General features: G+C 40.7%; 5 protein-coding genes and 1 long non-coding RNA gene across 11 annotated transcripts in view; 2 read left to right on the plus strand and 4 right to left on the minus strand.

Moving 5' to 3' along the window:
• The window catches only part of LOC147134895 (uncharacterized), a 5403-nt gene extending 4856 nt beyond the window's left edge, over positions 1-547 (plus strand). The window contains exon 3 of the long non-coding RNA XR_015090157.1: positions 1-547. This exon is cut by the window's left edge and continues 4297 nt beyond it. This is a non-coding gene — a long non-coding RNA (uncharacterized LOC147134895).
• Positions 548-5411: 4864 nt separating this feature from the next.
• Positions 5412-9699, minus strand: txn2 (thioredoxin 2). Its single transcript, XM_086056741.1, has 4 exons — positions 9572-9699; positions 7835-8112; positions 7371-7494; positions 5412-5674 (listed from the first exon to the last, which is right to left on the minus strand). The coding sequence occupies exons 2-4, from the start codon at positions 8110-8112 to the stop codon at positions 5558-5560; spliced, it is 519 nt and encodes a 172-aa protein (XP_085912867.1). The 5' UTR covers positions 9572-9699; the 3' UTR covers positions 5412-5557.
• A 12049-nt stretch (positions 9700-21748) lies between these two features.
• LOC147134897 (CCN family member 1) lies at positions 21749-31969 on the plus strand. The gene is made up of 5 exons (XM_086056446.1): positions 21749-21958; positions 24092-24305; positions 25046-25486; positions 25934-26112; positions 29411-31969. The coding sequence occupies exons 1-5, from the start codon at positions 21908-21910 to the stop codon at positions 29714-29716; spliced, it is 1191 nt and encodes a 396-aa protein (XP_085912572.1). The 5' UTR covers positions 21749-21907; the 3' UTR covers positions 29717-31969.
• Positions 31970-33209: 1240 nt separating this feature from the next.
• LOC147134898 (ATP-dependent RNA helicase DDX39A) lies at positions 33210-43201 on the minus strand. Of its 3 annotated transcripts, none has more exons than XM_086056267.1 (10): positions 43051-43201; positions 39056-39272; positions 38824-38951; positions 36453-36729; positions 36258-36376; positions 36026-36157; positions 35022-35131; positions 34705-34849; positions 33801-33948; positions 33210-33432 (listed from the first exon to the last, which is right to left on the minus strand). In XM_086056267.1, the coding sequence occupies exons 1-10, from the start codon at positions 43126-43128 to the stop codon at positions 33416-33418; spliced, it is 1371 nt and encodes a 456-aa protein (XP_085912393.1). In that variant the 5' UTR covers positions 43129-43201; the 3' UTR covers positions 33210-33415. The 3 variants fall into 3 exon arrangements, with proteins under 3 accessions (XP_085912393.1, XP_085912395.1, XP_085912394.1); XM_086056269.1 differs by lacking the exon at positions 43051-43201 and adding an exon at positions 40261-40293; XM_086056268.1 differs by lacking the exon at positions 43051-43201 and adding an exon at positions 40186-40291.
• On the minus strand, positions 41521-51628 carry LOC147134899 (volume-regulated anion channel subunit LRRC8D). Of its 3 annotated transcripts, none has more exons than XR_015090183.1 (7): positions 51499-51628; positions 49620-49957; positions 48113-48679; positions 47116-47366; positions 46196-46573; positions 43051-45070; positions 41521-42287 (listed from the first exon to the last, which is right to left on the minus strand). XR_015090183.1 is itself a non-coding variant. In XM_086056265.1 (7 exons), exons 3-7 carry the CDS (start codon positions 49947-49949, stop codon positions 43984-43986), a joined length of 2613 nt encoding a protein of 870 aa, XP_085912391.1. In that variant the 5' UTR covers positions 49950-49957; positions 50163-50201; positions 51499-51529; the 3' UTR covers positions 43631-43983. The 3 variants fall into 3 exon arrangements, 2 of the variants coding, with proteins under 2 accessions (XP_085912391.1, XP_085912392.1); XM_086056265.1 differs by lacking the exon at positions 41521-42287 and adding an exon at positions 50163-50201 and having other exon boundaries at positions 43631-45070; positions 51499-51529; XM_086056266.1 differs by lacking the exon at positions 41521-42287 and having other exon boundaries at positions 43631-45070; positions 49882-49957; positions 51499-51541.
• Positions 51629-52484: 856 nt separating this feature from the next.
• gcat (glycine C-acetyltransferase) lies at positions 52485-59221 on the minus strand. 2 transcript variants are annotated; one of them, XM_086056730.1, is made up of 10 exons: positions 58929-59221; positions 58070-58200; positions 57351-57452; positions 57132-57278; positions 55858-56012; positions 55611-55693; positions 54445-54616; positions 52945-53066; positions 52626-52820; positions 52485-52533 (listed from the first exon to the last, which is right to left on the minus strand). In XM_086056730.1, the coding sequence occupies exons 1-9, from the start codon at positions 59146-59148 to the stop codon at positions 52669-52671; spliced, it is 1284 nt and encodes a 427-aa protein (XP_085912856.1). In that variant the 5' UTR covers positions 59149-59221; the 3' UTR covers positions 52485-52533; positions 52626-52668. The 2 variants fall into 2 exon arrangements, with proteins under 2 accessions (XP_085912856.1, XP_085912855.1); XM_086056729.1 differs by having other exon boundaries at positions 52485-52820.
• Between the last annotated feature and the right edge of the window lie 3544 nt (positions 59222-62765).

Consider the following 62765-nt stretch of genomic DNA (forward strand, 5'->3'; position numbering starts at 1 on the left):
TTCCTCCTCCTCCTCCTCCTTTCCACTGTGACCCAGTCTCGCTTTTGCCTGGCCTTGGTTGTACTAGCGGCAGGGTGTGTCTGTCATTCTGGGTGTGTCAAGCTATTATATCCTGCAGTCAGGGAGAAAGGGACCCATTCAGTGTAAACACTTTCGAGGGCTTGCATGTTAACTGACTGACCTCTCTCTATAAAATCCCTACATGTGTTTGGTGCCGTGGCAACGAGTCTTGCATGCGTCTTTTGTCGACATATTTACCAGGCAGATTATTATGTACAACGAATGCAGTATGCAATGCTCGTAAACAATGATAGCTGGATTTGTAAGATGTCAAACAGTACTGGAATAAATTGTGCGGCGGTTCAAGTTTGCTGTCGGAATCGCTGACGGAAGCCCGTTTAAAATCAATGACGGATGATGAATAATGGGCGCTCATTTTTTAGTAAAATGCCCAGCTCTGCTAATAGCATTTAACATTGTATTAACTCATTCAATCCCTATCTTTTCACAGTCCAGTCATTCAATCCCAGGAATTTATTTATATATATTTTTTTCAAATTTTACATTAGGGTAAAAGAGGATTTGTAAATGTCTAGTACTGTTAATGTGTATAGACGGCTAGAAGCGTGTTTTGCTAGTCAAAGTTGGCTGGAACAATTGTTGCTCTGGCCAACTAATCAGTGAATGGCAAAAGGCTGCTATTATCAAGGAATAGCTTTTTTTTTTTTAAATCTAACTCCTGAAAGAAACAGTCTCACTGATAATAGTTTATGTTACTTTGGCCAGCACTAATGATTCTGAAGGTCCTGGGCAGATTAGATTGACATGGTAGCACAGAGGCTGAAATCTGATTGGACAAAAAAAGTCTGATATCAACAGTTATATACTGGAAGCAGTGCAACCAAGAGAAGTGCCATTAAATGAAGACATTAGACAGTTGGAAATAAATAAATACAATTTCATGCAACAAATATTAGAATTCATTCATGTTGTAATGGTGCAGTAAGTCAGTGCTTTGGACAGTGCTCCACCCTTGCGAACCGCATCCACAATAATAACACAATTATGAATGAAAACTTCGGTCAATCAAAACTGAGTTGTCAATCAAAACGTTGCAGAGGCAGAGTATTTGTCACAAGTCTTCTATTGGATCTCACTGGATTGTGCAAAGTGGCAAACATTTTGTCAACTGTAGCCACACCCGTCAACTTTAGCACTCGTCTGACCCAGATCGTAAAGCTGTGCCCTCACACCTGACCTACAATGAAAGTAAATTCAACACACACGCAAGAGGGCGAGCCTCCCTTGCAAACATAATGCCATTCATTCCAGCAACTAACTCCCTAAAACTACATTTATTCTATACAAACTGCTTATATTGGAATTCATAAGCTGTTGGTGGGACACCAAAATGTTACAATGTCAAACAATATTCATCATCTTCCTGTCCTTTGGTAATTAGTACACAGGAAGGAGTGATAAGACACATGTTGACTTACAAAACTCAGTCAGGAATGTTAAGTGAAGGAAATGTAGACAGCTTTCCCCCTTTTGTTGAAAAGTCTCCTTGCTCATTTATCAGCTGCGGTTATTAGACAATCGCGCTAATGTTAAAATTAACATTTTTCTTGTAGCATGGGAAAAAATATATATGGTCGAACCAGAAATAAATGGCAGGAATTAAGTGCAGACCCAACAGTTAGAGGTCAGTGCTGTGTTTAAAATATAAATACGGCAATGAATTTACTGTAAACACTAAATAGTCAGGAGCCAAGCCAAGTTTTGTTGTTCCAGTGTACTTCTCTGTCCCACACACAACACCAAACTTAGCCAACAATCACACAAATGGAAGGGAAAAGAAGTTGGCCGCATTATTGTAGATTGTATTTCCATCAAACACGCCACAAACATGAACGGTTTCAACTCCTGAGAAAGGCAAACAAATCGGAGGAGTCATGCAAGAATTCTACAGCTCTGCCTGTCTGCAGTTTGACCAGCAGCTCTCGCATGACTTTTTTTGCCTTATATGGTCACAAGAGCGGGTTGAGTAACACATACACATAGACAGGGGAGTGAGGATGGAGGTGTGGTCTATTGTGTTTGCCGGAAGAGGTGTAGAGTTACATGCTGTTCTTCAACCTTTGGAGCCTGTCGTCATAATAGTCTCTCTTCTTCTCTAAGTCAGACGTTAAGAGGATAACCCATCCCGTGTGTGCGTTTGTGCGTGTGTGTGGGTGTGTGTGTGCGTGTGTGTTGGGTCAAATGTGGTTAAAAAAAAGAGCCCGGTAATGTTTACTTATGGTACATCATTAACTATGATGCTGTCATTCTGTTGTAGACATCCCAAAACTATGTTAGGAATGTCTTTTGATGCAAGCAAGCAAAAACCGTACATCTGGCCTTTCTTTGGTTTCAGCCTATTTGCTTCCATCATTCATACGAATGTAATGCCAGTGGAATTCCCCTGATTTAAGCCTCCTGTGTGCGCTACTGAACGGCTCTGCATGCGCACGTCCTTGCAATTATCTCATCATAGGGGGAAAGAGTAAAGTACAAGTCTAATGAAGGCAATGACGAGACAAAGAGTCAACAGTCAACCCAACTCAGTTTATATGACCCTGTTTTCTCTTTTTAATTTGGAACCAGGATTCATGAATAGCTCAAACTACCACACACATGGAAGAGGGGCATTGCATTGTGCGTTGTTTTTTCAACCTGTGGCACTCATTCATAAAACTGGGTGTTAATGTTATTCTGTCCTGTGTAAAGCACCCATTTGGCCTCCATATTACAGCATCCGTAGATGATTGCTATTTTAAAAATGCCATTGATAGCCACAATGAACCTCAGTGGACATATTCTGAATGTCTCATACATTTCAAAATGCAAGGTATGAAATTCCATTCAGAAGCCCCTTTTACATTGTCTCTTCATTCAACTGTTTTGTATAAGCAGCGCGGTCATGATGTCATTCTGCCTTCCGAGGTTGTAACAGAGCCAATATGAGGCCAGTGAATACGGTGAAATCTGGGATGGCAGGGTAGGGGTTTGAGCTGTGACACTTGACACTTACTTTTCTTGTGCTGAAAGCAATGTTGCTGTCCGACAACCATTTAATACATCACTCTAGAATCTAGATGCTGACGTCACATGCCTGATTCCGCTTTACTGTGTTAAAAGCAAAAGCACAAGAGGCCAACTATTGGTGAAAAGGGTTACAATTGTTGTATTAATTCATTTTCCGTACCCATTAGTCACAGATAAGATGCAGTCGATCACAGCTGACAACTGGGTGAGAAGCAGGTAAACTCTGGACAGGTGGCCAGCCAATCACAGCATGCGGGCTTTTCAAATTTGGGAGGAAACCGGAGTACACAGACGTTCAATCCAAGCACAGAAGGAATACACAAACTCCACACCAAAAAAGCCAAAGTTGATATTTAAACCCAAATCCTATAAATGTGAGGAAGACGTGCTCAACACTAGGTCACCGCGCATCCTAAATAAAGCACTTCATCAGAAGGAAAAAGTGGAAGGTCTTAGACTGGCCAAGTCAATCACTGGTCCTTAACCTAAATTGAGCCTGCATTCTACCTCCAGAAGAAGAGACTGAAGGGAAAAGCCATCAGAAACAAACAAGAACTGACCCAGGCTGCAGTAAAGGCCTGGAAAAGTATTTCAAATGAAGAAAGCAACAGTCTGGTGAAGTCAATGGGTCGCAAGCTTGATGCAGTTATTGCGAGTAAGAGTTATGCCATCAAATATTCAATGTTATTCACTTTAATTTAATAATGTCCATTCCAATAATTTTGCTCACTTGAAAAGTGGGTGGCTTAAAACAAAAGGTGGTCTGCCCTGAGTTGTTTAACACATCTAGATGTAAACCCCATGAAATAAAAGCTGGAATTCTGAACTTTTGTCTCATATTCATCTTTTGATCTGAAACCCAAATGTCTTCGGTATACGACAAAAACAAAGGAATTGACCTTGCCGTTCCAATACTTTTGGAGGAGACTGTACCTAACCAACAACAGAAAGAGCCAGACGAGCTTGCCAGGAGCGTCAGTGACAGCCCAGATGGATGCAATATAGTGGAGTACTGTATTATGCAAGTGAGGCTTTTCATACAATGTCCTTAAGTACAGTAAAAGAATTGACTTTTTTTTTACAGTACAGGAATACAGAAAATATTCCTCAAGTATTTTGTCATTTAAACCCTTGTGTTGGAGTGAAAATAATTTAGTCAGAGCCATACATGAATGTGGAGGACCCCATGACTGGTTTTGCCTTGGGCGCTTAAAGCGGAAGTCAAACCAGACATTTTTTTCAAGAATATGTTCCCAGCAGGCCCACTAGTTGAAACACAGCATTCGGATTCATTTTGCGTTTGTGCAATAAGTGTTAATCCCCTCCTTTTTAGCTATCTCTGGGGCGGCCATTTTGTCTTGTGTCGACTAAAAATGACATCACAACTGCTCACAACGACCAATCACGGCTGACCTGTTTTCTGAATCTGAGTCCTGATTGGTCGTTGTGAGCAGTTGTGATGTCATTTTCAGTCAGCAGAGGACAAAACGGCCGCCCCCAGAGATGGCTAAAAACGAGTGCATTTTGCTGCTTAACTTATATTCCACAAACGCAAAATGAATCAGAATGCCGTGTTTCAACTAGTGGGCCTGCTGGGAACATATTCTTGAAAAAAATATGTCTGGGTTGACTTCCGCTTTAAACGACTAACAGACAAACCAGTAATATTGTCGCTCATAGCTTACATTTGCATTAAATTCACTACAAATGTAAACTAGTCTCTATTCCCATCATGGGAAATGAATCAAGTCAAATACGAGACTTATTTTAACTTCTTTATTATTACTTCATGTGGTGATGTTTCCAGTACAGTGTTCATTTCCGTAATAGGAGAAAATCAAATTCTTTGCAATTCCTGCTTGTTGCAAGTTTCACAGTCCGGACCCAAAGGTGTACATGCACAAAAGCACACTATTTTCGTCACATTACTAGGCATATTGGTATAAAACGATCATTTGTGTGGTTTGGTCATGTTAGAGAAACGCCACCCTCGCATGGACAAACGCTGACACTACAGTTAACACTGTAACATACCTCAATCAGTTCTTAGATTTTAAATTAAATCCACTTAACTACTAAAACTATAAATGTTCATCCCTCATAGTGCACAATGTAAGAGCAGTACTGTGGCGTATTTTCCCTTGTATAGAAAACTGTTACACACAAATCTCCTCTAAAGGTCTGAATAAAGCTGTTGGGGCCATCAATAGTGACAGTAAGTGCTTTAGAGAGTCGAACAGCGTTTACTTCCAAAGTCAACGGAGGCCCACACCCATTACTCGAACAGGAAACAAGAGAAACAGACGAGACGGTACACGGCAAAAGCAGCGAGTCTAGTGATGGGTGTGAGCACGGACTCAGCTTGGCTGGCGTCGAGGCTTTGCTGCTCAACAGACTCGAAACGGGCACGGCAGAATCGTTGAAAACAGAACCGCTATGGTAGCGAAGTGACAGGCCTGGCACAGCTGCTTTATTTCCCAATGATCTTGCTGACAAACGAGTCCAATTCATCATCTTCTTTGATCCCCACAAACTGGTCGACGATATCGCCTCCTCTCATGGCGATAACTGTGGGAATGACAGACACCTGTGAGGGAAAACAAAATCACTCTGTCAAGAGTCACCAATAAGATTGTATGGTTTCTTGTTTTGTACAATTTACCATGCAGTCATTCATGATAGTGCATGTACCAAAAAAAAAAAATCTATCCAGAAAAACAATCATTTTTTTAATATTGTTAGCCCAAATTAAATTGTCAACAGCAACCTGAATTCTATATAAAACTATATAATATCATACTAATTTAAAATCACCATTGTAGAAATTAAGTACTTACAAGTCGATGTTCTGCACACAAATTTAACTGCAGTGGATGCAGCAGACTATAAATTCGATGTACTTGATGATATACTCGCCGGATAAATTAGGCATATTTACAAAATCTAGTTGCGTAAAAAAAAAAAAGAAAAAAGAAAAAAACTGCGCGAGCCAAAATAAACAAGTACAACAAGTACAGTGGTGCCTTGAGCTATGACTTTAATTAATTCCGTGACAAGGTCCTAGTACAAGACAGACAGATATAGCCTTCATTGAGGCATTACTCTGAATCCCGTTGAATTCTAGGTAGCCCTTCCCTCTTTGCATCAGCCAGTCATATTGCAGCGGGGCATGTCATGTCTAGGATTCAAGTGAGCTTATCAGTACAGCACTAATATTAGTCCTCCAATGCAGAGGATAAAGAACAGCAGTTTGTCAGTCATCATCATTCCATCATTATTTCAGGCCGGCCCAGTCCCTCGTCGTCAGCGACAGCGATTCGCAGTCGAGAACATACTACATTACACTCACAAAATTCAATAAATAAATAAGACAGACAGACACACATGATTGGTGAAATAAAACAATATGGGACATTGTCATTGCGGTCTGTGGGACCGAAAGATATACAACACTGTTTTTTTTTTGTTGTTTTTTTTTTAGACTCATGTCTGTGTGTACTGCGCCTGTGTGTGAGACGTAATAAGTACGCTCTCAAAGCCAATTGCATCTCTCCGACAACGACGGCCGGACTGGGCCGACCTGAAATAATGACAGACTGACGGGCCCACCAGTGAAAAAGACTATTTGACTGTGAACATTTGTTGCGGAACCATTTTTGTTCAATTCATTGCTTAATGGTTTAAAGCACCTCAACATAGATGGTAATTAGTGTTAACGTTAAGCTAGTGGCATGCTTCATGCAACCGTTGTTTCCCTGTTTTAAATACAAAAGGTGTAATTGCCTTTGTTTAAAGTTTGAAAATAAACTTCTACCGAGACTCGTATTAAACATCTAGAAGCCTCTTTTTTGATGAATTGTTCACTATTTGATGAACTGCTTCTTATCGTAAAGAGCGTTGAGTTGAACTATCTGCCACCATGCAGCACTTATACCTCAAGTTTACACTCGCAAGTCAAAGGGGAAAAAAAACACTGTTCAGCTAGTGTACCTAAAGAATCGTCTAGTAAGTACCTTACAGATTTAAAGTTGTCTGTTTGCCTACATCAAGATGGCTATGTTTTCAACATGTGAGAAAAAGTCTGTGCCTCAAAAATTTGGCAGCTGATCCAGTCATGAACATTGTGGAAAGGACTTTTTTTGCACCAATTCTCCAGTCATAAAGTATGGCTTCAAAAAAAAAAACTGTGGTTCACTGAGCCCCTTTTGACTTTAGGAGTGTGTTTATTTTCATAATTTCCATTGATTTTCATGTGACCAATGTAAACAAAGTGTCAATCTCACCCCATATTCAATAGCCAGGTCTGTGTGATCGTCAATGTCTACTTTTGCCACGGCAACGCGGCCTTTTTGTTTTGCAACAGCCTTCTCCAACCTTGGTCCAAGGATTTTACAAGGACCACACCACCTGGAAGCACACAAAAAATGGTCATCATTTTTTTATGCTGCAGCTGATCATTAACAAAAAGTTGTTTTACTAAGTACTGAAAATGCCTGTCATAAGGTGTTTGAATAATGCCAAAAGGAAATTACATTCTGTGTTGCTTCAAATAAACTGCTGTTTGTGTTGCACAATTTCAACTGTTCTTAAAGGTTGAATATAAATGTAATTTACTATGGTGGTTGAATAATTTAGTGCGCAACTGCACCTATAAATACAACATTGTTCATTTGTGTGTTTAGCAAAGTTAAATTGTAATATTGAATACAAGCTTTCATTTAAATCAGTTTGCACTGTGCATACTCACTGTGCATGGAAGTCAATCAATACTGGCAGTTGACTGTTGATGACCCTCTCTGTGAAATCATCATTGTCCTGCACATTGAAGCAGACTTGACGACGGGAGGTGTGAGGAAGACTGCGAGGCAGAGCGTGTGAGGGGGAGAGGAAGGAGACCCGGGCTGAGGAAGGCTGCAGGGAGGTGGAAAAGGAAGTGGAGGCGATGGCGGCGGAAGATGCTGGGAGGCAGCGGATCTCTTTCGCAGGGAGCGACCAAATCCTGCGCACGAGCAGCCTATGAGCCATCTAAGCCGGAGACATAAGACAAAACAACAGAGGGTGAATGTTATTAATCCGCAGTCCTTATTAAGCACAACTGAGTTGGTTGAGTCAGAGGGGAATAGAGTAAGAGCCCAGCCAAGAATCATGGCACCTTAGACCTTTCAATGAGTCTTTGTATGCAAGGATTACAATTTTTGACAAACTTTTTGAAAACTTTTGACATTCAACCTCTTCTACATTTCTCAACCGATTGAAATCCTTTAACATTCAAAAGATACAACCTATTCAGGACAAACAATTTTAAAAATGTCGAGTTTTCCTAGAATTCCCCAGAAAAAAAACCCCTCCTCATTTATGCCCAATAAGAAACTCCACAAAAAAGTTATTCCCACTCCAAATTGTTCAGATGAATTCAATACCAAGAAATCCCACGTTCCCAAAACCAAATTTTTCCACATGAACAGTCTATATTAATCCCGTCCTTCCGCACTTCTTGGCAGGTTCAAACCATTCCAAATTCAAAAATTCCCTCATTCAGGGCATCTTGTTAACTATACCCATTCCTAAAACTCACAACATTTTCGCAAATAAAATAAATGAGGTGACATCTAAACATTATTCCTTCCGCATTTCTTGACATATTCACCCATTCCAACTTCCAAAATATTCTGCTCATTCAGGACTTCTACTGAACTTTTCTCATTCTCCAAATTACAAAAATTTGTACATACAAAACATTAAGTCCCAAATTTCAACTTGTACATGCAATTTCTACAGAAATTTAATCCTCGGGTTTTGACTTTTATTCTATTCTAGCCCATACAAATTGTATACCTGCTTTTGCACCCCGTGTATAAACAAACATTCTGTACTGCATAGACACGTTTAAAGAAACACATTTATTTATACATTTTAAATATACTACATTTCTATGCAGTCATTTTGCACAGACTTGAATCTTACATATGAATTTAATTTACAGCTAGCTCCAGACCAATCAATGTATTAAAACCCGCTTATTCAACCATCCGTGTATTTGAAGACAGTTTGCATGTGTTCATGTGAACTTAATTGAGGGTTGTCAAGAGGCGTGCGAGCTTAAGGAGCCATGTTTCATGTTGCTCAACACGTAGATGCGAAGAACAAGCGATATTGATATTGCTTCACGCTTCGTTTTAGGGATGTTATTCATATCACATGAGCAATTCTCTGCCATTATCCTCAAAAGTGCTTTCCGGGCCATTATATCTGCTGCGTAACTATCAACAGCAAATCCATTCCTTCCTCCATTAGGGAACGTTACGTATGACTTTGCCCTCTTCGCCCTCCTCCATGCCCAAACCCTATCCGGCTTATTATCAGTGGAAAATACAACAACAAAAATAAAAACAACACTTCTACGCAGGTTAACAGAAACATTACACATGTCGCATCCACGCCAAAGTAATCGAATAAAAGTAAAGTATTTGAAGATTTTACTTACCTTCTTCGCTATCCGTGCGCTTGGTCTCAAGGACCAAAGTAGTACTTCCGGTGTAGTTTGGCAGCTTTTTAACGTCTCTCATTCACACAGCGTTGCAATTACTGCCACTTAGTGGTCAACCATAGATAGCATACTGGGAAAGTTGAGCAGTGTCTACAAGTTCTCAAAAAATCAACTCAACTTCACGAATCACTGAATGCATTAAAAAACTATCCATCCATCCATTATCTGTACCGCTTCTCCTCACAAGGGTCGCGGGGCGTGCTGGAGCCTATCCCAGCTGTCTTTGGGCAGTAGGCGGGGGACACCCTGAACTGGTTGCCAGCCAATCGCAGGGCACACAGAGACAAACATCCGCACTCACAATCACACCTAGGGGCAATTTAGAGTATCCAATCAACTTACCATGCATGTTTTTGGAATGTGGGAGGAAACCGGAGTGCCCGGAGAAAACCCACGCAGGCACGGGGAGAACATGCATTAAAAAACTAAATGATAATAATAACAATAGTAATAAGAATAAGTAAAATAAAGAGATAATAATATTAATAAAATCACATTTCATAGTGATTTCATAATACTCCAAGATAAATTGGAAGCAAAAGATAGTTGGATTAATTTTCATACTTGATAAATACATTTGGTTACAATTCTACAGCATCAGGTGATTAACCCCAATTAAATTTCTAATGTTTTAGTTGACGTTTCCTGACATTTTTTGTGCTTTCCAAGAGAATCCTGAAGGTTTTGTACTAACATTGGCTGCTATTTTGAACTGTTTCTTATTCCTAATTCCTTACACTTTGACTAAGGCCCGAGTTCCATCTGAAAAAAATAACAACCTCCAAGCATGATTCTGCTGCCCTTATGCTTCACTGTAGGTATACTGTTCTTTTAGTGACGAGCAATCTTTTGCGACAAATATACCTGTTGGAAGGCCAGAAATCTCCCAAATGTGGTAAGGTGTAAAAAGGACACCATGCCAAGAGTATAGGTGGCAACATCGTCCGTTGGGCTGTTTTTTTTTCTTTTTTTAGCTGGAACTGGGGCTTTTGACAGGGTGGAACTGTCGAAGGAAATATGAGCAGTTCCAAATACTAGTCAGTGTTAGCACAAAACCTTTAGGATTCTGATATAAAGAAAAGAAATAGATCAGGAAACAATTACCAGAGCACCTGAACTTTATTTTTGTGTTAATCAGAGGCCCTTTAAACTCCAACTCCAGTTTAACACGCCATTCCTTGCTGTCCTGTGTAAAATACATATGTCCGATTTTGTCATTTTGTTTAACATTCTCACGTTAATGGGATGTCCGTTCGTGGAAAGCCCATTAAGGTACAATATTTTAAAAAAATGGACATACATGTTTTTTTCACAGGACAGCGACGATATAATGGTTTATTTTGAACACAGTTACATCACAGTTACAAGAGGGTGTGCACACTTGTGCACCCACATTATTTCAGTTATTTATTTTGGCTTGCCTTCTTGAAAATAACATTTTTTAAAATTGAGTTGTATAGATCTCTCACTGCTGTAACACACCTGATTCAAATGATCAGGATCGTTATCCAGCTTCTGCAGACTTTACTGATTATCTGATCATTTGAATCAGATGTGTTGCAGCAGGGAGAGATGGAAAACAGGCAGGACAATGGACTTCCAGGAACAGGATTGAAGACCCGTTATATTTTAGGTCATATTGACGATGGTGTCAAAAGTTTGACATGATTTATCATGGTCTCATTTTTTGTACCACAAAAATCTGGCATTTGAATAGGGGTGAGAAGACACTTTATTTAGGTATCTAAATTTATTTCAAATGAAACAGTTCAATTTTAATTTCACATAAAAGGATTTCAAATAGATCCGTTTTTAGACACACGATCAACAAGTCTCAAGGGTCACATGCATAGTGGGACAAATATGAACTTTTTGACCTCTCAAGATAACCAATGGCAGACAGCCACAAAGAGAACAGAGTACAGACTCCACTTTAGACATCAGATAATTCTTTAAAAAAAAGCCAAAGCAAAAGAAGGAAGAGGATGCAATGTCCAGGTAAACTTAAATATTTATTGTTAGCATTGACTGAGGGAGCATGACAGACGGTAAGTACATGGACTACATCACTACAAATAACATGCAATGGATATTTGTATCCAAGCGAGCCAGACAGAGCGGCAGGCCACAGCGGAGACAGAAGCCCCACTTTCACACCTCCGATCTGTCGGCGGAATTCTCTCTTATGTACCCCACCTGCTTCCTGAAAACAACCCCCACCTTCGAAAACACCTCCATCCTGTCCCTTCGCTTACCACCACGGGCGTTGATGTGAGAAGCGGTCTCTCTCTCTCTCTCTCTCTCTCTCTCTCTCTCTCTCTCTCTCTCTCTCTCTCTCTCTCTCTCTCTCCTTGTGCCAAAGAAACAAGATACTGCACTTAACTTACTGAAATGAACTTCTGGCTTCTGTTTTGCTCTGCTGTCATAAATAATTTCACGCATAGAAGGACATTGGTAAAATGATCTTAACCATAACATGTCCTAAATATATTTTAAATACTCATAAATGGGCCAAATTTGTGCATTTTTCCTTTCTTCTCATCAAAAACACCAAAAGACGATTATCGAATATCTCTGATAAATCATTCTGAGGGATTATCTTGTGGTGTGTTAAGAATGATTTTCCCTCCCCTGCTCAGAAAACGGTTGGGTCGACAATTGTAAATGTTGAAGCTGTTCAGTTCAGTCGAGCCATGGACTCCGTGATTGTGAAATGAAACACAACGAATCTTACAATTCGGGAGCGAACAGAAGCTTGCACTGACAAATAGAAGAGCAACCGGTTGTGTTGTGTGTTTATTTGACGTGTCTTCCAAGCTATTCACCAAAATAAAAATGACAAGAGTGTGCAACCACACTATAGTTACCAGAAAGCCTAGTTTCTAACATTTCTTCGTCTACTTCTACTATTTGCACAAGGAAAACTACTACTACTACTACTGCTACTACTACTACTACTACTACAACTACTACTACTACTGCTACTACTAGTACTACTATATTTTTCATCTTTAGTGTATATTTCAGCAATTGGAAAGCCTATGACACCATGCTGCCCCTCGCAGGTCACTGTTGGTACTACAACAGGTCAGCAGGGAGGAGATTCAAGCTAATATAGGTGGAGATATATCGTTATATGTGTGGTATGCTGTTGAGAAGTTAGTCATTTTTCCCCTTGTCCTGTGTGAGGTCTGTTAAAATGATATTGGTAGTGTCATCGGAGTCAGTCTTTATGTACATAGAACAATCAAATTGAAAACTGTAAGAATGATGGTAACTAAGCATGCCACGCGACAATTCTTCATGCCATTCATAGCCCGGAAATGTTGAATGTCTGTGCCTGTATCTGGATTATTGTTTGTATCATGTGTTTTGGTCCTGGCATGCTGCATGAAATCACACTGCATAATTATGTTGTTAAGTCATTTCAGGGAGATGGTTGTTTGTAACCTACTTATGATGTCGTGGCATTTTCTTCCCAACAGAGGACGCTCTCTAAAGAGGCGGTGGGGGTAGGGCAAGAGGGGGTGGGTGTTTATTAGACTGTGGCGGTTGGGGTCCGAACAGAGGTGTGCTCTATGTGCTGGCCGAGGTGGGATCGGTGTGTCCAGAACCAGAACACACAAGTCTCAGTGTATCTCACCGCTGGCCTCACTGAGCCGTCCTGCACATGTTTACCCTCAAACGCAGCCCAAACTGTTTGTGAGTGAGACTCCTTTTTCAAGGTATCTCGCCCGCCCCACCGGCCCCCCTTTCTGCCAAATAAACATTGCACCGGAAATTGCAGGGATATCTGGGATTTTTGCGGGTCCCACTGAAAAGCTGGAGAGGGCTCGAACAAGGGTGCTCTCTGTGACACCTTGGAGGTGAGGGGAGGGCGAAGACTCAAAGGGGGAGGGGCGGGCGTTGGTAGGGGAGGGGGGGGGTGACCTTGCTTCGGGTGCTTTGCGGAGTGGACTTGCATTAGGAAGACACACACTCCCTCACTAGCAGGTACAGGTGACCCAGTTTCCTGTGACCCCGTCGGGACTGTGTGCAAAGGTTGACCTCACTGGTCAAGCAAAGGATGAAGTTCAAAGGTCAAGAAAAAATGATGCTCTGTGACGCCATTCAAAGTGTACTGTGTCCCCTAACAGATGTTATATATGTTACCAGGGGTACAGGCGGACTGATTTTTAACATCTTAACAGATTTTTTCCAAATGTGGCAAAAACTGACACGTATGTTTTTACTGCTCTTGCAGTTTGTGGTGTACTGTAGCAAACCACAACCAACACACCACACATGTAAGGATATACGGTTGTTCCTGTGCTATTTGTGGTGATAGAGACCAGGCCGTGTCACCAATAGTGAAAATCGGTGTGTAATTGAAGCCCACGCAAAAAGATTTATAATTGCCTCATATATGATGGCGGAGGCACTTTTCTTTTCCACATCCTCGGAGGCGCTGTTATGGAGATTTCTACATTGACCATTGGGCCCCTGCTCACTTCATCGATGTCATCTTCCTGCAGCACTTCATTTGATTAACTTTCACATCACTTTAACAAACACTGTATAGTAGTGTAATGTGTGTTCAATGTTGCCCACTCGGCATCCATTGCAGCCTGATCATCCTGGAAGGGGGATTCCCCTATCTGTGGTCCCTTCTCAAGGTTTCTCACTTTTCCCCAGTTGGGGTTTTTTGAGTTTTTCCTTGCCCTCCTGGGGGTTAAGACCAGGGGATGTCGTGTATATGATCTGGTGCATATGTGAAGCCCTTTGAGACTTTCCTGTGATTAAGGGCTATATAAATAAATTTGACTTGACTTGACTTGACTTTCTTCTACTAGACAAGGCTATGGCCTACTTCAATATTGAACAGCTTCCCACCGCCCAAAATCTGTGAATAGGCAAATAGCCAACTGGTGAAATGCAGGGTTTACTGTATTCACTGGTAATCACAAGTTTCCTCCCCCAAATCAAAAAGTCTGATGTAGTACAAAGACTGCCTGAAGAAAGAGTAGCAAAAGAAGAAGGCAAATTCTTATGTTGTTTGACTCTAACTTCATTGTACAATGTGCAATGACATTACAGATTCCATTTCTAATTCTAACACCACTGTAGTTTAGTTGCAGACTTTTTTTCATGGTAATTTTATTCTGTGGTGAATGACTTGAGAGATGTTATGTGAACACTCAAATCAACCAGTTGCTAGCTTCAGGGTCACTTTCTAATTGGCTATCGTTGAGTTTCATGTCACAACCTCAGAGTCCATGGCTTGGCTGAACTTTGTGATGACCACACACATAAGGATTTGCGATTGTAGGCCCCATTTACCAAAAGGATTCGGCAAGAAACTGTCTATCCTAACACATCATACACCACACGTAACGTAAAAATTGTAAAAATGACCAAAATGGATATACATGTTTTTCACAAGACAGTGACGATATACTGCTGCGGCCCATTCTGCTCAGCCTCATTAACTTTGATATTGTTCCTAGTGTGTCCTTTTTGCTGCCCACTGATCTTAAAGCATCTTTCTCCATTGAATTGAATGGAAACGCCATTAAAGCCATGCCGTTGCAGTCACAACAACAGCAACTGTTATGTGTTTTAAACAGTTTGTGCATCATGATTAATCATTCATAATTGTGGCTTCGTCTAGTGTACGTGACTTGGCCACCGGGGGCAGACAAATGAAGAAATGTTTTACTCAACTACTGCAAGTGATTGAGTAATCTGGAGAAGATAAGATAAGATAAGAAGATAAGAATGCCTTTATTGATCCCACAGTGGGGAAATTTTCATTGTTACAGTAGCAAAGATATAGGTCACACAGGGGCGGCGGCATAATGTGGCCATTAATGTATAACATTGACGGCAAACATTTAGAATCAAACCTATGTAGATATACGCAGTAACATGTGTATATACACATGTGTATACACACCAACCTACATCTACATAAAAAATATGAGGAACACTCATTTCGGCCTGTACATAGTACAGAGGAAAAAATACTCTAAGTGACAGTGCTGCAGTGCTGTAGTGAAATGTAAGGAACAGCATTGGATAAAAATAAAACTAGACTAACAGTAGTGGGGAATGTTGAGTATTGCACGGTATTACAGTAGTGGGGAATATTGGGTATTGCACGATACGAGCTCAGGTGCAGGACTGCACAATTGCACTAATGACCGCCAGTTTGTAGAGACTACACAATGTTCTTGTTAAAGAGTCTGACAGCAGCAGGCAAGAAGGAACGGCGGAATCTCTCCTTTGCACAGCGAGGGTGTAACAGTCTGTCACTGAAGGTGCTGTGGAGTGCTGTTAGGGTGCCCTGGAGGGGGTGGTCCGGGTTGCCCAGCATTGATGACAGCTTGGCCAACATCCTCCTGTCCCCCACCGAGTCCACAGAGTCCAGGGAGCAGCCCAGGACAGAGCCGGCCCTCTTGACCAGTTTGTCCAGCCGCTTCTTGTCCCGGGCCGAAACGCCGCCTGCCCAGGTGACCACTCCCTGGAAGATGACCGATGCAACCACCGAGTCATAAAAGTTCCTGAGGAGTGTCCCCTGAACCCCAAAAGACCTCAGTCTCCTGAGTAGGAAGAGTCTGCTCTGACTCTTCCTATAGAGGGCGTCTGTGTTGTCGCACCAGTCCAGTTTATTGTTCAGATGAACACCCAGGTACTTGTAAGTTGAGAAATACTAGTCGTTGGTCACAGAAGATAAAAAATATATGCTTGTGAGCCTTCTTATCTTGCCTCTCTACATGTGTTGCTGCACCATTAGTGTTTGAATATCTGTTCCTTAAAGCCTTATAGATGTTATTTGTTGGCCCGTCTACGGCGTTTCGTATTGCCTCTTAGCATTAGGCTAGATGGGTTAAAGGTCAAGTAATGTGTGATTCTATTTGTTTATGATTAGTTTGACATTAAAGTCGAAGTGGGAGTGTCATTAAACAGCGTGAAGTGTTGAATTTAGTTCAAGGCAACAATACAGCGTTCATATTTCAAATTTTTGTTCACAATTCAAGGCAGAAAAATCATACGAACGACGGAGCATTCCCAAAAAACTTACAATTCTGGTCACTCCTATCTCAAGACACGACTGTCCTGTATATTAACAGCCAATGTGTATATCAGTCTACACCAAGAGGATTACAGTTGACGATATTGTATTCATCCCTAACTATTTCCACTGCCATTCTTTCTTTTTTTTTTTTCATTTTGAATTCTTCTCATTCTATCTGGCCTATAATTGAGATGTTATTTGATTCTTTTCTATATACCATATCATGGTTAGTATCAATTACCCTACAGGCAACATGCTCATGGGACATATTTATACATAAATGTGGGAAAACAGGAATGCACTATTAAAAGTTCAAATGAAGGATTTTCTCTTCTTTCATTTGGGGTTTGAGCGTATGTCTGCAGAGAGATAAACATCACTTACCCAAAGATGACTGGGCAGCCATAAATTGCACAAGTCAGTGCACATGTTGACAGAAAGGTTTTTGAATGGTGCTTAAAGTGGAAGTCAACTCAAACATATTTTTTTCCAGAATATGTTCAATGCAGCCCCACTAGTTGAAATACGGCATTCTGATTAATATTTTGTTTGTGGAATATAGGTTAAGCAGCAAAATAGACCCACTTTTAGCCATCTCCCGGGGCGGCCATTTTGTCACTTCTGTCGACTGACGATGACATCGAAGTTGCTCACAGCTCAGATAACGACCAATCACGGCTCACCTGTTTTCTGAAGCTGAGCCACGATTGGTCGTTATCTGAGCCCTGAGCAACTTGGATGTCATCTTCAGTCAACAGAAGTGACAAAATGGCCGCCCCCTGAGCTAGCTAAAAACGGGTGGACGCTGTATTAACCAGAATGCCGTGTGGGCCTGCATAGAACATTCATACATCCATTATCTATACCGCTTATCCTCAAAAGGGTCGCGGGGCGTGCTGGTGCCTAACCCAGCTGTCTTCGGGCAGTAGGCGGGGGACACCCTAAATTGGTTGCCAGCCAATCGCAAGGCACACAGAGACAAAAAAACAACCGCACTCACAATCACACCTAGGGGCAATTTAGAGTGTCCAATCAACTTACCATGCATGTTTTTGGGATGTGGGTGGAAACCGGAGTACCCAGAGAAAACCCACGCAGGCACGGGGTGAACATGCAAACTCCACACAGGGAGGATGGAGCCAGGATTGAACCCTGAACTGTGAGGCGGACGTGCTAACCAGTTGACCTCCGTGCCGTCTGCATAGAACATATTCTGGAAAAAAACATGTTTGGGTTGACTTCCGCTTTAAATGGAGACGTGTATATGACACACCTGTCAGCTGGAGTGCTGTGTCTACTTTTCTGTTATATATTCTAGTGTTTGTGTAGTCAACATTAAAGTTCCTGTTCATGGTTTAAAAATAACTTTAGGGAGTTGATTCTTGTCCTGCCCCTTTCTATTTGCTTGTTTTTCTATTCCATTTCTCCTATTTTGGAACTGGTTGCACATTACGTGGCCTCTTTTACATTATGTCATGGTACTTTTACCAGGGGAAAACATATCTGTGAGGTCACTTGTTCTGGAAGATGAACAATGAAGAAAAAAATAGTCAGTCTAAATGCAACGGGGTTGTAACAAGAGATTTTATTTTTTTTAGCCATTGAAATATTGCCTGTCCTTACGACTATGTGTATAAGTGTATGTATGAACTCTTCATATGTACTGTATGTTGACAATAAAAATGGAATATGACCATGTATTTTACAGTTCCTATACTGTATTTCGGTATCAAAGTATGGTACCAAGACCACTAGTGGTACTCGGGCTCACTCTAGTTGTACTTGAAATAATCACTGCCCGAGTACAGTTTAGTTGTATGTACTGTAACTTTTAAGTACAATCTTCCTGGAGCCTATTTCGGCGCAGTGTTAATGTTCAAACTGTGCATAATAGTACAGCGACTTGCAATAATAATTCATGGACATTATGCTAATGTGCTATTTTAATTGTGGCCTTTATGGTGGTACCACTCAGTATTTTGTTAGGTGGTATTTAGTGTAAAAGATTTGAAAACTGCTATATAACATAAAGTGGTCCCCTGGCTATCTTATATGATATGTTTCAGTGCTTGTGCTTAAAAATTTAGTATGTCACAGGAACATGAAGACAATGTCATTATGCTACTTGTGCTGATGAATCCAATGCGAACAATCAGCTACTTTCTTCCACTGACTTCACTCTACTAACCAGTTCTAGCTGCTACCATTTCCCTAGTTTCCGGAATATACTACACACCTCTCACCTCCCTCAACTCAGTGTATACATCTTCCCGTCACCTCACGCTCATCTTTGAAGCTTGTTTGTAAGGTTTCCTCTCCCCTGCCATTGCCCAACTTTTCCGACTACTTCTCATGAACTCCTCTTCCACCGTGACCGTTACTCCGCCTGAGTGTTTAATAGCTCTGCCAAGAAGACTTTTCAGTGAGCTCGTAAAGCAAACTCATGTCACTTTGACCATTACTTGTTTTGATGACTGCCGTCAGCTTAGAATCGAAAGGTCAGCACACACAGAGCGAGTTCTCAGTGGTAGTGCTGGTATGCCCGAGGGAAAATGACTACCTCTGCTTTGGTGTGTGTTTGGACATTTGGTAGGTTTGTTTATTATGTCTGTGATGGAAGCCACTGATGTAAAACAAAGTCTTTCAAGAGTGCGCTGACATTACATCGAACTATTGGGAAAACACGGTTGTGTGTGTGAGCGTTGTGAGCCTCATTTCGTTTCACTACCTGCATTTTCTCTTGACGCATTGGGCTTGTTTACACGAACCTGTTACATCACCTCCGAGCACTAACAGAGAGAGATGGATTGTGTGGGAAGAGGATGGAGGCTTGGCCATGACAACATTTTGCACTCTATAGAGCTCTTTATGTGTGTGTAAGACTCGATACATAAATTAGTGCTGTCAAGCGATTACAATTTCTTAACTAATTAATCGCAACATTTTCCATAATTAATCGCGATTAATCAAAATTTCAACGACAATTTTATGCGAAGCTTGTAACAGATGTTTACTTGAGTACATTTATGGGAATTATATTTCACCTTCAATTATCTGCATATGTACATTTTAAAAGTTTTCTCACTTGATTTTTTGGAGCACTAGTCGTGAGCACATATCGGACTCACAGTTCTGAGGTTCTGGGTTCGAATCTTGGCTCCGGCTTTCCTGTGATGAGTTTGCATGTCTTCCCCATGCTTGCTTGAGTTTTCTCTCGGTGCTCAGATTTCTTCAAGCCAAAAATCATGCATGTCAGGTTAATTGAATATTCTAAATTGCACAGAGGTGTGACAATGAGTTTGTATGCTTGTTTGTCAGTATTACCACACTACTGGACACCCTACATTGCTCCATGACACTCTGTACTTATGTGATTATGTTGTAAATGTACAAGATACGTTGTTATAGTGGCATGTTTGCTGTGGCATTACTGTGACTCCAACCACCAAAGACAAATTCTTTGTGTGTGTTTTAACTTTGGCCAATGAAGATGATTCTGAATGTCACTGCAACGCCCCCCCCCAAAGAAAAAACAACAACAAAAGACTAATTTATCTCATATGGTTCTCTGCATATCCAAAGATTCATAAATGACTTCTGAAACATCGCAGGTGTACTGCAAAATATATTTCTAAAATCAAGAACTGAATAGAGAAACCTCCAAAGCTGAACACAAACTGTGTAGTGATGCCTGTTATTTTCCAAGTTGTGTTTATTACTAAACTGTTTTTCCACATAACATGGAACTTAAAGTGAATTAATTTGTTCCAGGCTAAGCTGTCACGACATAAAACCATTTTAACATTCATAACCGTCAAACAAGAAAGGTTAATCACAAAGAACAGAAAAACACTTGTGGTGTCAATCCTTTTGATAGATGCTTAGTAAACTGAAGTCTCATCCATGATAGATGACTGGTGAACCTGCAATTTTTGTTTTACTTGTATTGCACATATTTTACCAGAGAGTTTAAAATCCTAAAACTTTTGGGGCACTTGGATTTGAAGGTTCCACAAGTATTTTGCTTTTAGACCTTTACTTTTGCAAACCGTAGTTGAGAACTGTGTGAAATTTTACTACTCGGCCTGTAGCATAGTACAAACATGTTAGAATATTACCACTGACTGGGCAGCTTTACCTTTATTATTCAAACGTCAAGTAGATAAATCAACAACTATTCAATAATGTTTGGCTATAGCTTTTAATGCTAGTCAAATATGACAGGTTGATGTGAGTTTGTTTGCAACAGGTGTGCATACACATATGTCTTATACTGTAAATGTTCATGTTTACACTGCAAGGGTGAAAAAGGTGTGTATTTCCTTTTGGCAGAATGTACAGAAACTCTTCGGTCAACTTTTACAGAGGCAGCAAAAGGAAAACATCGACAACAACACCGGTTAAGACGATGGAGTGTGTGCGGAAGTGCGTGAACATGAGTTAGCTGTCAGCTCAGGTGGAGCACACTTCCTGACAACATGACAGCGAGATTATCCAGGCAAGTCCTCATCTCCGCTCTCAACTCTTTAATGGAAACCATTGACCAAATGAAGTAAAAACTTGTCGAGCGAGCAAGAGAGAGAGAGAGGGAGAGAGAGAGATGGGGAGCGAGAGAGAGAGAGAGAAGAGAGAGAGAGAGAGAGAGAGAGCCTGGGAACTAGTGAGTTAGGATAAGGGATGTGGACAGGCTTACTACAGGATATAAGGAGTTATTAGATTTTTATTTTTATGACCAATGTACTTAGGCTATATGGCATGTGACAAAAACAGCAGGCGGCCAGAAGGTATGCGTGTGAAAAGAACATTAAAGCAACAAAAATATTATTACCACTTGACCATAAATAAATAAACACCCAAAGGCTGGATCGTCTTTGGAATGTAGTAATTCTGAATTTTATGAATGACCGCATTCATGTGGGGCTACGCCCCCTTTGAGTCTAGTCTCTAGCTCGGACGCTTTGGAGCGCGCCTCCGTGCTAATTGGCTAGCAGAGCAGCAGTGGGCGTGGCTACTATAAAAAGCACCGCGCTGATATAAAAACTAGCCCTCAAACTTTGATCGATGACATTTAACAAGTGATGGAGGACGTTTCGTGACCGTTGAGCGAATCGGATATAATCTTTTGTGGACAAACGCTATTGTTGTTGTACCGGAAGAGGATTTATTCTTCTGTAACAAGTCCCGCTTGTCGTCTTCTATGTGAATCAGCTGACAGCATGGGGATACTGCTGTTACTTGCTGTCATGCAAGTGGTGACAGTCGCTTTGGTGAGTGGGTGAGCTTTATTATTTTGTCACAACGGCTTTCTTGGGATGGGACAATGAATTTGAGCAGCCCAAAAAAAATCGTTTATGCATCGCCTGATTGTAGTATCATTTGGAAAACAGAACACCGGAAGCTGCACGAATAGTTGCCACATGGTATACACTATTTTAATCACCTTCTATGTTGAGCTGATGGGGACGACAACGACTATTTACTAGAAAACAAGAATATCATGTTTTTTCCTTTCGTTTTGTTTTTTTTAAATATGTTTTTTTTAATAATAAAAAAGATATCTGCCTGATACAATACGGCACTAAAAACAGCAAGACATGTTTGTTATGTATACTCTTATCTAATGAAAGTGGATTGTCATTGGTGATTGATTATTATTGTTTGCTGTACATATAAACATTTTATAGTTTTATCAATTCCAATTCATATGAAAAGTGGCTACTGGCTGTGCTTTAAAGTGCTATAATTTATTCAAAGTATATTTATTTTGTCCATTACTATCGAGCAACAGGTGCACACGATTTAAATAATGAAGCTAAAGGATTAGTATTAGTATCTGTGTGTGTGTGTGTGTGTGTGCGCGAGTATATATGTGTTTGTGTACATATATGTACACAAACATACATATACTATGTATGTATATATATATATATATATATATATATATATATATATATATATATATATATATATATATATATATATATATATATACAGTATATTTATATATACATAAAGGATAACAACAACATACATACGTACACATACATATACACATAAACAGTATATTTATATATACATACATACATACATGTATACTTTAGATACCTATGTACATATACATACATATATACATACATACATACATACATACATACACCATACACATATATCATTGCTGTCGTGTGAAAAATACGTATGTCCAATTTTGTAATTTTTACAAATTTTCATGTTAATAGGATATCTGGAATGCGGAAACCCCATTAACGTAAACATAAAAAACTTTGAAAAAAATTTCACAGGACAGTGATGATACATAAATACATACATAAATATGTATGTACTTTTATGCATAATATACACATATATACATACATACGTACATACATATATCCACACTTACATTCATATATGCATGCATGTACATCTATGTGCATAATATATACATATATACATGCATACATACATTTATACATGCATATATGCATGCATGTACATCTATGTGCATAATATATACATATATACATGCATACATACATTTATACACACGTGTATATACTGTACATACGTATATACATATGTGTTTATGTATATGTATATATATATATACATATATTTATATATGTATAGATAGATAGATATGTGTATATATATATATATATATTTATATATATATATATATATATATATATATATGTATATATATATATATATATATATGTATGTGTACACACACAAAGTACATACACAAAGATACATACATACATACATAGCTGATATCCCATCACTACCCATGTACAGTATATACGTGTATACGTGTATGTACTTTGTGTGTGTATATATATATATATATATATATATATATATATATATATATATATATATATATATATATATATATATATATATACATATATATATATACATATATATATATATATATACATAACTGAGATCCCATCACTTCATACAACAAGTAAGGGTGTTTCTGTCTGTGGGGTAGGTGTCACAATCAGAAAAGCAATCTTTTTTCAAAAGATGTCTAATAAATGCAGAGAGTTATGCGAGTGTGTGCCGCGAGGGTAAAAGAGAAGGTGCGAAACAAAAGCTGTAGCAGCAGGGAGGTGGTGGTGGTGATTTGGGGGCCAGGGAACACGGCTTTCATCCATGCACAGCCAGCGAAAGCCGGGCGGAAGGCGACAGTGGGTTACAGATATCCCTGCGGGGCTCGGGACAGAGCTGGTTATTCAGCCAATGCTTAGTGTCGCACACTTTGAGGAATCTCTATGATGTGTGTAACATGACTCTAACTATTGTCCAGTGCGGTTCTAATCTAGCTCCTCAATGCCTGCAAACTGCTGTAAACAGTTTTGAAAACTGCTTCATCCCTTCCTTTCACACAGGTGACTGCAGAGTGTCCGGTGCTGTGCGAGTGTCCCGCCGGGCCGTCGTCCTGTCCCCCAGGGGTCAGTTCTGTCCCGGATGGATGCGGCTGCTGCAAAGTGTGCGCCGCGCAGCTGAACCAGGACTGCCACGAAGGACAGCCTTGTGACCACCATAAAGGCCTGGAGTGCAACTATGGCAATGATGTTGGCCGTACCCACGGCATCTGCAGGGGTGCGTACCTAAGAAGTGGTTAGACGGCCACCGCGGAGAGTGGCTTTGGCTTCAGATTGGGCGCGGATTGGCTCTTACTTCAGGGTTGTGTAAGGGAATGTGTAACTTCAGGGAGGGGAATCTGGCTCCTGAGCCAAACGGCTGGAGTTTCTCTTTGATAGGAGCTTGAGGTTTGAAGCCAGAGCCACCTTTGAAAAACAGAGCACCTTCATGAGCTGCACACTGAAAACTGGCCAAGTCCGGGATTTATATAAGTAGTTCAGTGTGTACACAAACAGACCCATGAAACACACAAACACGCACACACGTACAGTGGTATTTTTATATGTGTGTTTATTTGGGGGTGTTTCTATATAAAGGGGGGTATCCGGGGTGTTGTATGGGGGATCCCACTGAGGGAGAGAAGGGGAACGACATTGTAAATAAGTCAAAAATCTTTTCAGGGCTAAGAATAGATCTTGGTTCACAAATTCGGAGATGGCGTGTCTGTCCTCTCGTGGTGAACTCTTGTTAACTCATTCACTGCCATAGCCGAATTTACACGTCTTTTCAAAGTCCAGCCATTCAATCCCAGGAATTGATGTATATTTTTTTCCATTTTTTTTTTCTCCAAACATTAGGGTAAAAGAGGGTCTGAAAATGTCTGGCATTGAATGAGTTAAAGATGCCTATGAGCCTCTTGTGCTGTTTTTTCCCTGCACTCGTTTTGAATCTAATCCACTCATCTTTCTTGCTTCTAGCAAAGGCAGAGGGCCGCTCCTGTGAATACAACGGGCGTATCTATCAAAACGGTGAGAATTTTCGAGCTGGCTGCAAGCACCAGTGCACCTGCATCGACGGGGCAGTGGGCTGCGTGCCCCTCTGCCCCAGCCACGTGCCCCTGGCATCACCTTCCTGTCCGGCCCCACACCTCGTCAAGGTGCCGGGCCAGTGCTGCCTCAGCATCGACTGCCACAAGGGAACCACCGTCGTTCCGCCGGCGCACCGCCGACCTCAACCTCCAGCTTATCCGCCGTACCCCTTCATCCCATACCCATCTTACCCTTACGCAAAGCCGTACGCAAAACCTTACCAGAAGCTGTATCCCTACAAACCCAAAAACGAGATGGACACCCTGGGAAACGAGCTCGTGGAGCTTGGCCGCAAATGGGACAAGCCGCGTGGCCACAAGCACCTGGCGGGTAAGTACGAGTTGTGCGCCCGAGTGACGTCTGTTTCCTGTGCGCTGTAAAGCATCATGTTTGTGTTTTGGCCATTTTGGCCCTCTGACGCACAAATGGCCCCACTGTGAGCCCTTCGCTGTGTGTGTGTGTCAGCATTTATATGTGGCTTGTTTTCCACTGGCTCCCTGCACACCAGAGGTGCTCTCTCTCGCATACACAGGTCTCACACAGCACATACCTCTGTCACCCAGCCTTCACTCTCTGTAATCACCCTCTCTACGTGTTAGTGTTGCCTGTTCACTGAATGAGGCCAGTGTGCTTTGCATCTTGCCTCTCCTTTTCCCCTTACTCCTCCTCTGCTGCTCAAACCCCTAATTTAACGTTCACTCATCTCACGTGTTATCCTGCGAGTCTCTGAACGTTTTCGCGTTTGTAATTCGCTCTCTCTTTCGTCCTCTCTCGTAGCATGGAGGAAGGTGGGGGATCAGTGCGTGGTCCAGACTACTTCCTGGTCCCAGTGTTCTCGCAGCTGTGGGATGGGCATTTCCTCTCGCGTTACCAACGACAACGCGCGCTGCAAGCTAGTCAAGGAGACCCGTCTGTGCAACATACGGCCCTGCAGCTCCGTATCGATCCCGGCCAAGGTGAGGAACCTTCTTATGAAGGGTGAGGGTAGAGTGCTGCCTCTATCTACGGCTCACAATCACTATGAATAATGTGCCCAGTTCATTCAGGAAAGGGTTGCCCTCAAGGGATCAGATCAGTATTAATATCATAGCATGCATACAAGGCCCTGCTGCTGAGTAGCGTGAAGTCATGCTGGTCTGTTCCATCTATTCACGGTTCTGTTGCTGTGCGGCCAACGTCCTGTGTGGGATGTGATGAACGATGGAATTTGTCACTTTCTTTGAGCCCAGAAATATTAGAGGTTGGCTACATGGAAGACCAACATTAAAGAGGGGCAAACAACCCAAACATATTTTTTTCAAGAATATGTTCCCAGCAGGCCCACTAGTTGAAACGCAGCTTTCTGATTAATATTGCGTTTGTGGAATATGAGTCAAGCAGCAAAATCCACCTGTTTTTAGCTATCTCGGGGGTGGCGATTTTGTCACTTCTGTCGACTGAAAATGACATCACAACTACTGTCCGGCCAACTACTGAATCACGATGGCTTCAGAAAACAGGTCAGCCGTGATTGGTCGTTACCTGAGCCCTGAGCCCTGAGTAGTTGTGATGCCATTTTCAGTCGAAATAAGTGACAAAATAGACGCCCCCAGAGATGGCTAAAAACGAGTGGATTAACTCTTATTCCACAAATGCAATATTTATCAGAATTCTTTGCATGGACTTGCATAGAACATATTATTGAAAAAATTATGTTTGGGTTGACTTCCTCTTTAATCAAAAAAGGTTTTGAAGACACTTGTCAGCATTATTTATATGATTGGATTTAAACACTTAAATCGGTAAAACAAATGCTGTAAATCCAAGTATGGCTCTTGATACATGGAGTCTTTTAAACTAGCTATACGTAACGGGTAAATCGTCAGTACCTAAAAAAGGAATATCGAGTGTCCGGTATTTTTAGTAGTAGTTTTGTTGAAAGATATATATGAGTACCACCTTATGAAGTATTATAGGTATATAGTCACTCACCGTTCCTTGAAGATCCACTTTCATATTTACAAAAATTAACTGCAGGTTGACTGAGTTTCAGCGGAATAGCCAATTCAATTTTAATTCAAGGCCGCATCTCACTGAGCGGCGAGGTATTGCAAAGTGTGTGCGCACGTCGCGAATGTTGGTCATTTCGTCAGGGTTAGTTCAAGGTCACAAATGGTCACTAATAGGTTCGCCAACAATTTTAATGGTCTTAAACAGTTTTCTTGTCGCAAAGCAAAAACAAGCCGCCATTCGATTGATTTTTTTGCTTTGACCTTGTGAGCGTAAATTTGAAATATGAGGTCTGTATGGTGACAGTGAACTCAATTCATCTCCGTTCACAAGAAGCAGCAGTTTGGCTAATAGAGAAAAAGAGGCTTCAAGCTGTTTAATGCCACACCCACTTGTAGTTTATTGTCAAACTAAACATAAAACAAAGAAAATTACACCTTGTGTACTCAAAACAACGAAACAATGTTGTCTTAAGAATGGGGCACTCGCTTAATGCAAACATATAAGTAAAATACCCTTGACATGCTAACGGTTAGCATCGATAGTCACAGTTTAAAAACCCTTTAAGCAACGGATATTATAACACAAAGGGTGGAGCAACATATGTTGACAGACAATACTCAACACCTTTATGAAAAATGACTGATATTATCGCATCTTACTGAGTTACTTACATCATTACCTACTGAATAGCACACTGCTCCTCTTTAGCCTTAAGAAGGATTTTACTCTTGCCACTATAAATATGCAGTACACAGCCCTAACTAAATACATCAAGAAGCAAGAGTGTATTTTAGAACACTTCATAACATTGAAAACTTTTCCCTCTGTTTGCGGGGGCTTGTAATTGGAGTTGCACTCAGCATCTCTTTGCTGTGTGATTTAAAGGGCACTCGAGTCACCCACTCTGTTGCTCCCTCACATTTCCTACACAACACTCGCCAGCAAATGCTTTGCCGATGCCACGAGCCACTCAGGAGGCTATTGGGCTGTTATGCACCTGTTTCACTCAGTGTTTGCAGAGCTGTCGTGGGTGTTAAGATGTGCATCGGCATCAGTCGTTGCTTATTGTTGGTACGCTCTTAACTCATGCGGTATTCTGACCTCTTTTAGTTTTCTTTGCCCTTTGACTTTAGTGCATTAACTAAGCTTTCAAGTCATTGTGTTTGAGTAATGGGTTGTTTCACACTGCTAATACCAAGCAAACGGTAACGCAATATTATAAAGCTGTCTTTTCTGTCGCCCGTTGTCTTTACCGCTTATCCCGTTCATGGCGGGAGGGGTGCTCTGGGGCCTACCTGATTTGATTTATGAGGCTGAGGTGTGGGACTAGTCACCTGTCCGTCACAGGGCTGACACATAGAGGCGGGTAACCATTCACACACACTACTACGGGTTATTTTGTGTTACTAAACTGAACAAAAATCTGGAAAAAAAACATTAAAGGATGATCCTTTGTATTTTTGATGATGATGTGCATACAAATAACAATGCCTGCAAAAATGGCTCGAAACGCTCGCCATTGCAGATCCGAACCAAAAGCAAATTTTCAATATCATTGGACTGCATGCAAAATATACAGTGATGCATATGTGTGGGTAGCGTTAACTTAGAGTAAACGTACATTTTGTTAGAGAAGCGTTTGAGTCAGAAATGAAATGCACCGTGGTCCTCATTGTTGTTTTAGATGTGAGGAATGAATGGTGTTGCTAGTGGTCGCTTACGCTTGGTTTACTGTTTGCAAGTCATTAAGCACAATTGTGTTTTAACGGCAATATATATATATATATATGTATATATATATATATATATATATATATATATATATATATATATGAAATTAGCATTATTTTTAAAACTGGAGTATGTAGCCTTGAAACTGCTAGCAAGATTTGAATGCGCCCCTTGCATATTTACCCAAAGTAACACCCCCAGCTCACAAATGAGCGAACACTGCAGCACGCCAAGGCAGCCACATTGCTAGCATTACTTGTTCATGATGGAGTATTGCCAAAAATGAAATGTTACCGGTTTAATGTTGTATTTGCAACTGCATTCAATTAAAACATGAAAGGCAATAATCTTCCCTGATGACCCGATAGGAACGCCCACATCGGCGCCGTTTGGTAAAGCGATATGCAGACGTCCATATACAGCCATCCACACCTCAACCAACACTTTTATATCCCATGAAGTGGAAAAGTAGAGAGCTTTCAACTTCCTTCTTGTTAACTTTTGGTGCTCCTTCATTTTGTACCTCTACAGAAAGGAAGGAAGTGCTCCCGAACCCACAAGGCCCCCGAGCCGCACCGCCTCTCCTACGCCGGCTGCAGGAGCACTCGCCTGCACAGGCCCAACTACTGCGGAGTGTGCAGAGACGGCCGCTGCTGCTCGCCTCGTCGCACGCGCACCGCCAGCGTCACCTTCGCCTGCCCCGACGGCGAACGCTTCACCAGATCTGTCATGTTCATCCAGTCATGCAAATGCAGCGACGAGTGTAACCATCTCAACGAAGCGGCCATGCCCCCGCAGCTATGGCTCTACGGAGACACACACAAGTTCATTGACTAGTCCGCTGACTAGCCCCCCCCCAGACCCTACATTCCTATAAAAAAAAAAAAACATTGACCCCACCACCCCTAACAGTCCCCCAGGCACGTGCACAGATAGACCCCTAATGGTGCTCCAGTACCAGCCTTTTTGCCCTGGATGAGAAAAGTGCCCTTTGCCTGGAGCCCATTTTTTTTTCCTTTATTAGTCAAAATTTGACAAACAAACAAAAGAAAATACCCTCTCTGTCATCAATTCTCCCCAAAAGTGTTTTGACATCAGATGGGTATTTATTTGAATTCTTGTGAGAATTGTGCCCCTCACTGTGCGGTGCACACACAATTTGGACAGGGGTGTGTAGACTATTTTTTTGTCCACTGTAGCTTCCATTCACCTCCTTTGTATATAGGTTTATTGACTGTGTTGATTGTGTTCAAAGAAATTGATACATATGTTAAAAATATCTACTACTGTCTTTTTTGGGATGCGTGTTTGGTGATGGTTGCCCTTTTGTTGGCTTAAGCACCTTCCCCAAAAATGTCTGTGCACGTGCCTGCAGTTCACATTATACAGGGTGAAAAGTAACTTGCTATTTTAATATACTTGCGAATTATTTAATATATTTTTACATGTTTGTTCTAAATTGAATCTTTAATTTTTTTTTCTGGTTTGCTGTTTATTCTGAATCCAGTCTTTCCCAACCTTGACTGAAATGATTCCAAATGAAGAAAATGACAATATATGAATAATGTATAAGTATTATACGATAGCAAGTGGCAAGTTCAATCACCCTGTAGAATAGCTGTCCTTAGTGTATCTATGAGTAGATGCAAGCTGTGTGCTTAATGTATGTCATCTTTTGCGATGTTTTCGGGGAGAAGGTTGGGAAGAATTTTAAGCGATCTTCACCGGCTCTGCTTAAGTGTAGATTAAAATGTGTTTTTATGACCTCGATGGGAAGTATTGTTTCTCCAAGAACCCCCTTGAACTCTATGAGACTTTTGTTTGCTGGGGGATACCATGTAAATAGCCGACACAAATACGTAACTGTTGCTGTTTTATTTTGTTGGTCATGTGACAGAAGTTATGAATGAAAGCGGCCTAATAGTCCTGATAAAGCAAAATGTGGAGGTGGAGAGTACTTGACCCGAAGGCCTGATGATGACGTTGTCATTCTGACATGCATGTGGCCCGTGACCTTATTTGGTATTTATTCATTCGTATTTATTGTTGGGTTTCACACACAAGCGGCCGGCCGTTAGGGAAGGCAGCGAATTTGGAGAAGCCGAGAGACAAAACAGCTGAGGTCTGTCAGACATTTGGAGGGGAGCTTCCACAGATTGACATCAGTCACACTGAAGATGGATGATGATGGTTACAGGGGGAGGAAAAAAAAAAAGAAAACAAAGAGATGATGAAACCTGATGAGGTTTGAAACGCAGGTCAAAGGTTGTTTACACAGCTGGACTCATCCCCTGCTTTGTCTCCTCAAGAAACTGAGGCATTTAGCAAGCAACGGCGGAACAAGCCTGGGAATCTGGCGCCAGGAAGTCGACTACCCGATTCTGCGAAAATTACAATCCTGACGCAAGAGCTAAATCCTCGCTGGCCGGGTTGCTATAAAAATAAAAAAAAATAAAAAACTGAACGGAAACCTATCATTTGTGACGAGAGGGCGGAACTGCTGCTCTGCCGAAAAGGGCCTGTCATCAAGCAGCCATGGTTGGAGGCTGAGTCATCATCAACCCAAAGCAGTAGTCACGCTTCTTGACGTTACTGTAAAGTGGAGTCAACCAGTGGACTGTTGTCAGAAGAGTATTTTGGTTCTACGCAGTCAACAAGAAACTCATACACTTTGACCTTAACCAAATACATATTTTAAACCATGAGGAGCATTCTATTGAAATAGTTCATCTTTGTGCCATAGTGAATTAAGCAAACTTTTTTTTTTTTCCCCCATACAAGCTTTATTAAAAGTCATGTTTCCTGTGCTGCATAGATGCCGTTGCTCTGGAACTATACCTTTAGTCTTTTTTATAGGGACATGCTAGAGCAGCAATGTCCAGGCTGTATATGGGCCAACCTTTTTACCAGTTGTACTGACATAGTCCATGTATATTTTAGCACTGAATACGTCTGGGTTCGGATCCTTTACATGCATCTCAGTGCAAATGTTGAAGATTGTAAATCTATGAGTGTACATTAGATTCCATCTGTAATAATTACAGCATGATTTTAATTGTATATTCCATTAAAGATTTCTACAGTCCAAAATTGTTGATAGAAAGACTGCCTGCGATTGTTTGAAGTGGATTTAATACTTCTACAACTGGATGTGAGAAATGTTATCGGCCATTATATACTGCAACAACTAGCCAACTTGTCAGGTATTACCAGTACCTTATTTTACTATCATAAATTATAGTCTATATCAGGGGTGGGTCTATCATAGGTAAAGTTGAAAAAAAATGCCAATGTAAAATTGTTTAAATTCATTGATTCAAAACATAAAAATAACACACCAATTATTCAATAAAATACTGTATACAATTATTGGTTATTCTACTATTTGCATATTGTACTATGCATTAATTTACAATACATAAGCAAACATATTTTTAAATGAGCTCAATACAAAATCTAAAAGTTATACAATTTTAGGAAGAACATCTCAAATTAATGCAACAAATAATTCGAGATTTTTGGTCAGTGGTCCATACTTTGCCCACTATTGGTCTATATTTGGAAGAGGGGTTCTCAAACTAGTGTCTGTGAACAATAGCAATAATTTGCTCACATCATTTAAAAATGTGCATATCTACAAGTGCGATTAAAAGCCCTGATATGAGTGACATTAATCTAACATGCCTGCATGAAGCATTTTAAACAACGGGTGCATTACTGGGGGGAACAGAACCAAAGGCATATAGAGATATTTGTTAGAATATAGTCCTATTTTCTAGAATACAAGATTACTATACTTTAATTCACTTGTTAAAAGATGACTTTCTTCCCACATTAAACTTTGTTCATATTACTACTATCTTGGAAAAATATCCTTTTTCCCTTGCAAAACTATATTTTTATCGTGAGAAAATACAGCTTTGTCTAGATTGACTTTTTTTGTGGGAGGCGGGACAGGGGAGAGGATAACAACTATTCTCATATTACAACTTTTTTCCCCCTAGAAAATATGAATTTGTCATTGTGGCATTTTAACTTGTTTCCTCTCAAATATAGGCAACTAAATCATTCATTCAGCATTTAGGTACACTGAGGGTATGTTTAGCATTAGGATTATGAAAGGGTCCTTTGGGGGGAAACGTCTCTCCTTTAAAAGGTCTCAAAGTTTGAAACCCCCCGGTTTAGAAGGCCAGACAGCTTTGCTTAACATTTTCGAATTACAACTTGCAAATTCCCTATCCATTGGGACATCAGTGTAAAAGATACCGCTTGCCTACAACAGTCAGGATTCATCTGAAATTAAACATTACAAAAGTGAAATGGTATGTGATATTTTTATAAAACGTTTAATTTCAATGAAGGAAAAACATAAAAATACAAATAAAACCAATTCTTCATCAAGTCCCCAAAACTGACAGTAAAAATAAAGTTTGGTGAGGGGGAATGACTGGAGCTTTCAAATAAACAGCAAATTACATCTAAATCCAAGTACAAGACGAGATCCACGGAGAGGCGATGTCTGCCATGCTGGGGGATTCATCTGGACTGCTCAACTAAAGTGGACAAAAAAGGGGGGACATGAGTTGAGTATGTAAAAACTCCCAAAGGGCAACAGCTGAATATACCAACTACAACAGGTGAAAGATGTAAAGGCCATTTCAATGGAATGAGCCGCGTAGTTGCATAGCAGCAGCACCAACTGTTTTCCCAAGTTGCCAAAACGACTAAATAACACTGATTATCTTGCAGGCCGATCTAGACACCAGACTCCAGGGACTCACTAAGCAGTTGCACACAGGGTAATTTCAGGTGATTTACAGTGAAGTGACTGGAATCTATCTAAATCTACAAATCATTCCAGTGGGTCAAACCACTGGGCTCTGCTTCCTTTCAGCCGCTATTAGAAAATTCCAGGACTTACTGTAAGAGGAGATGTCGATTTCATCGGGCAGCTTGGCTACATTGACCTCAAAACGGTCCTGCACGTCGTTCAGAGTCTTGGCGTCGGTTTCGTCCGACACAAAGGTTATAGCCAGGCCTTTGGTGCCAAACCTGCCAGCGCGGGCAACCTGGGGAAAGCAAAGAATGCTGCGTGTCAAACAAGGAACAAGCAAACTAAAAGTCAACACTATTGACATTGTTCTACATGGGGTTGAGATCATTTTTGTCATGGGCAACATTGTAGTTAGGGTTCCCTCAGTGGTCCATTATGAATGGAGCACAACTGAAATGTTTTTGAGGGTGATGCAGATTCCAATATTAAGCAGAATCAAATTCTGATGAGTGATTGATTAACAAAATATATAAAAGAATAGAAAAGTCAGCAAAAGTGGACCGAATGTGGATTTTTCCAGATACTATTTTAGATATATTTAGAGATATTTTTTTGTCTTGAGTTTCAAGCCAATTTTCGAATTAAGAGACGGCAGCAGCAAACTTCACAATAAGCAGGAGTTTGGCAGAGAAGTTTGTACGGTACACTGATAATAAACGAATACTGCAATACCCCGCCGCCGCCAGCCCCCAAAAAGATAAACCTTTTCAGTCTGGTATTTTTGAGAGTGACCACCCTTGACATGCTTTGTGCAGTTCACCGGATAGCAATAGACTGACTATACCTATCTTCTAAAAGGTTTGGTCACAAAAAATGCTTGCAATATCTCAGCGTAACTGAAAGTTAAGACTATTTGAAAATTTAGACAAAAGAGACGAATGATGCGGCAGGCCGGATCTGGGCACTGGGCTTTGTGTTAGAGATAATGCTTTTCATGAAACTGTGGCAATTTCGTTTTGTCATGACAAAAAGAACATTTTTGCATCCTTACCCTGTGTAAATAAGTGTCTGAATCTTCCGGCATGTCATAGTTGAAAACTATATTGACTCGCTCGATGTCCATCCCTCGGCCAAAAAGGTTAGTGGCCACCAAAATGCGTCTTTGGAAGTCTTTGAATTGTTGATAGCGTGACAGTCTGTGGAGGGGAGCAAAGTATCATCAGTACAGCTGCCATCAGCATTACTGGAGCGCTTGGCTTTTTGAAGGCAATTATGTGTCCGTCTAACCGGTGCCACTAAATGCAGCATTAACATACTTGGGCGGTCAACAGAGCACAGTTTATGAAAGAACAGGTGTGGTAGCCTCACCTCTCCTCCTGGGCCATCCCCTTGTGGATGGAAATGGCAGGGAAATTCTGCTCCACCAGAAGTTGAGACAAGGCGATGCAGCGCTGGATTCTCTTGACAAAGATCACCACCTAGAGGCAGGATAGGGTATCAAAAAGTTAAGTCCACAATCTCCCACCTTCTAGCGCTTGATGGCAATAGCAAACATGAACTGAAGAAATGGCATATTTCCACATTATTGATACTGTAAATAATAAATATAATGAAACAAAACAATCAAGTTCCAATTGTTAGGTTGGTTTTATTTTACTGTGGTGAACTTGTGTATGTGTAAAATGTTACCTAAACCAGTTAGGGCTGCAACGAAGGATTGTTTTCATATTCAAATAACTTGTTGATTATTTAATGAATTGGGTTAAAAAAAAAAATTAAAAAAAAAAAAAATTCCATCCATCCAATTTTTATCCGTTCGTAAATCAGGTCATTCATGATCACAGTTTTCAATGTACAGTGCACCCCTACCAGTCGTGGAGGACAGGGTTGGCCCGCAAATAACGAAAATCTGTGTATAATTGACGCCTATTGTAATGCATTGGAGGGAAACCGCCCCAAAAAAAGCAGACAAACCTCCGATATCAATTTTTTTTACGAAAAATGGGAGTTGCCCATTGGTGAATCTGCGGGGGTCCACAGTATTTCTTTTTACAAAGTATATTGTGCGGCATTTTTTCTTAAATGGTGTCCCTTAAGATGTTTGTAAAGTAAAATACAGTATGTGCCTTGGCTCAACTCTTGCTGTTGTTGCCAAGCTCGCCAGTCGCACCTGGCAACAACAACAACAACCCTATTGTGACAACCACCAGAGACATAGCGAGACACCTAACATTTAGAAGTGAAGAAGCCTTTGATTCAGTTTTTAATTCAAAACCCATAGTTCCCTAAAGTAAATGTGAAGCGAATGACTTTGTTCCAAAATCCAATTGTTTCCATTATAGAAGCTGTCGTCACAATAATGATCAGCTCACCTGGTTAAACTCCAACACGTCGAGCAGGTCAAAGAGCTTGCGGTTCTTCTCACTGTCCTTCAACTTGCAGTAGTACTGTTGCAGGCCGTGCAGCGTCAATTTGGTCTCGTCATCCACAAATACCTCCATGGGCTGCACAAGAGGCAAATAGACTGTTGTTAGGTGCTAAAGTGGTCAAACGCAGCATGACGCGCAAAAAGCCGCAATGTAACGCTATTTCCGTTTCACTTACGTCCTGCATGAATTTGCGACACACCGGTCGGATCTCCTTGCTCAGCGTGGCACTAAACATCATGACCTGTTTCTCGTGGGGCGTGATTCTGAAGATGTCTTGTACGTCACACCTCATGTCTGCACAAACACGGTCGAGACAAATTAACCACGTGTAAAACACTTAATACCTGCAAAGATTTCAATTAGAACATACCAAGCTGCTCCAACATTTTGTCGCACTCATCCAGGACAAAATGCTTGACGTTCTTCAGACTGAGCGTCTTGTTGCGGACGAGAGCGAGGATGCGGCCCGGCGTTCCAACGACTATATGGGGGCAGCTCTTCTTCAGGACGTCCTCGTCGTTCTTGATGGGCAACCCGCCGAAGAATACCACCGATTTGACCGTGGGCATGTACTTGGAGAAGCGCTCGTATTCTTTGCTAATCTGGAAGGCCAGCTCTCGTGTGTGGCACATGACTAAGACTGCTACCTATAAGAACAGACACAAGGACGGTGTTTGATCAACTCATGAAAGGAAGTGAACAGCGGGGCTAGTACAAAAGGACCTAATATAATGTAGGGTTTATTTTTCAATCACAAACAAATGTTAATTATCTTCCCCCTTCATTTGAAGAAAGAGTAAATGACATTCAAAAAATGTTTTTTCTATTACATACCTTAAAAAAAAAATCTATTACATAAGTAACAATGTTTTTCTCTTGAGAGTAAAAAGTTCCTTTTGTCAAAACACTCATGTAAACACAGTTCTTATTTGATTAACAAAATTTAAACAGAAAAAAAATGATGAGCTGTCAAGCTACATGACCCAGCAGGCGTCGTGGTCATTTTTCATGTAGTGTTGTACAGATAATACATGGTGAAAATGGCAAAACCTCAATGAGAGCATACATCTCAGGTAAAGAATTCCAACTCCTCGGTAAGTTACTACTTTTGCCACATATCAATGGCCACCGTGCCTTGGCAAGTTGGCAGTGTCAAGTGCAACCTTTGTTGTACAGAAAATAATGTTTAAACGGTTCTGCTTAGGGATGGGAATTTCGACTAATTTGCTCGTCGACTAGTCTATAAGCAAGAAAACTTGAAATTTAATACATATTGAATTCAAAGTTTCAAATGCAAATGTTTTGTGTATTTACAGTAGGGCCTATTTTAGCCCAAACATTCAGGACAGTTTGTTAATATAAATTCTATTACTAAAGGTGAACAATTGAAAGAGAAATGCATTTCTGATACATTTGCCAATGCAATGCATGGCATTTATTATGAATAATGTTATGAGGAATGGTACCGACTCCCAGTCCAGCAGGGTCTCATTCGCCATATGTTAGGTGCATTATCATGCACACGGGCGACGGCTTTATTATCTAGTCCCAACGTACCCATCACACTCTGCAGGAGAGCAGCCGTTGAGCCGTTCAGACTGTCATAAAAAAAAAAAAAAAAAAAACAGATACAGGTCGCATATGGGCAAAAAAATCCGATATGGATTGGCCAAGTCGCATATATCCGACATTGACGTCATCCGGAGCCCAAAATGTGCTCCGCGCAGGCAGACGGAAACTGCTGGCAGCAGGGGATCGAATCTACAAAGTTGTTTTGAGTAACAATATTGACTTTATATTTTACTTTAATTTAATCCACCTTGAAACATGAAGTATAAAGTGGACATTTATGGCGATTGTGCTAATTCAGCCACGGCTCAGACAGATTCATTTTTTAAGCACGTCATTTTAAGACGTGACGTAATCGTTAGTGATGTCTCCATGAAATTAGATATTAAAGCCTCGCCTCATAATTTCCCCCAAATACTGTATTTATTTCTACCTGCTACCTAATCGCTTGACTGTATAAATGCCCCGACACGCTGGACCACATTTACTTCCGCAAACACAACTACGGGATCGAGTGACGTCGACCGTCTCTTCTTCTGCGCGCGTGGGCCACTTTCGTGACGCATGTATTCATACAGCAAAGACCGAGGTTGCATTTATAATGTAATATGAACGCTTACACAAAAAATCTGATTTTTTTCAAAAAATCCGAATTGAGCATTAAGACCTGCGCTGTGAACCTAGCCTTAGTGTCCCCGCCCCCTACTATGTGTGCGTGTGGGCGGGGGAGAGTGGAGCAATTCTCTCTTGGTGCCTAGCTTGTTTACAGAGGAAGGAGTGATAATGCAGCGTTTAACCGACTAGTAAAATACTAAACGTTTAATAAATCGTAGACGGTTAAACGACTAGACGCGCACATCCCTAATTCTGCTTATGTCGGCTGTTTAAGTTCCTTTTTTTGAGAAACAGCTGCTAGAGAGGTAAAAAAAAAGTAGCTAAATATCCTTAAGTTAGCAACACTGATCGTGCTTTTGTAAACTAGGTCCGCTCTGTTCACAGCCATGTCAGTGTAAGCAGTGTCAGTGTGGGCACACTTAGCACTAAGGAAGCCATTAGAAATTGATTTTAAAAAAATATGAAAAACAAAATAAGTCAGTTTCTAAAAAAACAAACAAAAAAAACCCAAGTAGGTTTAAACATTAATAACCTCCATGAATATGTGAGATACTAACCTGTCCATCGACTGGCTCAAGCTGTTGAAGAGTGGCCAAGACAAACACGGCTGTCTTGCCCATACCCGATTTCGCTTGGCAAAGGATGTCCATGCCCAAGATTGCTTGTGGGATGCATTCATGTTGTACTATACAAGACAGACAAAAATATTTAGATCAACGCTTTCCACGAAAAGAAACATTAACACAATTCCGACAGCCTATCGGCCTTGGAACTTCGAAGCAGCATCACCTTCTGATGGATGTTCAAAGCCACAGTCGATAATAGCGCGAAGTAACTCGGGTTTGAGCAAGAAGTCCCTGAAGCCAGAACTGTGGATTGAAACGTAGGATCCCTTCACCTCCTTCTTGCTGGCGGGGGCTCCACCCTCAGGTGCTCCTTGGGGTTCGTCATCATCTTCGTAGTCGAGCAGCTCATTATCGACGTCGTTCTCAGCCATCTTGTCGAGCTAGAAGAATGAACATAACTAGTCTTAGCAAGGTCTATCATGCAGTCATTAGAATACTTATTCTGGTCCCCTCTGCTCAGGCATGTCTCAGCATTTTAAACAGTGCTTATTTCGATGGGTAGGTAGGTATGGTGGGGGCTTTGTTTGTTCTCTGGATTTATTGTTACACTATGAAGCACTTTGAGTTCAGTATGATAAGGTGTTATGTAAATAAAGCTGAATTTGTATACAATGAGGAGAAATTAATGCACGTTATACTGTGGGTGATCATCTGAGTTTAGTTCCACAACGTATATAACATTAAAGTGTGGAGCACGTTAACTTTTTGTAAACAATGAGAAACTGATTGAAGAGAAATAGTGGTCAAATGCAGTAAGACACTAAATTGCAACAGCAATGTACACATGTACCTAATCAATAATCCAAGTAATGGCTGATTTTTAACAGAGGCGATGCAATTATGGGTCAACACCATTCTGAGCAACACATCAACACTCTTGGTCTCGAATTTAAAATTCGCAGGTTCCCGAGCCCACCAGTCGGCATTGTGTAACATAACAATTGATAACGTGGCAAGCTAACTAATTAAATCATACACTACTATCTAATATGTTTACATTTTGTTTGAGTTTACAAGTACTAGCGGGAGTGTTTATAACTGGACAAAGCTAGTTGGCAAATAGTAAAGCCACACTTGCACGGTCGAGAGCGGCGAACCTAAGTAATGCTAGGCTACAAAATGCTAAGCGGCTCACTACCACCACGAGCCAAACAAATACCGAAAGAGTCTATACACATTCAATGTTGGTTCCGTGTTCGTTTACAGAATAATCACAAAGGGAGGCAGGTGGAAAAGCGGCACCTACGTTTAATAACTTTCATTCATTAATGTCAACCATTATAGAACTCCTACCTGAATAATAGTAATAAATGTGACTACAGCAGTGAATCAAACCCACATGGAGAGGCCTCACAAGGTTATACCTACTAGCAACCGGAAGTCCCGCCTAGGTCAAAAAGCGCTTACATAATTGGTGGCTTTCAACGCTCACAATATAACGAAGTCAGCGGTTGGACAACAGCAAAGTTACGGCTTGTCTGGCTGATAGAAATGAGCGGGTTTCCATTGCCGCAAATCTTGTACATTACATTTGTTGTTAAATTTAACAACTTTTCAGACTGACCTAGCAACCTCGAGCACCCCCTGATCAGATATAAATTTTCTTTGTAATATATCCGTATTGCCATTACTTTTCGTGTTGTTTTTTTTGCTGTTTAGTCAGAAATAGACAACTTGTCTGCCCAGCTGCAAAAGGGCGTTGCAGTGGAGTTGCAACTAAAATACTTTAACAACTACTGTTAAAACCAGTTAAGCGTTTGCCAAAATGTTACTGAATATTTAACATTGCGTAAGAACATCGTCAATATCTATAAAACCACTTCATAATAGAACAGTACCGTATCTTTGAACTTCTAACATAATTGGCAGCATGGCTCACGTGGTTGAGTGGTTGTCTGCCAACCTGAACCTGTGAACATGTCAGAGACAAGTGTCCTTCACAGTACTGAACCCATAGTTCCTGATATTGCATAATCAGTATTAGTGTTAAAGTGCTGTGTGTACCTTGAATGTGGGTAGAAAAGCTCTATACAAGTGAAAGCCTAATTACCATTTATACCATGAAAAGAAAGCATCAAGTTAACAACATCCAAACTTACAGCTGGGTGTTTACCAACCTTTTTTGAGCCAAGGCACATATTTCACATCGGAAAAAAATCTCACGCACACCATTTAGCAAAACGATTGACAAAAAGTGGCTATACAGGGTCATTATGTACCTTCTGTCATCTAGTGGTAGAACATTTGATTGTTTTGCCTGTTACTATACGTGGTTGGCATAAAAACAGTAACAAAACGTTTTTCTTTCCTTATTATTGGAAAATATATATTTTTGGTCAAAATAATTGACATTGGATGATTTCCCGCGGCACACCTGATGATGTCTCACGGCACAGTGATTGAGAATCACTGCAGTAGGCTACATACAGTATAGACTGTGAAATTGTTTGATTGCAAAATCCTTTTTATATGGTGCAGACAGCAAATTTGCACATTGTCTAAATTAATTTGTGGGCAACTCTCCGAATTCACATGAAAAAGACAGAATACAACATTAATAGAAATAGTCAAATGCATCTGTCATGTGAGGATCGGGAGTTGGACCCATACGCAGACATGACGCAGAAGTTGTAGAGTAAAAAGTCTTTATCCACAAAATTACAAAGTAACAACAGAGATTGGGACTGGAAGAGAGTTTGCATCCTCACTCGAAGAAGGTTTGACGTACTGACAATGTGTCAGTGTTATCATAAACTTTTAAACTGTAAGACATCAGGCCAATACGACATCCTAAAGCACAAAGGATAAATGGACCATAACATCTGCAGAGCAACTGATACAACACGTAAACAACCAGTCATAACCCTCATAGCTAGAAAGTTACCAAAAAGAAGGAGTAATCAAATTACTAATAAAGGGGATGTTTTAGAATTCCCAAAAATGAGATTAATCATTTTAATGCTAAAATGAAAGAAATTAATTGGAGTGATTTGGTGACAGGAACAAACGTGGAAGCTGATTGTCATACATTTATCTCTACAATTAATTCAATATTAAATCAATTCCAAAAAGACAATCGCAGAGGTTGTGTCGCGGGAACAGAGTCAGAGGGCAGCCGAAGGCCTTGCGCCTCCAGAGCAGGATCGGAAGGAGGCTGCAAAGCTTGCGCTGCTGGGGAAGAGTCAGAGCCTGGTGGTGCTGAGGAGCCATGATGGGGGCCTGCATTTGCTGAGGTGCCGGGAAAAGGGCCTGGCACTGCAGAGGAGCTGGCATGGGAGCCTGTAGTTGCCAAAGTGCCGGGAAGAGGGCATGGCCCTGCTGAGGCATCGGGTGTAGAGGAGCTAGCATAGGAGCCTGCCACCATAGAGGTTGGGACGCGTACAAGACACGAGGGTCTGGGAGTACAAATAGTGAGGAAGGTAAACCAGAAGAAACACGATGAACGGGACTAGGTGAAGAAGTACGCAGTGAACGAGGTGCCGAATGTAGTGGCTTGGGTATGGGTTCATAAAGACGTGACTTGGAAAAAGCTGAGGAGGAACCAGAATCTCTACTCGGACACCTACGTTGGCCACCCCGCGGGGGTCCCGTGTAAATGGCCAAACGGGCATCCAAAGAAGGGTCTGAAGGGAAAGGTTCAGTGGTGGACACTAAGGGTACAGGTTCGGAGTGACGCAACTTGGAAAAGTGGACTTACGAGAGGAACCAGAACTTCTACTCGGGTGCCTACGTTGGCCACCCCGCGGGGGTCCTGTGTAAATGGCCAACCCGGTGCCCAAGCCGGTGAGTCTGATGGTAAGGGTTCTGGAGTGGACACTAATGGATCATCAACAGAAAAACGTGACATAAACTGACAAGGGCTTGAATAATGACTGGTGAAGGGACCAGGAAAACCAAAATCAGTATCAAAATCTGAATCGTAACCTAAGGAATCATACAAAAACTGAGGAGGGCTTGAAAAAGCAGGAAGCCCAAAATCAATGTCCGAATCAGATTCAGAAAGGAGATTAATCAAATCATGTCATGGCCATCTTCACAGTCAGAAAAATCTGAGTCTAAAAACAAAACATCGGGTGTCAAATTAGAAGGGGGATTTGCAAAACTAGGACAAGTAGATGGCAAAGATGAGAGAGAGTTGGAAGAAAAGACAGAGCTTACATGAAGGGTGTGAGGATGGTCGGCAGGCTGAGGGCAGTGGGAGGCAGACTGGGACTTGCGACAACTTGAGCGACCCATCGTGGAGGAGCGGCCCGAGAGGTTCCCAGTCAAAAGGCAAAGCAGCAGCCGGTGAGACAATCACTCCCTGATTGGAGGTGGAGGGATGGTTAGGAGCAGGTGGTGACGTCTTTGGCTTGAGGGATTGCGTCTGAGTCTGCTGGGTCCATGACTGGTCAGTACGTTCTGTCACGTGAGGATCGGGAGTTGGACCCATACGCTGACATGACATGGACGTTGCAGAGTAAAAAGTCTTTATCCACAAAATGACAAAGTAACAACAGAGATCGGGACTGGAAGAGAGTTTGCATGCTCACTCAAAGAAGGTTTGACATACTGACAAGTGACAATGTGTCAGTGTTTAACCCCAACTTTTAAACTGTAAGACTTCAGGCCTATACGACATCATAAAGCACAAAGTGTAAAAAGACCATAACATCTGCAGAGCAACTGATACAACACGTAAACAACCAGTCATAATATGCATCCATCCTAAAAAAAAGAAAAAAAGAAAATATTCATCCGAATGTGCAGATACTAGGGGTGTAACGAAAAATGATTTGAATCAAATTCAAACATGCGAGTGCATTGGTACACAAAAGAATTGGTTCAAAAAGTTTTGCATCATACCCTCTTGAGCTGAGCCGTACCAAAAACGAATCGAATTCTAATCCTACTGAATCAAACGGTTCGTTGTCCATAGGTGTGATGATGATGGTGAATGGCCGTATGTCCATGTGTGCCCTGCGATTGGCGGCAAACTAGTCCAGGTTGTACCCGGTCTCTTGCCCAAAGTCATCTGAGATAGGCTCTAGCTTTACCCCCCGACTCTGATGAAGTTAAGCGCTATAGAAAACAGACGGGTTTTCTTGAGTTTCATATCTGTGATTCCATGGCTGATGAGAATCGCCACTGTGAAGGAGACAAATATGGAAAATCATCCAAATCTGACTCATTTGAACCTGAGCAGCAGGAATGGCTCAAGAAGTCCCTCACACACGGAGACAAAGAGAGCAAAAGACAATATTCCACCAGGACACCACCTCCACGCAAGCCTGAGCAACGGCCCAATTCGGCAGGCAGTTCATGCAGACTGTTATCACGCAGGTCCAACTTGCACAGGTGACTTAAGGATGAAATCCCCACTGGTAACGAACGAAGACTATTGTGCGACACATTCAAAAGGCAAAGTTTCACACAGTTACGGAATAACTCTGGAGGCAGACTCTCTAGCCTGTTCCTACTGATGTCCAACTCTGTGAGCTGCTGTAATGATTTCACCTCAGCAGGGAGCGTCTGAAGCAGGTTCCCAGCCAAGAGGAGCTTTTGAAGGTTGCAAAGAGAGAAGAGTTCCAAAGGAATTTTCTCAACTTGGTTGTTGCACAGATCAAGGACCTCGAGGCATTGTAGTTCCCCAATACAGACTGGTAGTGCTCCAATGTGGTTACTTGAAAGTCTGAGGCAAGACAGAAAATTGAGTTGAGCCAGACTAGACAGTCCCTCAAGAGTTCTCAGCCGATTATTGTGCATGTCGAGAGCCCTCAGTTCGGTCAGAGCTTGCAGGGCGGACGGCAAACGTGCAAGCTGACAGCCCCGCAGCTGCATCTGTGTCAGCTTGACCATCCGCCTCAGGCCCGACACTCCAAGCAGTTTGGTGCCTTCATTGGTGACCTCCAACCTCACCAAGCTGCCCGCCACCTCACGCAGCACTCCAGGGATCCGCTGTAGCATGCCGTCAAACACCAGCGCACGGAGGCAACGCAACTTTCGCAGGCTCCCAAGAGGCCAGTTACGGCCAAGCCGACCAGATAAGTGAACTTCACGCAGGCTGTGGAGGGACAGAACCCAGCTAGGGATCTCTGACAAATGGGTGAAGGTGATGTCGATGACCTCGATACGTTCTTGGAGGACTCTGAGTGCATTGGGCACCACTGTTACTGTGCACTGGCAGAGGTGGAGCTCCCTGTTGTAGCAATAATACAAAAAAAGTGTTAAGTGCAGCAAAGGTGTATTAGATAACATACTAAAGGCCATCCATTTTTCTGTAGCACTTGTGCTAATTAGGGTTGCGTATATGGCAAGCCTTTTGAGCATTAATTCAATATCCTGAAAAACTGCACAGTCAACTACTGCACAGTTTCGCCGCACTAATTGTTCTATTAGAATGTCCTACTTGTTCAACCAGTGCTTCCTAGTTCTTTTACTAGAACACAGAAATGCCACATGCTATATCAAGAGAGGTCCTCAATCTTGGTCAACTGAAAGCTTTTGAAGCCCTTTGAGTCTCTTTTGTGATTGACGGCTGTACAAAGAAACTTGAATTGACTTCACATGAAATGAAATGGTAAATCAAGTGTTTGATCTAAGCATATGGTTCCCAAAGTGCTTTAGAAAGCCTCACATTCATGCGCACACATTCTAGAAATAGCAGTGGAAGACAGAAGTCTATCAGTGCACACTAGTGCGCTGTTTAACAGTCTTAAAAGTGAGGACCAAGAGCATACTAGTACCGGGATTATCCAATAAATGATCAAAAAGCTTTCCATAGTCGTGGGTGAACTGGAGCCTGGAGCTTTTACAGTATATACAGTACCTGTACAGTATTTTCAGGACGTTTAAAGTGGAAGTCAACCCAAAAATGTTATTTACAAGAAAATGTTCAATGCATTAGTCTAAACATGGTATTCTGACAATGTTGCGTTTGGGAAATATGAGTTAAGCAGTAAAAGCCGCTCGTTTTTGTCCATCTCAAGGGGTGGCCATTTTGACACTTTCTCTCGACTGAAAATGACATCACAGATGTTCAGGGCTCAGCTAACAACCAATCATGGCTCAGCTTCAGAAAATAGGTCAGCAGTGATTGGTCGTTACCGAGCCCTGAGCCACTGTGATGTCATTTTCAGTGGACAGAAGTGACAAAATGGATGCCCGTATCGATGGCTAAAACGAGTGGATTTTGCTGCTTAACTGTGTGGTAAATTGGGATTGCAATGTCAGTAACTTGCTAGTTCTCAATTTGTGTCTTTCATCAACATTTCAGTATTGGAACTTGATGGGAATTGCAATTTGTAGTTTGATATGCATTCACCTCAGTGAGGTCATGTTGGAAACCGCCTCTGTAAACCGAGCATCTGCGATGAGCTCCAGTTTGAGGACCTGAAGGTGGCTGAGTGTAAAGAGGGCAGGAGGAAGTTGAGGAAGGGCAACCAGCTGAAGAGAGGAGCGACCGCAGAGGTCAGAAGTAGTCAAGGCGTTTAGCTTGTCCTCTCCCCAGCGTTCTTCCAAACGTGACTCTGGCAAATGACTCTCAACGACAGGGCATAAAAAAACAGAGAGGCGCTGAACCAGCAAAGGATCGTACTGGGCTAACATGTGTAAAAGAAAGGCCAGGTCATTCTTCAGCTCAGGCATGTCTTTCCGGGACCTGGTCTCCTTCATCAAATGGAAAGAAAACTTGCGAAGAGAGCTAGACAAAATCAAATGAAAAATGCTGTTAGAAATATACCGTACCTCACAAAATACATTCTGACCGAAAACAACACAAGGCATTTCTACTTTTGATGTGTGTGGAGGACCAAAACGTTGTGTTACTTCAACACTGTAAAAAACATTTAAACTGAGTAAACTTCATTCCTGTGTGAAGTTATCACGTTTTCTCCATGTCTGCGTGGATTTTCTCCGCCTACCGTGGCTTTATCCCTCATTATAAAACAAGCGTGTTAGCTTAACGGATGACTCCAAATTGCCCATCGGCGTGCATGTTAGTGTGAGTGGCTGTTTGACTATAACTCGTATTTGCTCAACGGTTTGCTCGCAACTAGTGCAGGGTCATTCAAAGTTCATAAACTCTGATACAAACCCCCAACCTCAGCACTGTGAGGCAGACAGACTTACCACTATGGCCTGAATACAATACAATACATTTACTTTTAACGTATTGTTTTTGGGCTACTTTATTTTTGTACTTATTTTAGAATTTCAAAAGTTTGACATAAAAAAAATACCTACTTGTACAAAATCCAGCTGAGTGTGTAAAGGTTAAGCAGGCCGAACAGTCCCAATAAGGTCAAGTAGGTCAACAGCAGTTTGTGCAGGAGGGACGAAAGCACATGGATACACTGAAAGGTAGCGTAGCCTACCAAGGGCTGCATCTCAGGGTGACAGATGTGAGTGAAAGAAAAAGAGTTGAGAAGAGGGACCGTGTAACTCACAATCAGAGTTACCATCAGCAGTTTGAATATAGTCTGAGCTAAGTACACCTAGGGGAAAAAAAGTAGACAGATTGACTTTTTGGACCATCATCATCATTTTCAAATTTCGTAATATTAATATAAAAATGGCGGTACGGTGGCGTAGTCGTTAACACATTCAGCTCACAGTTTCTAGATGTTTGGTTCGGAAGGCCAGAGCCTGGATTTCAACTCACAACAACATAACTGTTAGCAAAATGTGCTAAACGCCAGACCACTTGCCTAAATTGCTGTAAGCAGAGATTAGAGGGGTAGTCAACCCAAACGTTTTCTTTATAATATGTTCTATGTAGCCCCACTAGTTTAAACACGGCATTCTGATTAATATTACCTTTGTGGAATATGAGTTAAGCAGTAAAATCCACCCGTTCTTGTCCATCTCAGGGGGCGGCCATTTTGCCATTTCTGTCGACTGAGTATGACATCAGAGTTGCTCAGGGTTCAGGTAACAACCAATCATGGCTAAACTTCAGAAAACAGGTGAGCTGATTGGTCGTTACCTGAGCCCTGAGCAACTGTGATGTCATTTTCAGTCGACAACAAGTGACAAAATGACCGTCCTCGGGGATTGGATAAAAAACAGTGGATTTTGCTGCTGCAACTCATATTCCACAAATACAATATTAATCAAAATGCTTGTTTTTGATGTTTGACCAAAATTTTTATACTAGTGGAGGCACATAGAACATTTTCTTGTAAAGAAAATTGGGGTTGACTTCCTCTTTGAATAACAGATATGCAAAATTATTTCTGACCTTGTAAATGACATCTGAGCTTTCACAGTGGGATCTAAATCTCCTGACACGTTCAAACAGGGCCCTGGCCTCCTCACCATCGCTTTTATCCAGACTGATTACTTGCTTGAGATGAGAAGGGATTTGAGTTGGGAAGTGGACAGAGGAACTTGTGAGCCTAACAGAGGAATCATTGGAGTGGCTGGAAGGGCAAGTAGCAGGAGGAGAGGGAGAATGTGACCATTTCAAAAACGTCCTGTATGGGTTTGACTCAACTCTCAAGTTTCTATGGAAGCTTGGGCTGCTCGGCCGGGGTGAGGAGGAAGAAGGAAGAGGCCCCGCTCTTTGTCCCTCTAGCGGCACTTCTTTTTCTTGGAGGTTTTCCTGTTGGGCAGCGTGGCTCAGAGCCTGGGATGACCATGGTGACTCGCAACACTTTGCCAAGATAGCGAGGAAGTGCTCGATGCGCGCAGACGTGAGGGGGAAGCAGAGCCAGAAGGAGCCGCTGGCCACCAACATGAGAGACAGGAGCAGTGATATGTAGGGGAGGAATCGGTAGGACGAAGGCAAAATTTCATGGTAGCACACCTAGAAAATCACACAAAGACTCATTAACCAGTACTCAGTTAGGTTGTGGGTCATTTTAGAATTACAGGACAAGCACCAACATGAAAAAAAAAACCCACAAATATTTTGTGTTACGTTTTCAAGAAAAGTACCCATAGGTTCTTTTTTGAGATACTGTATTTATAGATACTCAGGATGTAACCTGAAAAGCATATTACAAAATATTGCTGAACAAATCTTTTACAATAAAAAAAAAGAAATTACATTTGAATAGAAATTAAAAATGTTAGTACCAGCCTACCCTAATTACAGCAGCAGGGTTACAAGAAACAGGATTGCAAATCAATTCTAATGTTAAGAATTTTTGCTCAAGAGAGCATGTTAGTTGTGTTAGCTGCTATGCTAATTGGTCAGAACAAACTTGCCTAAAAAAACAAAAGAAAAATTTATGTATTTTGTCTGATAATTGAAAGGTCTATGTTGATTTGAGTGAAACACTCCATTATGACTAAAAACTTTGAAAAAGAGGAGAGCTTCACTTTTTTTTTCTCTTCTAAATAGCTATAAAGGTTTTAGTATCAGGGTTTCATGTAATATGTTGAGCTACACAACTATAGAGCATACGTACTAATTAAAATAAAAAAACAAGGAAGACATAACAACATAATACTCAAAAAGTTGATTTGAAACATATTTTATCAGTTATATTTGATATATCTGTAAGTTGGTCAAAAAGAGGGAGGATGAGAGAAAAAAAACATTTTACATGGTACTCAAGAATTATCTCAGAACAAACTATAATTTACACAACAAGTGCATGCGTCTGTATTTTCTGGATATATTATTTGAGTTATTACAATGGGGTTAATGTGGGTTAGAGTTTGGTATAGAAAATCTTCCAATTCTACAATGAACTAACTTTGTATCATTTTAAAGGCAAACAAAGCTTTTAGTAGAGTACCTGGCTAACATAAACATACTGCTGGTAAACTAGATGAGTGCGTCGACCTGAAGCAGTCAAATGAAGATTTTGTCCAACGTCAGATGCAGTACCACCCGGCGACTGTGATTCTAAAGAGCCTGAAGGGACATAACTTGAATTTGCTGAGACAAGAGGATCCAATGGGATGCACACCACTTTGTCCCTGGATAGCTGCACTGTACTGGCAAGAATTGAGGTCATCAACATCAGGACAACGGTGTAGTCCGTGAAAACTTCCCACCATGGCTTCAGCAGTTTGGACCGGTTCTCATGCTGATCCAGCGGAGCCAACTCTGACAGGGAAAACATCGGGACTCCTTGAAAAAATACATTAAATACATACACTGATTGAGTGACTGGTTGATGATGTAGATATTCATTCGTGATCAGGTTCACCCAGTAGGGTGCATTACATTGCTTAATTATTAGGCAATATATGTGAATGCTAACGGCTTCAAAGCTTCAGGGTGCGTCACACCGCACCTGTACATAAAGACAGACAACCATTTATAGTATACTTACATTTACACCGTCACTAAGTGGGAACTGAAGCCATGATACCTGCTTGGAAGTCAGGAGAGTGAACCAGCATCAGTGACTGCTGATTAAAGTGCAATATAATATGGTACATTTTTGTGACATGATAAATACAGATCCGATTATTTTCTGGCACTTAATTCGGATAGATCTTGGCATTTTGGTTGCCACTTTTCTATTGTTTTGAGGTTATTCAACCTGACATTCCAATTGAAGCTGTGGGGTGATTTTTTTTTGTTTGGCAGATATTTGAATATTTCAAAATTATAAATGTTTAATTTCACACTGAAAGCAAACTTAAAGAGAAAGTCAACTCCAATTTTATTTATCTATTTATTTTTTTTACAATAATGTTTTGTGCACGCCCACTAGTCTAAACACATCATTCTGGTAACAATTGCGTTTGTGGAATATGAGTTAAGCAGCAAAAGTCACTCGTTTGTCCATCTCAGGGGGTGGCCATTTTGCAACTTTCTCTCGACTGAAAATGACATCACAAATCAGGGGTGTCCAGCTCCGGTCCTCAAGGGCCGCTTTCCAGCCCGTTTTCCAGCTCTCCTTGCTGCAACACACCTGATTTAAATGATCAGCTCATCAGCAAGCTCTGAAGAAGCTTGATAACGATCATGATCTTTTGAAACAGGTGCGTTGGAGCTGGGATTCATTTTCAGTCAACAGCAAGTGACAAAATGGCCACCGCCTGAGATGGACAAAAATAGGTGGATTTTGCTGCTTAATTCGTATTCCGCAAACACAATATTAATCAGAATAATATTGTAAAGAAGGTGTTTGGTTTGACTTCCACTTTAAAATGAAAGCTAAGTAATTGTACTCTGCGATTGGCTATCAACCAGTTCAGGGTGCACCCCGCTTCTTGCTTAAAGTCAGGTGAGATTGGCTCCAGCTCACCCGTCACCCTAATGAGCACAATGTCTGGAAATTCAGTTGACCAAATTTCATTCATGGATGAGTTATGAATTAATTATTTTATGTGCTTCCACTTCTTTGCTTTTATTGTTCACTAAGTCTACAATAGAATAATAGAATATAATGTGTCATTGTTCCAGAACAATGAAAAAAGGTTTACCAGCTTGGTTAAGCAGCATATTAATGAAGAAATAGTTTAAATTAAATACATCAGTTATAGCTACACATATTCACAGTAGCACATTTTGGGCATTTATCTGCAGCCTTTGAGTGGATTGCCTCTTTGTACAAGAAACACACTCTAGCATACAGTCAATAAAATACTAGGTTCAGAATGTACAATTATACTACTAATATGTATTCGTACAACCCAGAAAAAGCAACATTCACTTACCGAATTAAGTAACTTCATCCGATGGTTTGCCTGGCAAAACCAGCACGTCTTCTGGCTTACCGACAGCTTTTCAACTGTTGCCATGACACTGGAGAATGTGTGGCGAAAAAATCCAATTCAGGCCTCGGACCCATTAAAGACGTGTGTGCACCCTTTAACTCTTTGAGTACCAACTTAGTCTGAGCAGGAAAGAAAACAAAAGTATTTATTTTTTTGCAGTGAATGGTAGCATTTTGCACTGGTGTTAAACTGCAGTGCATCATTCTGCATATTTAGATCTGATTCTCACTGTGGAATGCAGTCAGTTTAGCTGAATGCTACTGCAATCAATAAATACAATGCTAAATAGAGATGTATTTAAAATTCGAAATACATATACTGTATATAATAGAAAGGTAGCTACTGAAATTGCTGCTTTTCAAATATTTCAAATTCCTAATTAGGCTGATCAAAGGCTGTAACATGAACTTTTATACTCTGTAGTCTACCTTTATTTAATGTGCATGCATGATAATGTGTAAAATTCCATCAATATACTCTACATTCTTACATTTTTAGGAAGCTAATATAAGTCCCATCTTTAACATTTTCCAATGGGAAGAAAGGTAATTGTGTCAAGTTTCTTTCTCTGCATGTACCCTTTGATAATTTATACAATGAATTTTAAACTTTACTTGTAGTCGTTTCATTTCTTTATTTACTCACCAAAATACACAAAACAAACCCTAACAGCGGCAGCTAATGTGAGGACTGCTGTACCGAAGACACTCAAACAATTCAACAGCATTCAAGTAACTATTAGAAAGATTTCAAAGTGGAAAGCATTAATGCCACTATTATCTATGTGTTCAATACCAACAGATTTTTCTTTTAGATTGTTGATATAACATCGAACTCAGACTGGCTAATTTGAGACATTTAATTTACTTTTGCATCTTTAAAACAGCCGAGTAAATAAACCCACAGTCAAAAGATTCAATGACAAGTTTGAAACATTCTTTCACTTTATTTCACCGACAGGCAGTCAAACCAATCCTGAAAATTACACAAAGTTGCCAGATATAAATCATCAACATGATTCATACAGAATAGACATAGATAAGAGACAATGATATTTGAAGTAGCACCTCTATGTTTGGTTCTCCAAGTAGTCATTTCTCATGTGTCCTTTCAAGATATAACTCCATGCTTTCTGCCCGTCTGAATGAAAGCATCGACACAGTGGTCAATGTCTTCATCTGTGTGCGCGGCTGAAATCTGAACACGGATTCTGGCTTTGCCTTTCGGCACGACGGGGAAGGAAAATCCAATCACATACACCCCTGTAGAGGAGAGAGTCAAGTAAACTGATTTCAAAAGTTCGTCACTCAATAACGGGCAGTATTTACTTTTGCTTTGATGCAGAGGAGAGGGAAAACACAGGGTCACATTTGACTTATGTCTCACCCAGCTTCAACATGTCATCTGCCATTAGAGAGGCAAGCCGTGCATCACCCAGCATCACTGGACAGATCGGGTGAGCGGAGCCCGAGATGGTGAAGCCGGCCTGTGTCATCTTGTTTCGGAACCTGTAGCACGGAAAACAGAAATACAATTGCGCATCCTTACAAAAATTAATCATCACAAGTAGGGCTGCTCGATTCAACGATTTGGAAACGAAACCGAATTTTCTGGATAAAACTATGTCAAAAACGTTCCAATTGTCACGTTCCGTTTTTTTTAATTTTTGGTGTATCTTAGACACCATAGTTTCCTCTGCATTTCCGCTTCCTCCCACGAGAGCGCAGTCCGGAAAAACTACAACAACACCGGCGCTACCGGCAATTCTGCTATTTGCTCAGGCAAGTGAGCGTTTAGTTAATAAATCGGGCAAAAATAGATCTGTAGTGTAGTGTGTGCCCCGCATGTACAATACAACCCGTGAGCAAGTAACTCAACGTTTGAAAGTCGTCCCTTTTTTTTTCCTCCTCTACAACGGACCTCTTGTCATGACTTATGCATCTGCACTTAAGCTTGACAGTGCATTGTATTATTGAGTGACAGTTTTGCACTAATCATTGATTTATGTTTAAGTAAGACCAGGGAGAGAGGTGAAAGGCTAGTCACTAGCTGGTTGGCAAAATGATTTGCTGACAGACTGTTTGGTTTACAGATTTGACTGTCTACCTTCTCTCATGTTGATGGTTTTGTTTCAGATGGTATATGCACTTTCTTCTTTCATTATTGGTTTGATTAAGAACAAATCTGAAATCTATTGTGTAAGTAAAATGCTGTTAATCCCAATGGATTATTCTGTGTGTATTAATTTAAATTGACTGGCATTTTGAGTTCAAAGAAAGAAAAATTAAGATTAAATAAAAGACATTCAAAATACTTCATTTTTCATTCTTTTTTATTTTACAAAGAAATCGTAATTGTAAAATCGTGTTTGAGAGAAAATAATCAGGATTTTCTTTTTAGGCAAAATCGAACAGCCCTAATCACAAGCGTTATCATAATACCATATCTAGGAAGTCAACATTTTCTCTTCAGTGACTACAGCAAGTGTACTGATTCGTATTGCATCTGTTTTTATCATATCGTATCATACACACAATCACTCTTGTGTTCTGAGGGCTGCATCTGGGTAGTCAACAAATGATCTGCTGACAATATTAGGGGTGAGTATTGGCAAGGACGTTGCGATACAATACGTATCACAATACGATATTATCACGATATTGTGATGTTCTACCCAGTTAATATCAAAATTCCATGTAGAGATGAGAAATGAAGTTGCTGTTAATCAGAAGATATAGATCAGAGGACAAATTGAGTCAAAACTATTTTCTTCAAAACATCCTATTTATTATTTGTGTTTTTGCACATTTTCTCAGAAAAAAAAAGAAAATGGAGTGTTACACACTGCCATCATTAAATCACTATCAAATAAAATAAAATAGCTACCTCATGGTTTTGGCTGACATGCTCTGCGCAATCTCATTGGAGGCGAGTAGCAGCTCAACGGCCCGCATGGCACAGCCCACCACAGGCGGGGGGAGGGAGTTGGAGAAGAGATAAGGCCGAGACCGCTGCCTCAGCAGGTCAATGAGAGGCTTTGGGCCCACTGTGTAGCCACCTGACATGATACAAAACATGATATAATGTGTCATCTTTTCTGTATTACAACTACGCTTGACTTCTTGTCTTGAAGAACCTTTTCGGCATGCTGGCCATTTCTGAACATCTCTCTTCCTTTTTTGAACCATTTTAGGTGTGTTAACACAAATGCAATGAACTGCAACAAACGCACAAAAGGGGAGTTGTTATGTCACTGCACCCCCAAAAAATTGTGACACGTAAAAATGCCAGGTGGATTTTGCTGCTTAACTCATATTCCAGAAAGGTAATATTAATCAGAATGCTGTGTTTAGACAAGTGGGGCTACATATACAATGCATTGTAAAGCAGAGCTTGGTATTCCACCTATGTGATGGACCGGTCCATCTATCTGCCTATGACGGACGCCCATTTTGTAGGCGACAAACGAAAGATGAGAACCTTAAAAAAAAAAATTAAATAAAAAAAAAAAAAACGGAATAAACATAGGCGGAAGCCCATTTTTTCCATCTATGTAATCGTCTATCGGGGGTGCTAGTGATATAGTGATAGTTTTTTTAATTTGGTAGTCGGAAACGCTCTTGGAAGTAAGTTTAAAATGATAGTCGGACCGGCCTATAGACGATTACTATTTGATCCGGCCGGACAAAATAATGGATAAACGGAGGGCGGAAGGGTACCACGGCTGTAGGCGGAAGGCAATAAAGAGACCCCAAATTTTTAGTAAAATGCCCAGCTCTGATAATAATCAGCATAGTCCTAATCAGTTTCATTTATACAATGTTACTATTAGTAATATGAAAGCCGTACAGTAAAAATGGAATTTGAAGGGTTACAAATAAAACCAAACAGATATTCTACACTAATGACAAGAGCTTATGTTAGTTAAACAAGTAGTAGAAAATATGAAACTTAATTTGAATCTTAAAAATTATGGACAAAAATGGTCATGGCAAGCTGAAAAGTGAGTACAATGAAACAATACTCGAGATTTTGAAAAGAGTCAAACGCACCAGCTGCACCTCCCAGCGCTTTCCCCAGTGTGGAGTTTACGATATGAACTCGGTTCATCTCTCCCAGCAGCTCATCGGTTCCTCTGTAAATAGACATGAACTTAAACTATTAAAAAAAAAAAAATGCCAAGCTTCAGTACTTGCAAACAACCGGGCAGCATCTGGACATGGGCCTGCTTTCTTTACTTGCCAACTTACCCTCAAGCACAAAGATGACCCCCAGAGGCGAGAAAAATATTTTACTCACCTGCCACGGGGCCCAAGGAAACCAGTGGCGTGGCATTCGTCAATGAACACCATGGCTCCGTACTGCTCAGCCAGATCACAGATTCCTGTTAATGGAGCAACATCTCCATCCATTGAGAAGACCCCATCTGTCACCACCAGCCGCATGCGACACGACTGAGTACAAATAAAAAAGTACAAATGCTTAAACAAAGTACAAATGCTTATAACAAGCCATTGGAGCAAAGATACTAATTCACTAATACTGTCAGGGGGTACCAATGACAAGATATGTTTATTATTGTGGTTGTAGTTTGCAGTGCAGCAGAACTGTATTGCATTATACATCTCGACACATTTTCATTTTGGTTCCAGGTCAAGTCTATCATGATTGGACCGCGCCTCATTGGGCGGAATGCCTGCACCTGAGAATTTGGTCACAGAAAGTAGACTGCGCTTGGCGTAAAAAGGCGCATCTCCATTTTCATGCTGGGGCAAGTCTAGTTTAGTGAGTCTGTGAATTTGGTAGACCACGCTGCATGTCGCTAGGTGTTCTGGCAAACAGGACTTTTTTTTTAAAAAAGTAGACTAAATTTCTCTTTAACATTTGAACTGAATTTGCCCTCTAAACTTTGAAATGCACGTCAAAACGCTCAATGTGTCAGTACGTTTTTTAACACAATTTGCTGTTCTCCAACAAGGAGCGTAACAGCAACAGAGGTTTTTGATCCTATAAATTGAACAATACATTTTCAGGTTAAATTAGAATTGGTATAGTCTTCTTCATCCTTGTGCTGGTCACAATTTGACATCATGAGATACAGACGACACCTCGGCTTGAGTATGTTCTCAGAGGGAAATGGCTACCGAATGTCTTCATTCGTAGGTTGTTAAAAGAGACACTTGAGGAGTCACAGAGAGGCATACAAGTCGACATCATTTCAAATATATTGGCCCACTGATGAATTAAACACTTGTTGTGAATTTTGCCAATCGGTATGAAACGCGGAACAGTCAGAGGTGCAGTCAATAGTTTAAAGGTCAATGTTTCAGCTTGAAATTTTAGTGTAATACCCCTAAAATCTTATGAGAGGACAATGTATCTGAATTTAGGTTACATGGACATAAGCACCGGGACACCTGACCATTCACCTCTAACTGCTTTACTCTTCTGGGAAGAGTCTTTCCACAAGATGCTGAAGTGTGAAGGAATTTTTGTCAATTCACTTTTCTCTTTCTGAACCCCAAACTACATCGACATGGACCTGTATGCGAACATGAAGATCCCGCGCCCACCTGGGACTCCTTGAGCTTGCTCTCCAAATCACTGAGGTCCATGTGTTTGTAGCGCAGTCTTTTCGCCCGACACAGACGGATACCATCGATGATGGAGGCGTGGTTAAGTTCATCCGACAACACGGCATCATCTGGGCCCAGCAGAACCTAAAGCAGGATTCATTCAAATGCTTTAGTTGATGTACCCAAATAGGCTGGAGATGATACAACATGACACACCTCAAATAGTCCAGCATTAGCATCAAAACAACTGGCATAGAGGATGCAGTCCTCTCTCTCGTGAAACTCTGCTAACTTCTGCTCCAGGTTTTTGTGCAAATCCTGTAAATCACACCACATATTTATGTTAAGGGGACATATCATGGGAAATTGACTTTTTAATAGCTTGTTTACAAATAGGTATCTGAAGTTCCTCCCTACCTGTCAAAAGAGTGAAATCAAACAACCAAGTCAATCTGGTGATAGCTGCCTATTTCTGAAAGTGTGTCAGCGAATGAGCCGTGAATTTTGCCAGATTTTAGCAAAGACAAAAAATTAAGCAGAACACCAACATTAGCACAGATTACCACTAGCTAACAGTGTTAGCTTCTGATAAGCAGCACCTGCTCAAATGTTAATCAAAAGTATCGATGTGTCTTTTGCATGCGCCAAATGCACTTATCAGCACGATTCAGCGTCTCCAACATAATGTCTTGCTTTCTCTGCAAGTAGGCACTCGGCAAGTCAAAATACCTTAGCGTAACGAAAAACCCAGTGGATCCATAGAACAGGTGGAGGTTGAACACTGACTCATTTGAGGCACTGTTGCACGATCCAGTTTTTGATGCAGCCGGTTTAGGATTTCATGTTTGGTTTGACATGTAGGTGTGCCTAATTTTGTTAGTTCTGCATGCGTGTTATTTCATTTATGTTTTTTTTCTGTTTATTGGATACTGTACCTGGGTACCGCAGATAAATCTGACTGAGCTCAATCCAGCGCCGTACATTTTCAGTGCATCAATCCCTGCTTGTACCACTTCCGGGTGACTTGATAGTCCAAGGTAGTTGTTGGCGCAGAAGTTTAAAATGCCTAAGAGAATTAAGGGAGTCAGAAATAAGTCAAGTTAATGACATTGTGGCCAAGACAAGACTAACTGCATAATGTGGCATCTGAAGAAAAAAAAACACAACAATACAATGCAAACAATTTACACGCAAGTAAAAGCTGACAAAAACAAATAAGATAAGTGACTTTAATTCGTTTTTATTTGTTATACTCATGATGCCTCAAGGAGAATGTTAATGTTTCGCATTTTACTGAATATTTGTTGTTGCACACCACACATGGAAAGAGGTCACACAAATGCAGGCTAGCGGGATGTCAGAGTGAAAGAGGCACACAGAGGCTTGCTCAAGGGTACAGCAGTCAAGATGCAGACTACTAGCATAACTTCACTAACTAGTTGCGAGTTTATGTTTGTACTGGCATCTTCAAAACAGACAAACAGTACGGAGTATTTAGACTTTCAAAAGTTTCTTCTAGAAAGCGGGGGAAAGAAGATCTCTTGAAGTGCTGCGGTTTAGTTTCTCTTGAAATCGATTTATTCTTTTCATTTTAACAGGAAATCCGCAAAAAATGGCATCTTTGGCTTTACTTTGACAGTTCAATCTTCTCCACATAAGTATGATATTGTTCGTCACTATTTTCCATGACTTCAAATGACTACCGGCAATCATATTTGTTGTTAAAAATATGGCCCACGACGAAAATAACTATGACACATCTGAAAATATTATGCGTCTTTTATTTTCACTCACTGCCACGGCTTCCGTCCACGTTGATGTGCGGTCCCTGCTTTGACGTGATGATCCTCTCCGCTTTCCAAGTCCCCGCCACGCGAATAGACTCGAGCTCGCCGTTTAACACCGCTCTGGCTTCAGCAACAGCCGCGTAACTCCGATTTAAAACCGAAGCCGAGGGCCGCAGAACCCCCCGGAGAGGGTTCAACAAAGTCCAGCCAGCTTTGCCGAGAGACATGACCGTGAATGTGTCCGTCGTTTGTTGTCAAAAATAACCGGAAGTTGGCTGCTGCAACATGAACAGAGGGTGTGACACCCTGAGTCCAATCAGATGGCAGGGAACGATGACTTGTTTGTGCAATTGCATTGCACATTATATTATACCTCTTGCTTGCTTCTGGCTTGTGCAGTGAGCCACCTGTTTTTTTTGTTGTTTTTTTTGTTTTAATACTGAACAAGTTCCCTTCAAGTCGGAACGCGCCATATTCCATTACTAACGCAGTAGTAGAGTAGCGATACAGTATTTGTATGGAAAATATAAATATATATAATATAAAATGAACATAACATAACATGAACATAGAAACTGAGCATGCTTTCTTGTGCTGCGTATATTGCGATAAAAACTCAAAGGGTGTGTTATTCAAACCGACACGCTTCCCAAGAACAGTAGCCGCACCCATGTCAAACTACCGTATATGAGCCATTCTATCAAATTGGTTGAAATTGCAGTCCCACAATGAAAATCAAACTTTAAAAAACAACGAAGTGTTCAGACCTTGCAGATTTAGTCATATCTTGTTATGATCTATTTTACCACAAGGCATTCATTGAGATACTATTAAACTGAATGGATAAAAAGTCATCTTTTTCTATGTCACTTCCTATTGGGTGGTGGCTGTCCCAATCTCTAACTCCATCCATTAACGATACTGCTTATCCTCACAAGGGTCGCGGGGCGTACTGGAGCCTATCCCAGCTGTCTTCGGGCAGTAGGCGGGGGACACCCTGAATTGGTTGCCAGCCAATTGCAGGGCACACAGAGACAAACAAACAAACAAACAAACAAACAAACAACCGCACTCACAATCACACCTAGGGGCAATTTAGAGAGTCCAATCAATTTACCATGCATGTTTTTGGAATGTGGGAGGAAACCGGAGTACCCAGAGAAAACCCACGCAGGCACGGGGAGAACATGCAAACTCCATCCAGGGAGGCCGCAGCGGGGATCGAACCCACAACCTCTGAACTGTGAGACGGATGTGCTAACCAGTCGATCACCGTGCCGCCCAATCTCTAACTCCTGAATTTCAATTCATGAAAAAAAAATGTACAAGATTTTTTTGCCAATTTACAAAATATCTTATTTTAATAGAACATTTTGGTTGCTTTTAAATGTATTGTAAAAGATTTACATTGATTTTGTAGATTTTTTTCAAATTTTAAAAAGAAGTTATGTAAAAAAACCTGTCCCAACTTTTCATGTCACTACCAAAACGCAAAGAGTATTTGTCTGTAGGCAGGGCTTGGTTTTAGCCACATCCCCAGAAATTTCACCAGTAAGAGACATTACGTTCATGTTCATCACTGGCCACATGGCAAGTAATTAGTTGACAGCATCATTAGGTTATGTGCCCTCCAAAGTCTGAAAATCTGCATGTGGCTTCTAGGACCGTCACTACCGAACACCTCATTTCGGCAATAAAATGAGCACTTTTGATTTTAATGCTAAATGTACTGTTTTCTATCTCTGTACACATTGTGCCTAACATTGTTGAGTATTGTCAAGAACTATCATAAAACGTCACTACCGAAACGGTCACTACCGAAACGTTTCGGTAATGACATAATGGTTTCGGTCGTGACAATATGATGTTTCTTTTTTAATAAAGTAAGTTTTAAATAATATAATACATAGATACATATGTCATACATGGATCTTTCTGATTTTAACAATATACTATTTAATATTTTATGAATGCCAAAAAGCCTAGCAGAGACAGAGTACAGGCGAAGGGTTAGAATGACCCAGTGAAATCCAAAGAATATTTAATAAAGGAAAGAGAAAGAAACAAGAGATGGAAGGAAGAAGGAAAGCTGAAGTCTACCAATGAAGTATCCAGCAGGAAAGTCAGAAGAGCATGGAGCAAAAGACAAGACCACCAGATGTCTCTCAAAAAACAGAGAGGGAACATACATGCAGGGAAATGTATGTTACAAAAATGTTTGTCATTCCAATTAAATCATCATTTGGAAGGTGAAACCACAGTTTTTCAATGATGAAGAGCCCTGTGATGGACAGGTGCAGCGGACCACAAACCGGTCCAGCGTGTACCCTGCTTTCGCCCTAAGTCAGCTGCGATCAACTCCAACCCCCCGCAACCCTGATTACAGTACAAAGCACTAGAAAATGGAAAAAAGAATGTTTCATTAGTTATATAATACACGCTAAAAGTTTAAATATAGCAAGAGTAGTTAAGTGATTACAATGCTACCCTCACACAAAGTATTACTACAATAGCAGTAACAATATGGTCACATCTGAAATTTTACAGTCACTACCGAAAAAACTGATGTTTTAACAAAAATAAAAAGTATTGAATTATCAACCAACAATTTTTTTATAATGATTGTTTAGGGGTATGTTTGTTTTAATTAATGATTACTTTTGAAGTCAATATGATCAACTTTCTACATTTTATAATGAAAAATAGCATATACATTTTGATTAATTTCAGAAAAACTAATGTTAAATTCTGTTAAAAATTCATTTAGATTGATTTTGATGTCAAAACCATGTATATTAATTTATAAAAAAATACTCTGTAGAGGGGGAATGGAAAAAACCATGAACCGGCGAGTATAATTATTTTTATTCTTCTGTAATTGTGTGTTTCGGTAGTGACACGTTTTAGGAACAGGCAAGATATTTGGGAAAAGCTAGAAAATACTATTTGAAAATTGGCTGTACTTTTACTATACTTGTGCCCCTTAGATATGGTGCAAAATGAATACAATGAAAGTTTTTCTGTAATAAAATACAAATTTCACACATTTTCCAACTCCGAATTTGAACCACTTCAGTAGAATGGCCCATATATGCATTGTATTTGTGTGAAAAAGAGACGCACAATTCACAAATATATATTATAGTACTAATATTCGCATACAACATTGTAATCTATCGTGAGAACAAACATATCGTAAAACTTCACTGTACTGTTGTGGGTACGTAGGTTAAAAATGGACCAATTCAAGCTTGTGTTGAAACGACATTATTCGTCATGTGGTGCATGAAGGCACGTTCGTGCACATTACTGTTGATTGTTCATAATTGTTATATTATTATATTTACATATACATATAGTTTTCATAAGTTTCTTTTTATTATGACTTTACTACAGCGTTAGCATATGTTAGTGATAAATTATGGCATGATTTACTGATTCGAACGGAACTGAGAACCCTTAAGTAAAAGTGACATGGCAGGTTTTTCCTGAAATGAAGCTATGATCCATTGCAAATACAAAACAAAGCATAAACCGTCTGTCAGAAAGTACATTTGAAGGGAAATATTGTTATATTATATATAAAATAATATATCATTTTACACACAGCACTGGTCTTACATGTATCCAATTGAAGAAGGATTGGCTTTCAAATGAAACTTAAAATTTGCCTAAATCTGAATCCGAAATAAGTAAATGAAGTTAATATTGAGCGTTTGTTTAAAAATGGCACAATTTTCATTTTACATTGTTTTTTTTCAACTCATTTGCACAAGTCTTCCTCACGGTAGAGGGTTCTTGGTTTTGAATCTCGACTTCCTGGGTACTCCAGCAGCTTCCTCCC

This window comes from Filicampus tigris, chromosome 16 (genome assembly GCF_054856515.1).
Source record: "Filicampus tigris isolate MCC_2025a chromosome 16, RoL_Ftig_1.0, whole genome shotgun sequence".
Taxonomy (NCBI): domain Eukaryota; kingdom Metazoa; phylum Chordata; class Actinopteri; order Syngnathiformes; family Syngnathidae; genus Filicampus; species Filicampus tigris.

Bases quoted from the DNA above. Each gene is read 5' to 3' on its own strand.
- txn2 (XM_086056741.1), bottom strand. From the start codon at position 8,112: ATGGCTCATAGGCTGCTCGTGCGCAGGATTTGGTCGCTCCCTGCGAAA. The intron at 7,495-7,834 runs GTGAGTATGCAC...GTGTGCTTCCAG, and splicing joins TTGATTGACTTCCATGCACA to GTGGTGTGGTCCTTGTAAAA. The intron at 5,675-7,370 runs GTGAGATTGACA...TTTCCCTCACAG, and splicing joins ACCTGGCTATTGAATATGGG to GTGTCTGTCATTCCCACAGT.
- LOC147134897 (XM_086056446.1), top strand. From the start codon at position 21,908: ATGGGGATACTGCTGTTACTTGCTGTCATGCAAGTGGTGACAGTCGCT. The intron at 21,959-24,091 runs GTGAGTGGGTGA...CCTTTCACACAG, and splicing joins AAGTGGTGACAGTCGCTTTG to GTGACTGCAGAGTGTCCGGT. The intron at 24,306-25,045 runs GTGCGTACCTAA...TCTTGCTTCTAG, and splicing joins TACCCACGGCATCTGCAGGG to CAAAGGCAGAGGGCCGCTCC.
- LOC147134898 (XM_086056267.1), bottom strand. From the start codon at position 43,128: ATGGGTCGCTCAAGTTGTCGCAAGTCCCAGTCTGCCTCCCACTGCCCT. The intron at 36,377-36,452 runs GTATGTTCTAAT...GTGTTTGTGCAG, and splicing joins CAAAATGTTGGAGCAGCTTG to ACATGAGGTGTGACGTACAA. The intron at 33,949-34,704 runs GTAAGGATGCAA...TGCTTTCCCCAG, and splicing joins CAGACACTTATTTACACAGG to GTTGCCCGCGCTGGCAGGTT.
- LOC147134899 (XM_086056265.1), bottom strand. From the start codon at position 49,949: ATGTTTTCCCTGTCAGAGTTGGCTCCGCTGGATCAGCATGAGAACCGG. The intron at 46,574-47,115 runs GTAGGTATTTTT...GATTTTGTCTAG, and splicing joins CTCAGCTGGATTTTGTACAA to CTCTCTTCGCAAGTTTTCTT. The intron at 45,071-46,195 runs GTGAATGCATAT...TTGCTACAACAG, and splicing joins TCCAACATGACCTCACTGAG to GGAGCTCCACCTCTGCCAGT.
- gcat (XM_086056730.1), bottom strand. From the start codon at position 59,148: ATGTCTCTCGGCAAAGCTGGCTGGACTTTGTTGAACCCTCTCCGGGGG. The intron at 57,279-57,350 runs GTGTGTCATGTT...ATCCTGCTTTAG, and splicing joins CTAATGCTGGACTATTTGAG to GTTCTGCTGGGCCCAGATGA. The intron at 55,694-55,857 runs GTGAGTAAAATA...GTCTATTTACAG, and splicing joins TTCCTTGGGCCCCGTGGCAG to AGGAACCGATGAGCTGCTGG.